Source organism: Dipodomys spectabilis, unplaced genomic scaffold (assembly GCF_019054845.1).
Source record: "Dipodomys spectabilis isolate Male_0828 unplaced genomic scaffold, ASM1905484v1 ptg000096l, whole genome shotgun sequence".
NCBI lineage: Eukaryota > Metazoa > Chordata > Mammalia > Rodentia > Heteromyidae > Dipodomys > Dipodomys spectabilis.
This window is the reverse complement of record NW_024870773.1, coordinates 6,942,922-7,015,010: the sequence shown is the minus strand read 5'-3', so window position 1 is coordinate 7,015,010 and position 72,089 is coordinate 6,942,922. Positions and strand designations below refer to the sequence as shown.

Here is a 72,089-nt window from a genome sequence, read left to right as displayed (position 1 = left end):
AAACACAATACTTTATTCTACCATATTCCAAATGATCACTCTTTAAAGTTTTCTACTCAAGAGAGCAACTAGTGCCCAAGCCCAGAATTCAAGCCCCACGACCAACCAAAAAAAAGAAAAAAGGGAGAGAGAAAGCAACTGGTTTTAAATGCTTTCGAGATCAGAAACCATTCCAAATTCTACATGTTTGATAGAAAACACAGTGTATCAAGCATCAGAAAAATTTACTGTATATAGTTTACTACACACATGATTGTGAGAATTACTGCATTGTATCAAATTTCCAACTCCCTATTTACTTATAAAGTTCAATGTTTGTGCTTAGTCAATACAAACTTGATGCTTTCAGGAAGGGATTTGCTTGCAACTTTCTGGTCATCTTGCTCTATAGTCTTTTTTCTCCATCTGTGCCTTTGTGAAATGTAATTTCACAGACTCTATCTCTAGCCCTAAGTGATTACAGGCCAATATTAGTATACTAGCTTGGGCAGGCCCACGATACCTCATTCCCACCTATCTGAAATCCTTGTTTTCATTCCTAAAACCCTACTTATTACTACTTGGTTTTTTTAAAATTTTGCTCCTTGATTTCATAATTAGTTAAAAATGCCTCTTTCTTCCTTATGCATCATGCACCTTTAAAAGTATTTGTTCACTGGTAGATTTAGTTTGATCTAAGGACCCTTAATTGTGGGGATGTAGAGGTGCATGTATTTTATATATGCATACAGTTACATTTACTTATGTAAGTAGATGTGAGAGAACTGTGCTTATGGTTTGGAAAAAAAAAAGTGAATTAAAGAGAAAAGCTTTCTATCTAACCTTACCCTTGAGCTGTAAGGGCTCAGGGTTGGCTGTGATGGGATGTTCATGAGGCACCTGGGATAGTTGCCCTGAGGTAAAATCTGGAAGGAATGCCAAGGAATGAGTCAGAGGATGAAATAGGGATTTACTTCTTTCAGCCACTCTATTTAAGTGGAGTGAAACTTTGATGACACTTCACAAAGGCATGTGGAATCCCTGGTCATTAGAATATGTGTGGCAGTGCACAGTGTGAAAGTATGGAACTCTCACTGTTCTGGTCTCCAACATGGATACCATCTACTCCTAGCAGTGACTGGACCTCCTCATCTCTACTGCTACTCTACATAACACTCTATGTTGGAGGAGGAATTGGAAGTTATCCTTCCACAGTGCTATGAATTGAGTGAGTAGACCATGAGGGCCCACACGTTGAAGGTTTCCAAGCTAAAGTGCTACCAGGGGATGGAAACTTCAGAATGTGATTCTAAAGTTATTACATTTCCCAGTGTATGGAAGTTAGATATTGCAAATGATATTGGAATCCTGGCTCTCTTTCCTCCACCCCTCTCTCTGGCTTATTAGGTGTCATGAGATGAGCAGCTGTCATTTGCTTCTACCAAGATGTCTGTCTTTCCATAGGCCCCACAGCAACAGGGACAAAAGCCTTCAAAAATAAACCTTCCCATTTCTTATGCTGATTCTCTTAGAGGTTTTATAACAGTAAAGGGAAGTTGACTAACACAGGAATAAATGGTTAAAATGTTATAACTTGATTAACAACGATAACGGCAATGCAGTATACAGAAGTTCCTCTTCTTACCAGGAAATGAATAAAGCTATTTGGGAGGCGCAGTGGCCTCAGGGCAGATGTAATATATTTTTCCTCTGGATCGGTTTTTATTGACTTCTAAAAGAGTGGAAGTTCTGCTAAGTACAGGAAAGCTTAGAGATGGGTATTAGAAAGATGAGTGAAGAAGGCAGGGCTTTGGATAGAATTGGAGTGAAAGATAGGACCATCAGATAATTTTATTGGCTATATTGTGTTCCATCAAATTCATTGGCTGAAACCCTAGCTCCAAGTACCTCAAAATGTGACTATATTTGGAGACAGAGGCTTCAAAGGGGTGATCAACTTGAGTTAAAATGATTTAGCTAGATTAAAATGGAGCTTTAATCTAACCTGACTGATGTCCTTATAAGAGGAAGGAATTACGATGACACACACAGAAAGACAGTGTTCAAGGAAGGCACTCAGCCTCAGGGAAGAGCCTGCTGACACCTTGATGTTGGATTTCCACTCTCCAAAACTGTGAGAAAATTATTTTCTGTGGTTTATGCTATATAGCCTGTTCTGTAGCAAACAAATTCAAGCTATGAGAGGGCTCTGTAGACCAAAGTTACAAATGAAAATCTATCTGAAAACAAAAAGCTTTTGGAAGATCTGTCAGGATTATAAAAAAAAAAAAAAAGTAGAAACTGTCTACAGGAAGAGCCTAACTGTAATGTATCCTGAATGAGATCCTGGGTCAGAAAAGAGTCATTAGGTAAGATTAAATAAAAATGAAAAACAAACAAGAAAACAAAGCTGGGAACCTGTGGCTCATGTCTCTAATCCTAGCTACTCAGGAGGCTGAGATGGAGGATTAGTGTTCATAGCCAACCCAAGTAGGAAAGTCTTGAAACTCTTATTTCCGATTCACTGCCAAAAAGCTGAAAGTAGAGCTGTGGCTTAAGTGGTAGAGTGTTAGCTTTGAGCACAAAAATTCAGAGGCAGCCCTGAGTTCAAACCCAGGACCAAGACAAAAATAAACAAAACTCTACAAAAATATTCCCCCTCCCAAAAACCTAAGGCAATCTAAATAAAATACGTATGTTTGTTTAGCATTATTTATTTATATGGTCATTCATTGTGATACATCTACCATATTCGGGCTGGGAAGATGGCTCAGTGGTAGAGTGCTTGCCTTGTATGCATGAGGCCCTGGGTTTGATTCCACCACATAAGCAGGAAAAAAAAAGCCGGAAGTGGCGCTGTGGCTCAAGTGGTACAGCGCTAGCCTTGAGCTGAACAGCTGAGGGACAGCGCCCAGGCCCAGAGTTCAGGCCCCACCACCGGACCCCCCCCCCCAAAAAAAAAAAATCTACCATATTAATGTAAAATATAAAGCAATAAGGGAAGCTGGGTAGGAGGTATATACAGGAGCTCTTGATGGTAACTTTAAGGAAAACCAAAGTGGTTTTTCTTACTCATAATTGAGGTTTTTCTCTAACCAGCAATTATGTCCTTCCACTTCAGACAATACCTGGATGTTTTTTAAATTTCTATTCCAAAACTACTTGAAAATAATGTCAGATCTCATGTGATTTCTCTCCACTTCAAAGGGCAGCTGTAAATAATAGGTTGTCACATATGCATTGACTAACCTGCAATATATTGGGATTCCCAGGCACTTCTCATTGAGTTCCATTAATTGGCTATGACAACTTTCATAACTTGGGAAAACACTTCATTTACTGCTGTCCATTTATTTGTAAAGCATTTTCCAGAGGGTAAATACAGGTGAGCTGTTATAGGGTAAGGTATGTGGGCAGGAGCTCAGAGTTTCTATACATTTTTTTTTTCATTCTATACTCTTTTTGGGTGTAGTAACATCCAGGAACCTGTATGTGTTCTGCCCTTTGTTTCTAAGGCTCTTGTTTTTTCTTTTCTTTTTTAAGGAAGGCATCATCATACAGCATGATTGATTAAATCATTGGGCACTGGTTATCAACTCAACCTCTACCTTCTCTTTGTCAGGGAGATTGGAGGATGATGCTGTTGAGATCCTTAAACATTCTAATAATACTTTAGTCTTTCTAGGGACCTTTAGTCACCCATCAGCTCATAAGCACACAAAAAACAGTTATCTTCGGGAGATTCCAAGGATTTTAGGAACTACGTGCCAGTAAATAGAGATAAGAACAGAATAGACCTTTATACAATATCATAACTAGCTTTGTATTTTCTGTAAATCTAAATTTAGAAGGTCAGCTTAAAAACAATAATGGGTAACATTCATGAAAAAATCCTAAGAAATTATAATGACAGAAATCTGACAAGTATTTGACAGGTACAGGGGCCTGTTTGTATCCAGGGAGACTGGTTTGTATCTTGATTGTAGTGGTAGTTGCACCATTGTACGCAATTAATCAAGCTATCTGCAATGGGTGCGCTTTATGGTGTGTAAGTGTTATAAATGCATGACCCTCCAGTGTCAGAAATGAAGAGACACACAAGAGATATAGGACAGTTTGTCAAGGCAATTTACTTTTGTACAAAAAGGGTGTGATATCATTACTATACACAGAGCTAGACAGACACACCATGCAGGGCAGTATGCTAGGCTCTTATCCCAATCCAAACTGGCCCTCCTGGTCATCAAGGAATTAGGCTCACAGTCTAGTACAATTGATTGCCAAGATTAGAAAGGGGGCTGTTCTTTAATTCCTATCAAAGGCTTCCTTTCCTTTTTTTTTTTCACTTAGCAATTACTTAGCAATCTTCAACACAAGATTTACTTCCCTAACATGGCCAGCTGGTAACAAACAGTACCGACAACAGTTACAATTGAAGTAAAATAAAACCAATCATCCCAAATATACTTTAGTTTGACAGAAAAGGATATTTTTTCTCACCTAAGTAATAACTTTCACAAAAAGACAAATGTAATGGCAACGTTATGAGTCTGTCACACTGTTGAATAAATGGTTGTAGAAAAATTATTTTAGCAGCAGTGTGGAAAATGGTTTGGGGATGAGATCAGCAAGGAGATGACTGAAAAAGTCCAGGCAAGAATAGGCTGAAGTCTGAACAAAGAGTTGGTGGATTGAAATTGAGACAAATAGGTGATCTCAAGCTACACTGGAAAAAGGTGATGGTAATTAAAAGAGCGAGCTATCACTCACAGAGTGTTCACATCCCCAGCTCATTTAATTCTCCTAGAGGAGAGATCCCTGTATTATAAAGAATAATGGACTCAGAAAAGTGGAGAAAATTATCCTAGGGCTGAAGAGGCTAAAGGGACAAAAAAAAAATATGGACTGCTGTAAGACCTCTGGCCTCCTCTTTTACTATTAGAATTCCTCGTATGGATTTCTAAGTCTTAAGAGCTCCCTTGATCATGGGATTTGCATATATTGTAGTATGTGTTAGCTGCACAAACTATACCTATCATTTCACCCTCCACTTTACAGATATAGTCCATAAATCTCAGAGCTTAATAGCAAATTGTTCATTAGTTTCCACACCTGTACCAAACCTTACACACACATTCAGAGGAAAAACAAAAACAAAAACATGCCCAAATCAGTATAATAATGGGTTGGTTTTTAAAATATCTGACAATTTAAAGTCAGAGATTTCTGTATCTCCTGAGGTACCTAGCCCTACACATTATTCCTACTTGAAATAAATATTTCCTGACAGGTTTTAACTAGAATTTTATTCTAGTTTTATTTCATTTGTTTATTTATTATTGTGGAGTGGGGTGTAAAGAAAGTTCTCAGAAGTAATACTTTTTTTTAGAGTTCTACACAATTAAGGGCCCACTTCTTAAACGTATATATAGTATTTCTCCAATTTACTGGATGCTTATATATCAATTTGTTTTAAAACTTCCATTCCTCACTGAAGGGGAGAATGCCTGTGTTATTATTACAGTTATTTACATGTTCAGGAATCAATATACTGCCTTGGATTGACTGCACTTGGTACTATGTACTGAAGGAGGGATTTTTGTGTTACCTCACTGAGGTAACACAACAGCTTGATGGGTAAGAATCATTCACAGTAGGCAGTTGAATAAACTAGAGAGCTTTAGTGACTTTATCCAAGATTCTGTGGCAAGCAAAATTAAGTATTCCAAACAGATATCTGAAACCAGATCTACCTGACCTGGCAGCCTAGGCCCTTTCCATAGATGAAACAAGATTCTTCCCAGGAACCACATGTGTCCCTGAAAATTTATTTATCTCTTGCTCTCCTGCCTTTTTCTCTTCACCCTAAAGAAGAGGAGTTGGAGGGCCCACATAGCCACTGGATAATAATTAGAATTCCACAGTTAGATATTATTTAATTCCTGAGTTATAAACTATCAGGCTGTTAAGCTACACTAGCCTTCCAGCATGTTCTGTTTTGCATTATGATTTTTTTCCTCCTCTTCCCTCCTCCCTTCTCCAACTTCTCTTCCTTTTTTTCCTTTTAATATGGGGGAATTAAACTCAGGGCCTCAGCCATTAAGCCACATTTCTAGTCCTTTTTACTTTTTGTTTTTCTTTCAGATAGTGTCTTGTACTTTTGGCATTGTCCCTGAGCCTCTTTTGTTCAAGGTTAGTGCTCCACCACTTGAGCCACAGTACTACTTCCAGCTTTTTCTGTTTATGTGGTACTGAGGAATCAAACCTAAGGTTTCAGGCATGCTAAACAAGCAATTTACTACTAAGCCACATTCCCAGCCTATTTTCTATATTCTTAATAAGAAATTAATTCAAATGTAAAAATTCTGTAAGAGACAATGAAAAATCCAGTGTGATAACAGTGAAAGTATAAATTTACTATGAAATTGTAATAATTTTAAAAGAACTGTGTGGTATTTAAGGAATAGTATTCTGGAAAACCAAAGAGAAGGTAGATGAATGGCTGGCTGGCTGGATTCATGAGGAAGAAAAAAGAAGGAATATTAGCTGTAGAATCTAGGTAGTAGGTACACAGGTAATTTGATTAAATTCTTTTGACTTTGCTGTAAGTTTTACCAGTAATGAGGTGAAAGAATATATAAATAGGCCAATAGAATTTAATACCTTCCATCTCAGAAACATACAAATGAATTTATGAAATGTTGGTGTTTTACAATTAGCATTATAAGGGAGTGGAGAATTATGAACTATTTTATAAGTAGGGCTGGGTAAGGAATTTGTTTATTAAAAATTAGATTTCTATTTCAATGAACTCTATAGCCTCATCTTTTCCATTGAGCGGTTAAGAGTGGAGTCTACTTCCCCATAGCTTAACCTCAGAGTGTGGTGTTTAAACTAGGTGGTTAATCAATATGTGTTGATATAAAGAGTATATGAATGAAAATTGAGTTCGTATATGAATGAAAAGTTGAGTTCTGGAAGATACACTGTGGGTTTCGGGATTCTGGTGATCTGTGTTGTTGCCAAAGAGCCAGGTAGCTGAGTCCTCAGTCTCCCTCCTTCCCTATTCCTTATCAGTGAGCTGTGGCAACTGTCACACTGATTGTTGATTGTGAATTGGGAAATTTAATTAGGAGTCCTAAGAGATTTGCCTTGGACTCCACTCAACGGCTAATAGAACTCTCTTGCTTGCAACTTTGGACTTGAGGGAACAAAATACATGACTGTTTGCACTTCATAAAGCTCTAGTACGAGCTTTATGGGACGAGAGAGCAAGATTTGGAGAGAAAGGAGAAATAATGGCACAGAAGTAAATGACCTCAAGTTCAAATTACATCTATGTATATATGTATGTGTGTTTGTGTTTATCTAGACATTAGTGTTTACATTTTTAGAATTGTTTAAATATATATTATATAAATATATAGTATATGTACATATCTGTATAATTTACATATGTATTAAAGATGAAACTATATTATATGTATTATATATGACATACATATACATGTATTATATGGATTACATACATTATATGTATTATTTGAGTGTGTGCATGTGTGTGCATAGAGAGGAAAGAATTCTACAATTAGCTTAGCCAGCCAAATCTTAAACCCATTTTTCTTAGAGACCTGAAAAACAGATCTAAGTTATTTCACAATGAATTATCTTCAAATATTAATTAAGACTTCTGTAGTCAAGATACACATTGCACTTTGATTCTGGTAATTCATGCACTTATCTTCAACACATCAATGATGAAAGTATTCCATTTGAATTATAGAATGTACATTTTGACTGCTAAATCAAGGTGCATTTTGCTCCATTGTATCATAAACATTGGTATTTATACTTTAGAATTGTTGACTATTCTTTTTTTTTTTCTTTCTTTCTGCCAGTACTGGGGCTTGAACTCAGGGCCTCAGCACTGTTTCTGAGCATGTTTGCTCAAGGCTAGTACTCTACCACTTGAGTCATAACCCCACTTTTGGATTCTTTGGTGCTTAATTGGAGATAAGACTCTCATGGACGTTCCTCCCCAGGCTGGCTTTGAACTGTGATCCTCAGATCTCAGCCTCTCAGTAGCTAGAATTACAAGCATGAGCCACCTCTAGTCTTTTAAATCTGCTAAATCCTAGTCAAAGATATAGGCAAGTAAATGTTCTTAGACCTTTAGTTTCTTTCAGGATATTGCTAAACAGACACGGCAAATATTCTATGTATTTCTGTATATTACATAGACAACCAATGTGAAAAAAATGTATGATTTCCACATAAAGGATTCCATTTTGTCTTTACTTTGATAAATATTACACACATATACACACATATATAGCATAGTAATGCTTCTCTTAATTTTAATATGTAAATCAAAATATCTTTTAGAATAAATCAAAGAAGATGAAATGCTATCCATAAAAGAAATGCTTGTCATGTGCCTGTGGCTCACCCCTATAATCCTAAGTACTCAGGAAGCTGAGATCTGTAGATCAAGGTTCAAAGCCAAGCTGGGCAAAAAAAAAATCCCTGAGAATCTCATCTCCAATTAACCACCAAAAAGCTGAAAGTAGAGTTGTGGCTCAAGTGGTAAGAGTGCTAGCTTTGAGCAAAAAAGCTGAGAGACAGTGCTCAGGCCCTTAGTTCAAGTCCCAGGACCAGAATGAGACAAAACAAAACCAAAAAGAAAAAGAAATGAGTAAAACTACTGTCAATGTCTCACACCCATCATGCTAGCTACTTAGGAGGCCTGGGAAGAAAAGTTTTCCAAATCTTTTCTCAACCCATGGCTCAGTGCAGTAGTGAGTGCCTGTCATCCCAAGCTATATGGGTGGCTGAGGTTAAAGATTAGAAGGACCATAGTTTCAGACAAACATAGGCAGAAAAGTCCATGAGACTCCATCTCTGTGTAGAAAAGCTAGACATGGTGGTATGCACCTGTTATCCCATTAACTAGGGGAAGTGTAGGTGGATTGAATCTCAGATGCGTGCCGTGGGAAATGAGACCTTGTCCCCAAAGCAACCAGAAACCACACAGAGCTAGGAGTATGTAGGAGTGGTAGAGAACCAGTCTAGAAAGAATGAAGTCCTGAGTTCAGAACCCAATGTCACCAAAAAAGCAAAAAGGAAGAGAAAGAAAAGAAAAAAATTTTATGCATAATTTTTTTTGTTGTTGTTGGTCATGCTTGAACTCTGGGCTTGGGCACTATCCCTGTGCTCTTCAGCTCAAGGTGAGCGAGCTACCGCTTGAGCCACAGCACCACTTCTGAAAAAGAAAAATTGAATAACCAAGATTCCTCCTGCCTAAAAATTTTTGTTTCATCGTTGATCTGAATGAAATGTCACATTACCCAACTTGTAGATTCTTCATTCATTAAGAGTAAAAACAGTGAGTTTTAGAACTATCAGCTAGAAATGTGCAAATGTGATGAGCACAAATTACTCTCAGAAACACTCAACAGCCACATCCATTTTAATGTTGGGACTAAAAAGGCCTGCTGCCTCCTACATTCATCTAGCAAGCAAGCAATTATAATGCTATGTTGCTGCCAAGATTATTCAGATACCATAAAAATGGTGTTTATGAAGTAAGACCCTTTAGTTAGATTTCACTTTCTGCAATTTCAGTGATTCTCAGCCAACTGCTGTCTGAAAATATCAAATGGAAAATTCAAGTAATAAGCCATTCATATGGTTTAAATCGCACATCACTCTAAATTAGCATGATGAAATCTCATTCTGTTCCATTCTGACTCGCCCAGAATGTGAATCATCCCTTTGTCCACAGTGTCATGATGTACTGAATATACATGCAGAAAAAGAAAATACAGTATATAATACAATCTCCAATTTCAGGTTCACTGAGGGTCTTGGAATATATTCTCCTCAGATAAGGGAGACTGCTGTATATCTTTGTCTTAGTAACTGAACAATTAGGTTGGGTGTTTCTATAGCTGAAAGCCAATTCTTCTGACTGAAGTAGTGCACTCTGCAAAAGGCTTACCTAGGATAGACATGTTCCAACGTGACTACCATTAGGATGAGAGAAACTTCATCTTCGTGATTTAAAGAGTCTTCTATTTTGATCCTATCTATAAATCAGAGGTGTATGATAAAATATCAGATTATACTTTTCTATTATAGTTGAAAAAAACCTTTTTATTCTTATTATGAAGGTGATATGTATAGAGACGTTACAGTTACATAAGTCAGGTAAAGAGTAAGTACATTTCTTTATTTCTTTTTTTTTGGTTGGTTGTGGAGCCTGAACTCTGGGCCTGGGTGCTGTCCCTCAGCTCTTCAGCTAAAGGAGAGCACTCTACCGCTTGAGCCACAGCGCCACTTCTGGTTTTCTGAGTGGTTTACTGGAGATAAGAGTCTCACAGACTTTCCTGCTTGGGCTGGCTTTGAACCGCGATCCTCAGATCTCAGCCTCAGATCCTAGCCTGAGTAGCTAGGATTACAAGCGTGAGCTACTGGCGCCCGGCAAGAGTACATTTCTTTTGGACAATGTCACCCCTTCTCTGGCTTTCTCCAGTTTTTCCCCCTGCCCCCACACAAGTTGTATAGTTTTTCAGCGTAGTGCTTAGTGAATACTATTGCTGCATTTGTTCACCCTTTGTCCCTCCATTTCTGTGCCCTCCTTACCCTCCTAAAGACAAATGAACAAACAAGACAAAAAAGAAAACAAGAACAGCAGTGAAAAAGAAATACCTAGAGAGAAAACTTTTGCTACCCCTCTAAGTCCATTTTTCCCCCCAGCTCCTCCTCCTATAGAGGTGGGCAGTGTTGACATGTCCAGGGTAAAGGTTCCAAAGGTTCTCTGACATTAAGAAACATACTTAGATTAATATCCCTGTCAGTTAGAAAAACACAAAAGTACCTGAACTCCAGGAATATATTCCCTGAAAATGAATTTCAATTCTTGGCCTTTCAATTAAGCTAGTTTGGTTTTGCTTAAGTTTTGATGAAAAAAAAAAAAAAAGGCTATGGATGGAAGAATGCAGACTGACAGTTTTTACTGTATGAGAATCAAATCTTTGCAACAAGTAAACACTGTAAACCACATATCTGATTCTGCAATTAGTGGATGTTGTAATGTGTCACCTCAGTTTCTAAGTGACACACAGCTTCTCTGGGGAATACCTATGGTAGAAAGAAAATGCTTCAGCTAAAATCGTGTCCCCTTTTTAGGGCTAGCCTTCATCTGATGTCTGTTTCTTGTCTCAAGTAGAACCACATAGATGGTCATCCCTGCTTCAACTTGTCTTTAAAATCAGCAGAGGCTGACATGCTCAGGTGGCTCATGCCTGTAACCCTAGCTGCTCAGAAGGTTGAGATCTGAGGATTGAGATTCAAAGCCAGCCCAAGTAGGTAAATCCATCAGACTCTTAAGTCCAATTAACCAGCAAAAAGTTGGAAGTGAAGCTGTGGTTCAATGGCTAGAGTGCAATCCTTGAGTACAAAAGCTGAGGGATAGCACCTAGTCCTTGAGTTCAAGCCCAAGAATGGCACACATGCACACACACAAATCAGTAGAGGCCTTCATTCTGGTTATATAATAGTCTAACTACTCTGCTTAATTCTGTGTCCCTCATTACTTTATTGGCAATGCTAGGTTCTCCCCCCCACTCCGCCCCATTAATCTTTTACAGGCAAATTTCTATCTCAGAGACTTTCCGCAACCCAATTAATTCTAAGGTATATATATGGTAAAATTCCTGACAAATTAGAGACAATCATTTTATGCCATTGTCAATGACTGCTTTGTTCATTTGGTTCAAGTAACTGAACTAGTGGTAATAAAATTCTCATGATTTCCTGTGAAATAAGTCTGCTGAATTGGTATGTGGGTTTAGCTGCACTATTAACATATATTAATTGGAAAATTGAACATAAACTATGTAGAATGTTTATAAGTCTGATTTCAGAATAATAAAGCTTGCCAAAACACAGTAAAGGTGTGTGCATGAAAAAGTATGCAAGATGAGAGAGTGACTCAAGAGGTAGAGTTCAAACCCCAGTAAAGACTACTCTTCAATTTCTTTCTTCTCAATTATGTAATTTTCTCTCTACGACGTAATTGTGGGAAAAATATCTTTATCACTGAAGACCTCAGAAAAGCTGCTGTATGCTGTCAAATCATACTACATCCAACTTAGTGTTCTGTAAATGAGAGGTAGATTTTGTGAAAGATCTTCACTGCCATTCCTGCCATGAACTGGATTGTCAGGAAGGTTCTCCCAAATATCCATTCTTTGTGCTGCCATGTCATTGCTCTTCTAGAATGCACCCTTATAATTTGTGCTTATTCTAACTCTCCCCCTAGATGGACTTACTCAATAGGAAGCTGTTCACATTTGTATCACACTACCTCATGAGCAGAGCATGGGAAAAATTATTCCCTGACTTCCAATTTTATCAATGCAAAAGATTTATTAGCACTTAAGAATTGAATACTGAGCTAAGCAAACATCATTATTGGAAATGAGCTGCAGCTACTGCTCTCAAGGAACTTATAGTCTAGGGTGATGACTAAAGACCCAGGCATAAATAGTGGCCAATTAAATGTGGTAGGATGAATAGTCATCTTTATATTTGATTCTCCTCAGAATCTCAACTGACAGTAAAGAAATATAAAAGTCTTAAATCTGCAAGTACAAGGAAAACCTCAAAGTAGGCCATCATCAAACAAGAAGATATCAATAAAATATTAGAAATGCTTAAACAGCCTAGATAATGCCAAGAAGTCTGCTGGCAGGGTAGGAAGTTAAGAGATAAGTCTATTCAGTATATAGAACACCAGAAGATCTCAGAAATGATAGAAACCAAAAAGAATTATATATACCGAGAGCTAGGGGTCTAGGCTAGAGGTGAAAATAAGAAGGTCTAGTTAAAAGTAGGGCTCAGGCAAAATGCAATTCCTCTCAAACAAAATGTCAGAAGATTGCTTCCTCTCTCCCTTAGCACAGAGATGAAAGGAAGTTCACTCTCTGGAAAAGTTGAATCAGAGTATGGTTCAACATAGGGATACTAGAGAGGTTAGCTGTCTTCTTGAGAACAGGAAAATAAACTCTATAAACTGAACATCGAGACAACCCAATCCCACTTATTCCAAAGAAAAATAGCAGCCAGACTTACGTTAACCTCATAACAAATTTGAAAGTTCCTCTTTGGGGAAAATAATCACTCCAAAAGAACTATCATAAATTCACATTTAATTCCGTTTTATCTAAATGGATCTTCAAAGTCAGTGAAATCTTTATCAAAATACCAAATGTTTCTCTTCATGGAAAAAGAAATAAACAGTTCTAAAAAGCAATCTTAAGTAAACAGAGCAAAGCTGAAGGTATCACAATACCTGACTTCAAAATAAACTACAAAATGACAGTAACCCAAACTTCATGGTACTGGTATCACAACAGATACACAGATCAATGGAAATAAATCTAGTAAATAAATTTAAAACATTTGCAGAAGCTGAGACTTAGCTAGATTTAGATGGACAAAAGAAAGAGATATATAAGGTGGGATCAGTAAGACTTGAAGTTAGGAAACAGTAAAGGGGGAGGTAATAAAAAGGCCAGTTTCTAGATGTAAAGCAAGTAGTCATAGAAACCTCTACTTATCCAAGGTGAAGTCATGTGACAAAAGGTCTAAGAGTCCTATCAGAGGAATTTGAATGCAGTGGTGGGGGAAAGAGGAGAAAGAGGAAGTTGCTGCAGGTTCTTGAACAATGAGAATAATATAAAAGCAATGCTTTTGGTAGGTTACTCTGAAGACTGAGTGTAGGGGGTATTATTTACTCATTTCACCATTGTATTCCTAGTACTTATCCAATAGAAGGACTCACCCCATACTTACTGAATGATCCAATATGAAAGAGGCTAAAGAAATCTAGACACACAGTAGTGAAGCCCTGGTCTAAGAAGGGGGGTCAGAAATGGAAAGGAACAAGTAGGTCTCAAATATATTTGAGAGTTAGTATAATGTCCTAATCTAAAAGGATCATTTAAAAAGTCATTTCACATGAAATACAAAACAAAGTTTTGTACAACAATCATGTTGTGAGCAGTAGTTATGTTAGGCCTCCCCAAATGTTTAATTTATAACTATTCTAGAATATACAGTTCAATTTAAGAACATTTATTATACATAAGTAACATTTTACAAGCTTGTTCCCAGGAGACAAATTTTAAGTTCCAAATCCTGTTATTTTTCTGCTTACTGTGCCACAAATTATTTGAAACTGCGCAACTTAAAACTATAACCATTTTTAATTCTATTTCATGATTTTATGGGTCAGGAATTTGGGCAGGGCTCAGCTGGGTGATTCTTTTGAGGATGTAAAGTGAGATCACTGGCTGGTTGTCAATTGGTAGACATTCTGATTTCCATGCAGGGTGAGGCCACCTTCACTCACAAGTCTGGCAGGGATAGTTGGAAGACTCACACCAGCTGGAACAATTGCTTGGGTTATCTATGAGCTTCCTTGTTTGGTGTTCTCAGGTTAGCTGGCCTTCTTACAAGGTAGTTAGAGCGCCAAAGAGAATCTCCTAAGAGGTCAAGGTAAAAACTGCAAGGCATTCTCATGCTTAGTTTCAGATAGCAGATAATATTACAAGTGAACTAGTTACACTGAATTCATTACGAATGACACCGGGTCAGCCAAGATTCTGGAGAGAGACTACAGAAAGTTATGACTCTTGGAGATATGGTTCATTGGACTAGCCTCATTGAAGACTAACTTCCACAGGAGAGATTTAGTACTCTTAACCTATAGAGGTAAACGGGCTATTCACATTCTCATAAGGAAAAATTATGTTAATGAGTTTCAAACTATACTCCCAAGCAAAATTACATTTTTGGCACTAATGATGAATAACAGCAGTCTTTTCTATACTTGAAAGAAAAATTGGGATTACTTCTTGTTTTAAAGTTATTTACCCATATGTGAAAATACTTTTAAACCTTTATTGCCTGAAATCTTTATTCCTCATTAGTGTGATAGAACTGTTTTACAGTTTTTAGGAGGATGCTGTTTTTCACATAGCATTTGCATCCTTTTTTGGTTTTATGGTAATGATCAGGATCTTGGTGCAATTTTGCCCAGATGTATGTGGTTAGGTCTAAAGGTAAAAGGCTATTATAAGAACCTTCCTTTTCCATCTTTTATTTTCAAGAAGCCTGACTCCTAGAATCTGTTGTGCAGAAGGAAAGAAGAGGCAACAGAATTCACTCAGTGGAAATTTCCATTTTGTAGTTTGTTATTCACTTCCTTTGCTTCTTCATACCTATGAAGTCTCCTGAGGCATCCAGGAATCTGTTTTTATGGACAAAATTTGGAAATCACTGCTCTTGACCAATCATTCCTCAGATCTTCAGAGTTGGAGAACAAAGAAGAATAGTGGAGTGAAAATTGAAACTCTTTAAATACAGATGACCATGTTTCTCTTTTTCTTGTATAGGAGATAAAGGAACTTGTAGTTAGCAGTTAAGGTTAACTTTTTCGCCTGAAAATATGGAAGAATGCTGATAATGGTGAGTCATTAAGTAGTGGCAGAGAGTAAAGAATCATTAATTCAAAATTTTGGCATGCTAAATCTGAGGTTAGTGTATAACATCCTTTAAAGAGTGGTTTTTAAAGGTCAGGGCTGGAGACAAGACATTCTTTGCAATGGTTGAGGTGATCTCAGATTATAGAGCAGAGAGTTGAGAAGACAGCCTTGGTGACATCCTGCTGCAAAGTCTGGTTTAACATTCTTTTTTTTTCCTTTTTGTCCATTGTGGGGTTTAAACTCTGGGCCTGGGCGCTGTCCCTCAGCTCCTCAGCTCAAGGCTAGTGCTTTACCACTTGAGCCACAGCGTCACTTCCCCTGCTGCAAAGTCTGAAAATGGGTGTCACACCTGTCCTATCCAGCTTAACAGGAATGTTTTACTTAGCTCATTATTTGAGTTATTGGAAAACAAATAGCCAATTTGATTTTTAAAATTGAGAGTTTACATAAAATCTCTCCTGCAATATAGGGCGACATTATAATGTAGGGCTCACATGCTTTCAAGAAGGCCACTGTCATCTTCAAATAGGACTGTGTAGGGTTATTCTCAGATATAGTCCTTTCTAGTTAACTTTGCCCACTTAATGGCATAAAAAGTAACAAGATTCTCTTCTTGGCCAAATTCTAGGCAGGTCTCTTTCAACAAGGCCCACCCTCACTTTACTATAGACTTGAACAAAAAACTAACATGAAGGTCTGGGGGTATGGTAAAGTTGCTTGCCTATCAAGTGCAAGACCCTGAGTTCAAACTACAGTGCTGCCAACACAAAAATAAAAAACTAACATGGCTGCTAATCATTCACTGACACATCCCTAGTGGAACTGTAAGGCTTTTTAAAGTGCTTCCTTCAGAAAACTCCAGGTTTTACATTGGCTAACCCCCCACTTCCTGCTTTTTGTAATTATTTACTTCACCAAAGGCTCATCTCTTTCTGTATTCCCTCATCCTTCTTTTTGGGGGGGAGGGTCCGGTTGTGGGGTCTGAACTCTGGGCCTGGGTGCTGTCCCTTAGCTCTTCAGCTCAAGGCTAGCGCTCTACCACTTGAGCCACAGCGCCACTTCCGGCTTTTTTCTTATGTAGTGCTGAGGAATCAAACCCAGGGCCTCATGCATGCAAGGCAAGTGCTCTACCACTGAGCCACCTTCCCAGCCCCTCCCTCATCCTTCTTTAAGCACCCAACAGGCTTTGAAAAAAATCAGAGTTCAGTTCACTCTGGACTCATTCCTCTACTTCAGTAGCACATTGCCAATTAAAATCTGTACTTACCACTTCAGGATCTGTTTTTATTTATTTCTGACAGAAAACTAATAGTCAACAGAAATCAATGAAGATTTTTGGTTTGTTAATGTTTTAAAGACAGGAGGACTAAGCATATTTGCTTCCTTTTTTTTTCTTCTTCAGAAAATCTGAAAAAAAGGAAAAGAATAAGATGAACAATAGTAGAATTAAGGTATTGGAGTTAGAAAGAATTCAGAAGGGGCTGGGAAGGTAGCTCAGCGGTAGAGTGCATGCCTTGCAAGCATGAGGCCCTGGGTTCGATTCCTCAGCACCACATAAACAGAAAAAGCCGGAAGTGGCGCTGTGGCTCAAGTGGTAGAGCGCTAGCCTTGAGCTGAAGAGCTGAGGGACAGTGCCCAGACCCAGAGTTCAGGCCCCACGACCGGCAAAAAAAAAAAAATAATAATAAAAAAAAAAAAAGAAAGAATTCAGAATATTGGGCTGGGAAGGTGGCTCAGTGGTAGAGCGCTTGCCTTGCTTGCATGAGGCCCTGGGTTTGATTCCCCAGCACCACATAAGCAAAAAGCTGGAAGTGGCGCTGTGGCTCAAGTGGTAGAGCACTAGCCTTGAGCTGAATAGCTGAGGGACAGAGCCCAGGCCCAGAGTTCAGGCCCCACGACCAGACCCCCCCCCAAAAAAATTACTTTTAGGGAAGGATGCTGTTTCTCTTTACCATGACAGGATATAAATATGAAGATATCAAATGAAGAATAATAGCACTGCATGGATGAGAAAGTAAAAATTTACCCTTTACTTAACAGACTGGACTAACAGACAAAACCAGAAGTATAAAACAGGAAAAAGTGTTTCTCTCAAGGTATGCTACGTCCAGAGTGTCACACCAACCTCCTTTGAGTGACTCCTGACTTCTTACTCATGGAAAACCTTCAGTGTCAAAAATCATAGACTGTCAGAAAACTGATAATCTACCACTCTACCCTGGAGTAGCTAAAGAAATAGAGAAGCAGCTTTGGGTCTCAAGCCAGGTGAAGATTTACACAAGAAGATATATGGGTAGACAACATTTCACATCTCTGTTGATCTTGTAGTGGTCAATCAAATAGGATCCATGGCCTGTTTCCACTGTAGTCCAGCTTAATGTTGATATTTACACTCATAATTCAGGTTTGAAGTTTCTAGAAACACAGATTTACTTGAATTTTAACCAAATTCCACACTTTCCCCAGAGTCTCATGTTAACTCCATCATTTTTTAGGTGAGATTCTCCATCCAGACCCTAATATGAGCTTTCCTTCAATGCTATGGATCAAACAACTAAATCTATTCAACTGAAAATTCATTTTTGGAGATATTAGGATGTTAACACTTGAGTGAACACAGGAGTCATTGTAGGTTTCCATAATCTAATATTTTATTTAATAGACAAAAACTGGGGACCAGAGGAAAGGTTTCTAATTGTCATTGTACATTTCCTTTGCAGCATTTCACTCATTTAATATAAAGAATTGTTAGGTTTTTAAAAAGAGATAGCAGAGTAAGAACAGCACCACGCACGTGGTATTCAGGAAAGGGATAGGTTTATTCAATCGTTCCGCCTGGCAGCAGGCCATCTTGGGTCTCCACGAGGTGGGGAAAGGCCTGGGAAAGAGAGCTGGGAGAGCTGGGAAAGAGAGAGAGCTGGGAAAGAGAGAGCTAGGAAAGACAAGAGAGCTGGGAAAGAGAAGAGAAGGAAGGAGCTGAGAAAGAGCTAGAAAAGAGCAGAGAGCCTCTGGGCCTGGGCTAGGCCTTATCAAGGGTATGGGCAGAGAAAGGTGTGGCCACATCAAATTCATATGTGATCTCAGCAGATGCAGATGTGATCTCTTCCAGGTGTGCCAGTTGCCTAGGTAACACAGGTAACTGGGCGGAGACTTTACTGCGGGGAGGGTGGAGTCTGCTTGCCATCCAGGAGTGGACCTTACAAGAATATTTATGGTATCTATCTTCCAAAAGTAGAATATGAACTCTACTAAAGAATGGTTTTTTGTTGTTTGTTTTTGCAGTCCTGGGAAGGGACCTCCTCTGTGCTACACAAGAGCTCTGTCTCTTAGCTTCACCCAAGGCTTCTGGAGTGGTTTCCTTCTCTTTTTTTGTCGGTCATGGGGCTTGAACTCAGGGCCTGGAACACGGTGCATTTTTAGCTCAAAGTTGGAGCTCTACCTCTTTGAGCCACAGGGCCCCTTATGGTTTTCTGGTGGTTAATTGGAGATATCTCATGACCTTTCCTGCCTGAGCTGGCTTCGAACTGCGATCCTCAGATCTCAGCCACCTGAGTAGCTGGGATTACAGGCGTGAGCCACCAAGGACTGGCTTGGAGTGGTTTTCTTAAAACACCCTATCCACAAGCTTTTCTCCACCTTTTAAAAAGGAGTCTTTATGCTATGTATGGGTCAGTCATTTCCCCAGAATTGCAATTGGTGAGTTGTGTAAGTTCATCATCTGGAGAGTGGAATTTCCAATTCACTGAATACGTGTAGGGCACCCAGGGTGCAGTCTGGGCGGCTGCTGCCCACTTGTGCGGTGCCGGGCCCTGGGTGACCAGAGGCTGCAGTTAGGGTGTGCGCGAGTGCGTGTGTAAAGGGTTCGTCTTCCATCCAAGTCTACTCTTGCACATGCAATCTTCTCCATCTCCATTTCTTAGACATTATTTTTTCCCTATTCCCTTTTCTCCAGCCCGCCCCCCAGACCCGGGTAACGGCTGCGACGACAGCTCTGCCCCACCCTTTCTTTCAAATCTTCCTTCTTCTGCCTCGGACTCCAAAAAAGGTGCTCCAGGAATCAGGCCAGAATGCAACCCAACACTTCCTTATACGGATCTGCTATTGTATTTACACAAACTAGGACGTGAAGCACGCTCTCACACCAAGGAAAGAAAGCGGTGTCTTCCGTAGCTTTAGAGTTATCCGCAGCAGCGGAGCCGCAAAGTCCCGTCACAGAAAAGCAAGAGAACTTTCTTTTCAGAGGAAACTCCAATCTGGGACCCCAACCCCGAGCGGTGGCTGAGCCCGCGGCGCGGCCCCAAGGCCCGGCGCGGACGCGGATTGGTCACTGGGCAGTCCGGAGCCCGCCCACAGCCGCGCGCGCCTGCGCAGCTTCGCTCCGCACCGCCCAGCCAGTCGCCCAGTCGCCCGTCTGCGGCCTCCGGAGGTTCAGCGTGCCTGCCGGCAGGAAAGCCGGCGAGCTGAGGCCGACGGGCGCGCCCGGCCTACTCCTCGCCAGAAGAAAGGAGGGGGCCCAGCCGGGCCGCCGCGGCCTCCTCGGCCCTTGCAGCCTGCTGTGGACGGGCGGCGGGGCAGCTGAGGGATCCTGACACTCGGGTGCCGCCGCCATGGCTGCCATGATGGATCGGAAGTGAGCCTCGGGGCGACGGCTGCCGGCGCGGGCGCTTCGAGTCCCCGCTCCCCGGCCGCCCCTGCCGGGGGAAGCGCGGCGCGGCGGGCGGGCGGCCGACTCCTCTCGGCGCTCGCGACCCTTTCAGACCCTCCGCTCCGACTGCTTCGGCCAGCACTGAGCAGCGGGGAGCGGCTCCCGGCCTCCGGCCCCGGCGGCGAGAAAGATGGCGGACCCGGCCGAGTGCAACATCAAAGTGATGTGTCGCTTCAGACCCCTCAACGAGTCCGAAGTGAACCGCGGCGACAAGTACGTCGCCAAGTTCCAGGGCGAGGACACCGTCGTGATCGCGGTGAGCGCCTCCCCCAGCCGCGTCCGGCGCCCGCGGGCCTGGGTGGGCGGGGAGTTCTCGGACGTGGCGGGCGGGCGGGCCTGCTGCAGACCGGGGGTGCGGGACGGGGAGTGGGGGCAGCCCGGGGTCCTCAGGTCTCCCCGGCGGAGTTCTGTGGCATCAGGTGATCTGGGGAACGGAGGGGACCGGCCAGGTAGTGCACGGGGCGTTCCACGATCGCCCCAGCCCTGGTCCTCGGCACCGGGAGACGGGAGGCGCCCGGTCTCGGCTTGGGGACACTCCCCCACCCGGGGCGCTGGAGGGACCGGCCCGGGAGCAATTTGGGGGCATCTTTGCGGGTGCTTATTATTATGCGTGTGTTCAGTTACTGGTGCTGTTGATGTTTGTGCACTGCCCTCAAATTTACCATTCATAAAAAAAGATTAATTCAGAATTCAATTAGAATGTGGAGCCCTGCCGTACCTGATCAAATCCTACTTAGGTTTTTAATAGAAAAGGCCTAACTAGGTGTTGAAGTCCCTTGAGAGAAAGAAAAACGAACACAATTACCCTGCAAACCTCAGATGTTCTTCCACCCGATCTTGGAGTGATGAGTAACTTTTCACATTAACAACACCAATGACAAGTCGAGGACTGAAAAAAGAAATGTTTTCTTCGAAATTGGAATAATCGGTTTTGTTTAGGCATACATTCAATCACAGCAGATTCAGGTTGGGTTAAAAAGAAGTGTTAGATGTAGAAACTTGGTCTTTACTGGGCCTTACGGAGTAAACAGTATGAAAAAAGTGCTAACTTGTGTACTAATGGATATTAAACAAATTTATAAAATTTTAATGTTGGCCACTATTTTTATTTGTACAAGTTTGCCTCGAAGAAAATTGATCTAGGTAATCCCAGGGATAGTGAGATATTTATTATTTATTGTTCCTTTGCCGTGTAAAACAACTAGAGTTGGGAGACCAGAAAGTGAGGATTGGGGGCGGGGATGATGGAGGTCTGATCTCTAATATTGAAGATTTCTGAAAATCCATTCTCAGTTCAAGGACATTAAAAATGAACATTAAGATACTGCATACAGAATTGTAACAAAATTAAATTAACTTTTACGGCTCACGCTGTGTGCTGATATTTTCTACATTGTTATGAAGGCATAAAAGTTGAATATGTTAATTTTGCTCCAGTGGAATTATATGTTTAATGTAGTGTTTGGGCTATTTAATTTAGCAGTAGGGCAAAAAGGTCACAAAGAGATGGATGGACCTTTGATGATTGAAATTATTGATATTGGCGACAGCTCTGAAGTTATTAGGAGTTTTAATGTGAGATTGCAAAGGTCAATTATAGATAATTAATGTGTTCGCTTTACATCCTCTTGGTAGACTTTAGGGAGAAAAAAATCATAAGGTCACTAACTGCCAATTACTAGTGTGTGAAGACTGTCAGTGCAGTTCTTTGTTAACAAAATCCTTGAGAACAAACTCTTGATATAAATGATATCATACTAAGGCGAAGAAGTTAAGCACAGAGATCCTTCTCCTTTAAGAGGTTATGTTGTACATGTAATCCATAGAACCTTGCAACTCTGGATTAGTTGCCAAACTTGAGGCTACTAGTTTCTTAAGAGTTTTTGTGATTAGTCCGCTTCAGTAATGATTTGTACAACAAAGCTGATTTTTTTCTTTCATTTGTATTGTCTTATTTCTCCAGATTTTTCTGTGTTTAAACAAATAGGTAAGTATCACTAAGGTTGTTTTTGTTGGAATGCTGAAATTTAGGATTCACAACTATACTAATATTATTAGTTAACTTCTAATGTGGCCCAAATATAATATATTCTATAAAGTTAAAACAATTTCCATGGGGAAATAATTCTAGTTTGTTTTCTTTTGAAAAAAATTTTAACCTCAAAATTTTCTGTTCCAAAATTTTAGTAACGTAAATAATTTTAAATGATAGCTTAAATAACAGATAGGTGATTGGTAGGCAAATCAGTAATGAACAGTTAATTGACCTTTAGGTAAATTGAAACAATTTAGTGTTTAAAAATGTAAAGCAGTTTAGTGTTTAAAAGTATAAATAAAATAAATTGTAATTGGATGACATAATGTTTGAAAATGTAAGGAAATGTATTTTTTTGCAAACAGTAACTATGTTTAGGTTATATATATATGTATAAATAATTTAAATGTTGTTTGGGAATCCATAAGGGGAGCTTATAAGTTCAGTTTTAGCGCTTTTTACATGTTACTCATGTAAACAATTATTTTAATATTAACTCTTGGGAGAAAAGTCTTTTGATTACACTGAGTCTCTGTGTTTTGTGCAAAATTTGAGGGCTTGGTAAGGTGCTATAAATATCCCACTGGATGAAATAAATGTGTTTAAAATCTTTTAAACTATAAAAATAGAGCCTGTTTGTTTTAGAAAACCTTTTATCCATAAAACAGGAAGGATGAGAAACAGCTTACTTTATTCAAATGAGTTTGCTGAAAACACTCCAAAAGTTATAGAAAAGATTATTTGTGTATTCACATAATAAAGAATAATCAGACACTGAGCCAGGTGCTGGTGGCTCACACCTATAATCCTAGCTACTCAGGAGGCTGAGATCTGAGGATCGTTGGTTCAAAGCCAGCCCGGTCAGGAAAGTCCATGAGACTTATCTCCAGTTGGCCACCAGAAAATGAGAAGTGGTGCTGTGGCTCAAGAGGTAGAGCGCTAGCCTTGAGCTGAATAGCTGAGGGACAGTGTCCAGGCACAGAGTTCAAGCCCCACAACTGACCCCCCCCCCAAAAAAAAAGACTAATGAGACACTTGAAATTTGAAATTTATGCCAAAATGAGGCTCTTAGAATATCTATCAGGACTGCTTTTAGCTGTAGAAGAAAACAATAATGGCTTAAAAAGTAAGAGGTCATTTTCCCTCCTGTAACAAAAAGCATAGAATAGTACATACTAGGACCCTGACTTTGATTTGCTAACTTTTAATCACATTGCTCATGTTTTCAAGAGAGATGACATTCATCCCAATAAGGAGAACAAGCAGCTGGGGTGGTCTCTGTATTAGGAAAGTAATATTGTTTTCAGAGGCCTCCCAGCAGATTATCACTTCCTAATTTCTGAACTGGGCATATGATTATTAGGTGCCGATTGAGCTAGCAGACAGTAACAAGGGAAAGGAGGATAGAAATGGCTTTGGGTATTCCTGTAGAGAATATCTGCTTCATTGTAAACATTCCACACTTAGGAAGATTTTGAGTGCAGTTTTTTTTTAAGTAGCTCTTTTTTCAGCTATGACCAAGGACTGTTTCCTGGGCCCTAGCTTTCTTCTTTCACTTTGGAAAAATATCTAGAGAGTAGACAGATACATGGAAATACGCAGAACTCCTCTCCTTGCCTCTTTTTCTCTTCTTTAGATGATCATTTTCCTTCCTAGATTAATATTAGATTGTTTCTGCCAGGGTTTTAGATTCTCAGGTTTGCTTACTTTAAAAAAAAATCTCTTAGGTTCACAGCCAAATTTTGTGCTTGATCATGTCTCATTCTTTATTCAACCTGTTGTAACTCAACCTTTGTCACTGGATTAGTTGTAGTTTTTCTTGACTTCACAGCTGTATTCTTTCCTTGGTTTACTGGGATACTGTTTTTGATGTCTTCCCCTTCCCCCTCTTAGACCCTATTGGTGGTTTTCCAAGATTGTTTTTTGGAGTCTCAGATGTGCTTTTTGGGTGATCCAGGTCAAATTACTTTTCACTGTGTTCACATTTGCATTTGATCCTTGCTCCCTGTACTTTAAACTTAACAACTTCCTTTGGTTTCTTGAATGCTAGAAGCTCCTTTCTGCATTAGGCTCTCTCTCTCTCTCTCTCTCTCTAACTCTCTCTCTCTCTCTCTCTCTCTCTCTGCCAGTCTTGTGCCTTGAACTTGGCCTGGGCACTGTCCTTGAGTTTCTTTTGCTTAACTAGCACTCTAGCACTTGAGCCACAGCACCACTTCTGGCATTTTCTGTTGGTGTGGTACTGAGGAATCGAACACAAGGCTTCCTGCATGGTAGGCAAGCACTCTACCACTAAGCCACATTCCCAGCCCAGCCTTAGACTCTTTAAGCATTCTATGCCTAATGTCTAGACTGCTTTCTCATTCCAACTCTGTACCCTATTATGACTAGTACTAAAGAAGATGAGAGTGAGCCAGGCTTTATTTACCCTTCAGTTCTTCAACATCTCTTTTCCTAGAGTGTTTCCTTGACATTCTTCTGCTCTCCTCTAAACTCAGGTTCTCCTCTGTATGTTACTGGGAGCAGTTTCTTGAGTCAGTTGTAGTTACTCAATTATGCCTATGTCTGTCTTGATCATTCTAGCATGATGTCTTGAATCCCATAACTCTTTGCTAAATGAAAAAAATGGTTATAAATTTGTCACAGTGTCAGGTGTGATAGTATACACCTGTAATCCCTTCTAGTGGGAACGTGGAGATCAAGAGGATCTTGATTCCAGGCCAGCCCAGGCAAAATGTTAGTAAGGTCCTCTTTTCAACCAACAAGCTGGTATGGTGGAGTATCCCAGTAATTGCAGCTAAACATGAGGCATAGAAAGGAGAATCAATATCAGAAGCCAGCTCTGCACAAAAAGCATGAGATACTATATGAATGGAGATTTGGCTCAAGTGGTAGAACATTTGCCTCACAGATGTGAGGCCCTAGTTCAAACTTTAGTATTGCTAAAAAGTTATTTCAGTAAACTGAAAAGCTGAATGTGAGGTAGTAGATAGAAGCCTACATTTTAATTTTGTCATTAATAACTAACAGAAAAGAAGAAGTAGCACTGTGGCTCAAAACAGTAGAATTCTAGCCTTGAGCCAAAGAGCTCAAGGACAGCATCCAGGACCCAAGTTCAAGCTCCACAACAACAACAAAAAAATTGACTCAGCAGTATTGGATGGCTATCATAAATAGTGGTAATTACAACTACTGTACTAGGCCCTAGGGATATGACAACACTAAAAGAGACATTCTTGTCACAGATTTATAGGTGATAATGGTTACAGTCCGTTATAATTAAGATAAAATGAGATGATTCATAGTAAGAATACTATTTTGAAGGGCAGACATACTAGGGTATCTTTAAAAAAGTTTAGAAATATCCATTCACCTTTCATTTGTGTAACTGAAATGCTTTTGTTTTTGTTTTTCAGTCCAAGCCATATGCATTTGATCGAGTGTTCCAGTCAAGCACATCTCAAGAGCAAGTATACAATGACTGCGCAAAAAAGATTGTTAAGGGTAAATATGTTTAACTTAGTGAATTTCATTAACTTAGTGTACCTGTAGTAAAATAAAATTGAATTTGTGATCTTTCCTACTTACCTCCACATTTTTTTTCTTTTTAATGTTTCTTCTCTTAATTGCAGAAGAAAGTTCAGATACCAATGTCAATATAGTTAGTAAATCACTATGATCTAATTATACACAGTACCTAATGAAGGGTGTTAATAGTAACTATTTTACATGCTCGTTCCTTTTTTTGTCCTTGTCCCGAGACTTTTACTCAGGGCCTCAGCACTCCCCCTGACCTTGTTTTGCTACAGGATAGTCTAGTGGCTTACCACTTGAACCACAGTCTCCCCCCCTTTTTTTTTGAGTAGTTTATTAGAGATAAGAGTTTCATGTCCAGGCTGGCTTTGAATCATGATCCTCAGATTTCAACCTTCTGCGTAGCTAGGATTAATATACAGTTGTAAGCCACCAGTGTCTGGCTTTCATGCTTGTTCTTGAGAGATGCATTTCTATTAGCCATTCCCAGGAGAATTTCCAAGATAGTGATTATAGAAATGGGACCATATGAGAAGGATAATAAAATGACTGGACAAGTGTCAAAATAGTAGAAAATATCAATATTTAATTTGTTCATTGTTATTCCTTTCAGAAAAGCTTAACTTGTAGTCTACAGAAAAACCTTTGAGTAGTTTAATAGGGATTGCCAAATATGAGAAAGGTAACTTACACTAGGATGTATTTTTTCAGCTTTCTAAAATCAGAACTGTAGGTAAAAAGTAAGATGGTCCACTACTAAATATCCCCATGCTGCTGATCACATATATGGTATATAACATGTGAACACTGTTATATATTACAGACTGTGATAGACAATTTGCTCCAGGAAAGTTAGAATGAACTTGTGACTTTAAATGAGCATCATTATTCCACAATACTGTGAATTTCGGGAAATTATGTAATCACTTAATCACAATCAAAAAAAAAAAAAAAAGAACCTGGGGAAGGGAGCGAGGGAGGGGATGGTAGGGGGAAAACAATGGAGGGGGTAACAATGTTCAAGAGGAAGTGTACTCATTACCTCACTCATGTAACTGTAACCCTCTGTATAGTATCTTCATAATAAAAAACAAAAACAAAAAAAAAGATGGGATTGTCTGGAGTTAATTCCCAGTTATTATAAAAATTCCTTCTTATCATAGGAACTTTAAAGTAAAATAGCAATTTTGATATTATTTATTCCATTTTTTGACAGCTTTTGACAGTTTTTGATTAATAAAACATGCTTCTTAGATTGAAGCAAAAATCTGTCTTGTAATATTTATCTGGCTAGAGGAGGTTGAGATTCAGTAGCTTTTAAACAGGAACACAGTTTATCTTACAGGAGAGAAAGTAGATTTTATGAATAAAAGCAGGCTTATAGATATAGAGGGGAGATGTTGACTCCATATTCTATACTATAACAAAGTCAAGTGAGGATCTGGGAGGAGGTTCTAAGAAAAGGCATGAAATGGATGGATGGGGGCAATGTGGCTGTATTCTCGGGTAGCATTGTAGGCCTTTGTAAGGTTAGCTGCCAGGAAGAGTTGAATTTATCCATTTGGAGTTTAGCCAGGCAAGTACAAAAGAGAAGAAAGGCAAGAGAATTGAGGATATTGTCAAGGAAGTTACAGCTTGTTGGGACCCTGGGAACAGTGTGACTAGATAGTAAGATTACTTTGTTATGGATCTGGGTGAAGACAAAAGTTTGTTGGAAACAGGTTACCAGGAGAAGTAACAGAAGTTGGGTATTTAAAATTGGTATTATGGAGACAGTATAGTTAAGAGTGAAAAAGTCGGGGTCTCACCATGGAGATAGCAATTAGATCAAGGATCTGGGAAGCCATAGTGTTTTAATAAGGTCACCTTCATTTACATTGAAATCACTGATAGTTGCAACAGGAATGGTATTAAAGAGAGACAGTAAATGGAGTGCTGAAATCTTCATAAAATGAGGGAAAACTGATAGGTAATTCTGTAACTTAACTGCAGCAAAGGGGAGGGAGCAGTGTTATTCTATGCTAAGTGTCAGAGTTTTCCAAAATGATATTAGAACATGAGTATATTGTATTCTTTGTGATATATTATTCATTGGTACAATTTAAGATAACAGCTTTTTGTTTGTTTTTGGTAGGGAATCAAACCTTTGTTCCTGTTAGCTAAATGATTTATGGCTGAACTATCTCTGTAATCCATGATTACATTAGCTTTTTAATTGTGATTGATTAATGAAAAAATGAGTAACTTAATCATACAAATATTTTTCATATATTCTACAGCCAGGTTGAAGCTCTATTCCATACTTGCACATTGGAGTGTAAATATTTGAAATACAGAAGCCATTTTGTTAATTTTGGCTCTTGATCACATTTTAAGTTTTATTTTTATATTGTCTTGATCTGCTAAGTTGGCTTCCAGCATATCTGATAAATCTACAGTGGTATCAAGGACACTGAAGTTTTAAAAGTATTTGAAAATGCTTAATATGTCTCAGTCTTTAGCCTAATCTTTTAAAAACTGGATACGGTTGATACCTGTTAATTAAATAATGATACCACATTGTTTGGATATTCAGCCAACCTCAGAACTTCTCACCTGTAGAATTGTCTAGTTTTTAGTTTGTCAAAATACTTAGAATATGATGAAAAACTTGGATCTTCTTATGAAATCATGTTATATTCCACCTAAGTACCAAATTGTATGACCCTAGCTCAACAGAAAATGAAGTTAAATTTAACCACATTTTCCTTAGTGCAATTTTGGGATATATGCCTGTGGTTTTCCCTTATCAAAAATAAATTTGCAAGTTATTTATCTTTGGTTTCCTTTGTTCTTTCTGGCTTTTAGAACTTACCTTCAGTACCTGGATGATTTTTATCTGTGTGACATAACTAGAAAATTGGGCTCATTTTAAATCATTTTTCTTTTATAACCCTACCCACATCATAAAATCTGTTAACAGTGTTTCCTTACATAATGCAGTATGACAACTATGTAACATTTATATTGGGTTAAATATTGAGTAATCTAGAAATGTTTTCAAGTGGGAGGATAGTCACAGGTTATACATACCATTCCATTTTAGTGGGTCCTGGAACCAAGACAGTATCCTGTCTTGGATACTGAAGAATGACTGCTTCTCTCATTGATAAGGATTGTATTCCTGCAGTGATACCTGCTCCCCTCTCCCCCCCCCCCCCACCACCTTTTTTTGCCAGTCTTGGGGCTTGAGCTCAGGGCCCGGGTGCTGTCCCTGAGTTTCTTTGGTTAGGCTAGCACTCTACCATTTGAGCCATAGTGCTGCCTCTAGCCTTTTCTGTTCATATGGTGCTAAAGAAATGAACCCAGGGCTTCATGCGTGCTAAGCAAGCAGTCTACCATTAAGCCACCTTCCCACCCCACCAGACCCATTTTTAAAAAATCTTATTATTTGTTTTGTCTCTTGCACCCAGGATTGATCATAGATTATAGTGGATACGCCATAAATTTTTCAATGTTGAATATACCATAATTTCTGTAATCATTAAAAGTTTAAAGTTACTTTTGAAGTCTCAAATTAGTTATGATGCACTTACTGTTTTAGCAGTCCTTGTATTCTATTACGTTCACACAACCAAAACCTATGATATTATATAGGCATTCCCCTATAAATGGTTACTTAGTACCTATTGTGTAGTCAGTAGCAAGGCAGATGGATCATGTTAGGAAAAGAACTTTTAAAAGTCTATAAGAATTGGAATTTTGTGCATAAGTTTTATGTATTTGATTAAAAGATCTTAAGCAGGGAGTGTGGCATAGTTGTATTAAGAACATTGTATATAAAGGAAGTAAACTGAAATACTATTTTGCCATAAGAAGATAGGTGGTTCAGTGGTAGAGCGCTTGCCTTGCATGCCTGAGGCCCTGGGTTCGATTCCTTAGCACCACATAAGCAAAAAGAAAAAAGCCGGAAGTGGTGCTGTGACTCAAGTTGTAGAGTGTAGCCTTGAGCTGAAGAGCTGAGGGACAGCGACCAGGCCCAGAGTTCAGGCCCCATGACCGGACCCCCCACCCCCCCCAAAAAAAAAAAAAAAAAAAAAGAAGATAAAAATTAGGTCATTTGTAAGAAAATGGATGGTAAGTGATATAAACCATGTAGGTTCAGAAGGACAAGGATCACATATTTTCTCTTGTGGAATCTAGATCTAAAAGATATACATAGATATATACATATATGTGTGTGAATTGGAATGGGTCTGCTACTTTTTTTCTTAGATGATTTCTTCATAATTGCTCACAAAGGTCTGGCAATCCCATCTGTTACAATTGTGATTCACAAAATGATTTTGTTGTTCTCAAAAATAAAAAGGCTTTGAGGGAAGGTTTAAAATATTTGAGATTTCTTGCTGGGGAATTTTGCATCTAATCCTAGCTACTCAGGAGGCTGAGATCTGAGGATCACAGTTTGAACTGGCCCAGGTAGGAAAGTTTGTGAGACTTTTATCTCCAATAAGTTACACCCCCCCCCCCCCATCCCCTTTTAAAAAAAAAATAGATGAGGTAGAGCTGTAGCCCAAGTGGTAGAGCACTATCCTTGAACAAAAGAAGCTTGGAGCTGGGAGCCAGTGGCTCATGCCTGTAATCCTAGCTACTAAGGAGGCTGAGATCTGAGGATCGCGGTTCAAAGTCAGCCTGGGCAGGAAAGGCCATGAAACTCTTTATCTCCAGTAAACCACCAGAAAACAGAAGTGGTGCTATGGCTCAAGTGGTAGAGTGCTAGCCTTGAATTGAGGAGCTAAGGGACAGTACCTAGGCCCAGAGTTAAAGCCCCATGACTGATATCCCCCCTCCCCCCAAATGCTTGGGAACAGTACCTAGCATCACCACCCCCACAATTTGAAGTTTCTTAAAAATAATAAAATCTTTCCAATGGTGTAATGCCCACTCCCTTATCTTGTAGTACTAGGATTTAAACTTTCAGCTTAATACTTACCAGGCAGGTGCTACCACTTGACCCAAGCTTCTAGTCATTTTTGCTTAATACCTGTTGGAAATCTAGATGTATTCACTCACTATTGGGAGTTTTTGTCCCTTCCCTTTTAAAAATACTAAAAACAAGGATTGGACTTGTCTTACTTGTTCAAAGGCTGTATTTGATCCCAGCACAACAAAACAAAACAGTAGATTGGTTGGTGAGATTGAGTATGTAGTGTTTTGTATGGGTTTGGGGTTTAATCACTGTAAATACCAGTTAATTAGTTCTACTTCTGGTTGTGATCAATTAGTTGTAAACACCACTGCCCTCAGACCATCCAATTAGTTCTACTTCTAAAAACTAATTCATAGCTATATGTAAATTGCATGATTTTTTTCTTTTAGATCATAAACCTTGGAATACAAATGAAATGACATTTGAGATGTACATTGGTATAAATAATTATAGGCAATGGAATTCTTCATTGACCTTGAAAAGAACCTTAGGTCTTAGAGGGAGTACTTGCTTAGATAATTGATTCATCATTAAGAAAATTAGTTTAAATACATTATTTCTTTTCATGTCTTCAAATTCTTTAATACTAAACTTTGATAGACTCATGTTAAAGAAAATCTGAATCTTTCTTACCATTTATCCCACAATTATTTTGTATTGTGTTTTACAGTATTGAGTATGCATGGGTTAGGAACAGGGTGCGTGATGTTCTTTTTTTAGCCTGATTTATTCATCACTTAGGTCAAATGTATTTCTAAAATATATTTACTGTGAATCTTGCTTAAGAAAAAAAAAAAACGCCTGAGATATAAAACTTCTTATTATCTTGTAGATGTACTTGAGGGATACAATGGAACAATATTTGCTTATGGACAAACATCCTCTGGGAAGACACACACAATGGAGGTAATATTTTATAATCTGTTCTTGGATATAGTTTCCTGTATAGACAAAGCATTCATCCCTTATTTCTGTAGTTATTGTAAAATAATGAAACATTTTTAATCTCTTGACACATGCCAGCAGTATACAAGTAATATCAATCTGAACTTAGTTCCTGAATTTGAATAGTGGAGAGATGATACACAGATTTTGTCTTGTTGCTCAACATAACCACAAAATAGTGAATGTTTTAAGCAGGAATTCTCTATTATATGAGAAAATTTGAGTGCTTATATTGATTCTACTAAGAATTGATTCTAGCCATGTGCTGGTGGCTAACATCTGTAATCCTAGCTACTCAGGAGGTTGAGTTCTGAAGATCATGGTTCAGAGCCAGCCCAGGCAGGAAAGTCTGTGAGACTCTTACTGCCAATTAACCACCAGAAAACTGGAGGTAGAGCTGTGCCTCAAAGTGTTAGTACTAGTCTTGAGCATAAAAAGCTCAGGAACAGTTCCTTAGGCCCTGAGTTCAGCCTCATAATGGACCCCCCCCCCCCCCCCCAAAAAAGGCTGAGATCTGGAGGATTGTGGCTTGAAGCCAACCAAGACAGAAAAGTCCTTGAGACACATGTCCAGCTAAACATTAAAATACCATAATGGAGGCATGGCTCAAGTGTGAACAAGAAAAACCAAACCAGAGATCAAGGCCCTAAATTCAAATTCAAGCCCTGGTACCACACACACACACACACACACACACCACCCCCGTACCACACACACACACACCCCACCCCGTACCACATACACACACACACACACACACACACACACACACACACACACACACACACACACACACTGTCTTAAGAGATTAATTTTTACAAACTTCTGATAAAAATGTCAGTATTGATGGTGTGGTACTACACACACACACACACACACACACAACACACACACACACCCTCTTAAGAGATTAATTTTTGCCTAACAGACTTCTCTGATAAGAATGTCAGTATTGATGTTGTGGCCTATTCCAACTTGGCATCTAAACAGTCTGAAGGAAATGGAGGTGTGGCTAAAGTGGTAGAGTATCAGCTTTGAAAAAAGCTAAGAGAGAGCCCTGAGTTCAAGTCCTAGTACCAGCACCAAAATTACTGGCCTGTGATCTTCTGCAAATACTGTATCTGAATGTATATAATAATTACTGTTTATTTTGATGTAATTTTCCTTGCTTGATTTCATCAAGTATAGGACCAACATAGTATTTTAAAAGTGATAATAATCTAAACCTAGTGACTACGTGAAGTTGTTAAGATCAAACACGTTGCTGAGCACTGGTGACTCACATGTGTAATCCTTAAGTGCTCAGGATGCTAAGATCTTAGGATCATGGCTTGAAGCCAGCGGGGGCAGAAAAAGTCCATGAGACTCTTATCTCCAGTTAACTAGCAAAAATCAAGAAGTAGACCTGTGGCTCAAGTGGTAGAGTTCTAGCCTTGAGCACAAAAATCTCAGGATCGGCCTCCAGGCCATAACACGTAAGAAAAGATTAAATGTATTTGTTGTACAATAGTGTACAATATTATACTTGAGTAAAATAGCTTTTTTTAAAAAGTATTTAGAGAGCTATCCACAAAAATAGCATTTGCAGTTCCTATCCTCTCTTGATCATAAATTATAAAAAATATTCTATCTCTTACAACTTGTTTAAGAAATCTGGTTTTGTTTTTGTACATAGGGTAAACTTCATGATCCAGAAGGCATGGGAATTATTCCAAGAATAGTGCAAGATATTTTTAATTACATTTACTCCATGGATGAAAATTTGGAATTTCATATTAAGGTAAATTACAACTTAACACTCAAACCCAATTAAATATTTAATAAGTGAATAAACTGTTTTATAAATTTTCTTAATCCTTTTACCCTTTAGGTTTCGTATTTTGAAATTTATTTGGATAAGATAAGGGACCTATTAGATGGTAAGTTAATTTCTTGCCTCTTTTTTTTTTAATTTTATTTTATTTGAGAACATACTGTACAGAGGGGTTACAATTACATGGACAGGATAATGCATACATTTCTTACCAAGCATTGCAGCCTCCTCCTTTGTTTACCCTTCACCTCCCTTCCCAGCCTCCCCCCTCCCCCCCACCCAATCCTTCCCCCGCTCCCCCCCCCCACACCCACATTGTAAAGCTCGTTTTTGACATGACATTTTGTACTTCTCATTGTTGCAACAGAAAATAGCTCCTGCTACTTTAGTAGTAGAAGTGAGTTTATTAGTAACTTAATTAAAAAACATTAAATTGACTTATGTGTAATGGGAAAATTAAATTTTTTTTTTGAAGTTTTAGTTATGTATCTTTTGATATAGAATAGCATACAGGTACTTTTTTTGTGTGCTGGTACTAGGACTTGAACACAGGACCTTGTGTTTTTGCTAATGGTTGTCCTCTGCCACTTAGGTATTTCTTAAATGATACTTAAGTGATATTTTCGGTACTGCACCTTGAGTTAGAGAATCTGAGTCCTAAGTTCTTATATCAGCCAGTAGTCAAATATATTATCTTTAGGCTTAAAGTCTACCTAGTAGCATTAGATTACAAAGGGAAGCCTATTAATTGTAGTTATTTCAAAACTGGTCTAAGAGTTTAGAATAATATTGCTACTTTTTCTCTTTTCAGTTTCAAAGACCAACCTTTCAGTTCATGAAGACAAAAACCGTGTTCCTTATGTAAAGGTACTTAGGAAATAATAGAAAATGGTTATTTAGAAAAAGCCCTGTATTAACTTTTTTAAAGGATTTGACAATACTTTAAATTTTTTCTAGGGATGCACAGAGCGTTTTGTATGTAGTCCAGATGAAGTTATGGATACCATAGATGAAGGAAAATCCAACAGACATGTAGCAGTTACAAGTAAGTAGAATATTTATTGATATTAGAGTATAAATCAAGTGAATAAATCAATTTCTGGATAAACTCACCCAGTTTGATAATCGTAAGATTTTTTTAATGTAAAATAATTCTTTAAGGGAAATTACTAGTAAAGAAACCATGTTTATTTATAGTTGTTTATTATTTCATTTCAGATATGAATGAACATAGCTCTAGGAGTCACAGTATATTTCTTATTAATGTAAAACAAGAGAACACACAAACGGAACAAAAACTGAGCGGAAAACTTTATCTGGTTGACTTAGCAGGTAGTGAAAAGGTAAAGTCCTTATGTATTCTAAGCTATATTTAAGCATTTTTGTAAACTTTACCTTGAATTGGGACTTACACATGTGTTCATTGTTGCACATGGAAAATTTCAAAATTACTTTGTTAATCTGAGAATTATAATTGTTGGTGTCAGTGCTTTATGATAGCATAAGTTGAATGATCTGTCCTTTGACCACACTTGGTTCTGCCCGTACATATACCTTGACTTAAGGATGTGTGTTTATATTGAGAATTTGTTCAATATATGTAATGAATTTTATTAAATATTCCTTTTCTGGTGTCTTACCTGCATTGGTGACTGGTACTGCTGATAACTTGCTTAATCCTTTCTGGTCTAGTTGTATAGTTGTCTCTTGCTTTCCATGGAGAATTGTTTTTAAAGATTATTCCACCCTCATGTCATCCTGTGGATACCCAGAAACACTGGTGTTCAAGACTCTTACCTTATATGCACAGTATTTACATGTAATTTAGGCATATCCTATATACCTTCAATCATCTCCAGATTACTAATACATAATATAGTGTAAATGCTTTGTAAATAACAGTTGTATTGTTTAAGTGACTACTGTAAAAGTCTAGGCTAGGTGCCAGTGCCTCATGTCTGTAATCTCATCTACATAGGAGCCCACCCCAAGAAAGAAAAAATTATTAGTAGGACCTTTATCCCACCAGTAGCTGGGTGTTGTGGTGCAGGCTTATCATAAGAAGGTCAGTTTCCAGGCCTGCCTAGACATAAATTCAATTTTTCTTTATCCCACCAAAAATAGTTAAAGCAAATAGGCTTGGGGTGTGGCTAAGTGGGAAAGTGGAAGTGCAAAGCCATAAGTTCAACCCCTAGTGCTGCCAGAAATTAAAAAAAAAATTTGTGTGTTCAAACGTGAGGTTTTTTTTTTCCTAAATCTTTTCCACTGTTGGCCAGTTGAATCCATGGATACAGAGCATTGCTGATACTTTTTTCTTTGGATTATTATTTCATTTTTATAATATTGTATATCAAATTTTAGTTCATATTGATATCAGAATAGGTTTTAATGTTTTATATTGACCTTTATGGTCAGTATTGCTGTTCTTCTAAGACTATCTGTAACTGTGGAATGTTAGGAAGCCATTTATTTAACAATGTTATTTATTGTTAAACGTATTTGTAATGTAGGTATTTTAGACATTTTATATTTTTTTAAACAGAAATATAGTATGTTTAAATTTAGTCTATTTTTTCTGTAAGTTATAGCCATTAACACTACATTTTAGTAGATTATAGGCTTGTCTTTTCTAATATAACAAAGAGAGTAGCAATGAAAATCGCTATGAATTGGTTTTTTGAAGAGCACAGACTAAAAGTAAAATTTGATATGTTAATAATATCTTTTATGCAACTAGTTTAAGTTTTTAGAAGAATGATACTTACAGAATAGTAAGTAGAACCTTAGAATAAATGCTTGGCAAATAACATGAAGGTTTTGTTTTACCTTTGCAAATTATTGATGACTTACAGTTTCTAGAAAGTTGAAAGTAAATCATCTTAAACTTGTACTTTTTATTATTGTGGAATCATAGGTTAGTAAAACTGGAGCTGAAGGTGCTGTACTAGATGAAGCTAAGAACATCAACAAATCACTTTCTGCTCTTGGAAATGTTATTTCTGCTTTGGCTGAGGGTAGTGTGAGTATACATTCTCCTTTTTAGTGCCCTGATATTTTGGGGAAGATTATTTTAATGTAAATGTGTGTGTGTGTGTGTATATACATATATATGTTCATATATATGTGTGAGAGAGGTTCACAGAATCTGTGTAAATTAGTTATTTTAAGAATTTTAATTATTGTAAATCTTAGTTTCCATCTTGATATTAAGCTGTTAAAATAACTAAAATAATTATTTCAAGTAATTTTTATAGGGACTTTTATATAAGGTAACCCATTGATCTTCTTTTGTTTTTATATGTAGACATATGTTCCATATCGAGATAGTAAAATGACAAGAATTCTTCAAGATTCATTAGGAGGCAACTGTAGAACCACTATTGTCATTTGCTGCTCTCCATCATCATACAATGAGTCTGAAACAAAGTCTACACTCCTCTTTGGTCAAAGGTTTGTTAAGAAATACAAACTTACCAGGAACTGATGGCTCATGCCTGTAATCCCAACTACTCAGGAAGCTGAGATCTGAGGATATCGGTTTGAAGCCAGCCCGGAGAAAAGTCCCTATGAGACTTTTATTTCCAATTAACCAATTAAAAATCTGGAAATAATGCTGTGGCTCAAAGTGGTAGAGTGCTAGTATTGAGCATAAGAGCTCTCAGGGACAGCGCCTTGGTCCTGGATTCAAGCCCCATGACCAACAATGACAGAAAAAGAAATAAGCCTAAAATGTATCTTTTATTCTTTTCTTGGTGCTAGACTTACTTGGGGCTTGAACTCAGGACCTGGGTGCTATACCTGAGCTTTTTATTTATTAATTTTTAATGCCAGTCCTGGGGCTTGAACTTGGGACCTGGGCACTATCCCTGAGCTTCTTTTGCTCAAGGGTAGCACTCTACTACTTGAGACTGTGCCACTTCTGGCTTTTTCTGTTTATGTGATACTGAGGAATTGAACCCATGGCTTCATGCATGCAAGGCAAGCACTCTACCACTAAGCCACATTCCTAGCCCTTAAAGCCTAAAATGTAGGCAGACTTTTTTATATTAAATTTATTAATGTCAGATAGCTGTTCAAATCAGTGCATATTTTTAATATGTACTTTGCTTTTTAATTGAGAGTTCATAGGTCCATCGTTTATTTTGCATACATTAAGATTTCATGCACATTTAATTGTTAACTTAAATTTGTATGAGAATTTTTAATTCATCATTAATAAGCATTTGAATTAGATATGACAAAAGCCTCGCATATACAATCCATTGTTAATCCTGTTAACTTATTTTACAGGTTCAAAAATCTCTAAGAAATGATTAGTCTATGAAAATTAATAGTACTTACTTTACCTGAGACTCTGAATTATAATTGATTTTCTCAATTCGGCCTTAAAAATTAATTGTGAAAATGCATGCTCTGCATTTTTTTTGTTTTTGTTTGTCTTTAGTGAGTTCTTTTTTTTTAACTATTCAAAGATTTTGAGGTTGATTCAAACTTAGGTGGTAATAAGTAAGCACTATACATAAAGGCTTTTAGAATTTAGTATGAAACAACTGGGAAAAAGTGGAAAATTCAGTTATTAACCATATATTATACATTGTATCTGTCAACCAAAAGTAATATCAATCATATCCATTTTTTCCAATTTTATCTCTTAGGGCCAAAACAATCAAGAATACAGTCTGTGTCAATGTGGAGTTAACTGCAGAACAGTGGAAAAAGAAGTATGAAAAGGAAAAAGAAAAAAATAAAACCCTACGCAATACCATTCAGTGGCTTGAAAATGAACTCAACCGATGGCGTAATGGTAATTACTTAAGAATCTCTTATTTTTTTATTCAGTATAGATTTAGGGCTATTTTATGAACGTGATATTTTTATACTAATGTAAGTAAAAGTAAAGCATGTCCATTTTCAGTTTTTATGTGTTTTTAGAATTTTTTTTTCTGATATGTTTAGAGGGATAAATACCAGTTACAACATCTTGCCATAGCAATGTAGTTAGAAGTAATAAAATGAATTTCCGGGACAAAGCTAAATTATAATTCCAGCATTTGGAAGGCAGAGGCAGGAGGATTCTAAGTTTGAGGCTATCCTGGCCTGCATAATAAAACCCTGTCTGAAAAAAAAGTCCCTCAGGGATAGAGCGAATAGAAAAGTTGATCCAAGCTACTGAAATTGAATAAGAAAGAGTAAAATGTTGAAATAAACTCATTAGCAGTCATCTGCTGCAGAAATACCAATATATAAAATTGCTGTCCCACAGAATGCCTTTGAAAGAATAAAAGTGGGTAAGAAATCATAGTATATGTTTGTATTATAATAAAATAGTAAGAAGGGCTGGGAAGGTGGCTCAGAGGTAGAACGCTTGGCCTTGCATGCATGAGATCCTGGGTTTGATTCCTCAGCACCACATAAGCAAAAAAAAAAGAAAAAAGCCACAAGTGGCGCTGTGACTCAAGTGGTGGAATGCTAGCCTTGAGCTGAAGAGCTGAGGGACAGCGCCCAGGCCCAGAGTTCAGGCCCCACGACGGGACCCCCAAATAAATAAATAAATAAATAAATAGTAAGAAAAGAGTGGATAGGAAGGGCAGTTTTATATTACCCATGTCAACCCATTCCCAAGCCATCTTAGTGTTTGGGAAGAAAAAGAGAAGTCAGCACAGGTGTTCCCTTGGAATCCAGTGCTGGGCAGGCTCCTACTACCCCAAACATGAGGCAGGTATCCACAGAACTGAACTTTCAGAACTGCCTCAGTGCCAAGTGGGAGGCACCCTGCAATCATGGGCTTTACACCTTGGGAAGTAGACTTGATCTCCAGTGTCGGCAGTTGTTGGCTCTGGGCAGGCCTTAGGGCTCTCAGGTGTCTAGCCTGTCCTGGATCTCTGGATGGGCTGACTGGAGAGGCTTTTTCACACAAACCTAATTTGCAGAGTAGAGCAAGTGGTTAACTTCTTCAAGTTGGAACGCATCAAAGCACACATATATGGAAACATGGCATCCCCAAACAGATAAAGTGCCATCACCCGACCCAAAACAAATGGAGATGAGAGAGTTTCCTGACAAAGAATTCAAAACAACTGTTAGAAGGAACCTATGTGAATTTCAGGAAAATCCAAAGACAGTCCAATAAACTATGGAGAAAAATAAGTGACCAGAATGGGAAATTGAATCAAAACCAAATAGGAAACACCAACAGCAGAACTGACCAGAAGCAAAAAAAAGACTCTGTGAAGCTAACACAGATTATTTGAAAATAAATTGTACAAAAAATGAAGTCAAATAAAATTGAAATAAGTTTAAGATATGTGGATTTTTTTGTCTTAGGGGAGACAGTGCCGATTGATGAACAGTTTGACAAAGAGAAAGCCAACTTGGAAGCTTTCACAGTGGATAAGGATATTACTATTACCAATGATAAACCAGCAGCCACAATTGGAGTTGCTGGAAGTTTTACTGATGCTGAAAGAAGAAAGTGTGAAGAAGAAATTGCTAAATTGTACAAACAACTTGATGACAAGGTTTGAATTATTTGTTCTAAGTCTGTTTTGTTTTGGATTGTTATTTATGAATTTGAATGTTAGGGCTCCTAATGGTCTATATACAGCTTCCTTGGTTTCTGTTAGCTTTCTTTTGGGTACAGGAAAGACCTTTTGTGCTCATTGCTAATGCTTTACTACTTCAGCCAAAGCTCTGCTTCTGGTATTTTGGTGGTTAATTGGAGATAAGAGTTTCATGGACTTTCCTGTCTGTGTGAAGTCCTATATTTGATACCTAGCACCATAGGAAGGAAGAGAAGGAGGGATTAAGGGAAACTTTTTGAGGAAAATTTGGTAAATAACATTGGAAGATGGAATCTGATGATCCTAATAAAACATAAGACAGGAAGAACAACAATACATTTCTTAAATCATTAGTGTCAATCATGTGAAAAATAACATTTTGAACTTAATAGAAAGGAGGGAAAGGATAAGAACAGTAGAGTATAGGAGAAATTTACTTTCTTTAATGTATTTTAAGCAGAGATGGCCTATTTGAAATGCTTTGTATCTAAGTTTCAGTAGTAACTTTGAACTGTCTTATTTTTCTAGCATTTTAAATATTTAATTAATGACTTTAAAAAGAAGTTTTCCTCTTCACCTAAATGAATTACCATTGTTGATAACTGAATTTCTTTTGTTTCAAAATTTTCTAAAGAGAAAAAACTATGTTGATTTGAAAAAATTATTTGAACTATTTGTGGGCTATAGTAATTTCAGAATTTGTATGGGATACAGTTATGCTATTACTTAAATGCTTGAAAATTTTTAGGATGAAGAGATTAACCAACAGAGCCAACTGGTGGAGAAACTGAAGACACAAATGTTGGATCAGGAAGAGGTATGTTTAACTTTCTTTTATAATGCATCCAAAAAAGTTTCATTTGTTACTATCATTTGAAGATAAATCTATAGATGCAAGAATTTAATATTTTATGACTAAGTGCATGACATTGTGGCCTTCCTGGGCGAGATAAATCATGGATTGATGTATAGATTAACTTCCTCTTAAGTTATTTATTTTAATTTTGCTTTGTTTTTAAATTGGAGTTTCCTTTCTCCTGGAGAGAAGAGAACTTTTTTTGGGGGGAGGGGGGAGTCCGGTCGTGGGGCCTGAACTCTGGGCCTGGGCGCTATCCCTCAGCTCTTCAGCTCAAGGCTAGCACTCTACCACTTGAGCCACAGTGTCACTTCCGGCTTTTTTCTTTTTGCTTATGTGGTGCTGAGGAATTGAACCCAGGGCCTCTGGCTTGCAAGGTAAGCGCTCTACCACTGAGCCACCTTCCCAGCCCTAAAATGTTGTTTTCTATCTTATTATTGGTCTGTGAGGAAGAGTTAGGACAGTGATCTGAATAATGTTAGATTCTTCCCCGCCCCCTAATGAAAAATACTCATGTGTGGATATGACTATGAGCTTTTTTTTTGGTTCGACCAAGGGCCTTGTGCATGTAGGCAATCTTCTACCATAAAATTTTTTTATTAAGCCAGGTGCAGGTGGCTCAAACCTGTAATTATAGTTACTCAGGAAACTGAGATCTGAGGATTGAGGTTCAAAAAAAGCCAGCCTGGGCAGGAAAGTCTGCAAGACTCTTTTCTCCAATTAACCACTTAAAAACCAGAAGTAGCACTGTGAGTAAAGGTGGTGGAGTGCTAACCTTAAGCAAAAGAGCTCAGGAACAGTGCCCAGGCCATGAGTTCAAGCCTCATGACTGCAAAACAAAAAACCCAACTGGTTCACTTGAAAACAAGATACAAGTCTACAAGTATTAAAGACTTAAAAAAAATCCCATTAACTTTAATTGTATTTTTCAGCATAACTTTTTATGGAAATGAGAATGTCTCATGAATAGAAAGCACTTTTTAGAGCTGGTCATGTGGCACAGTGCTTGCATGGAATGTGCAAAGGCCCTGGATTGATTGCTACCACTGCAAAATAAAGGAAGATTGTAACTCTTCCATCGTTTCTACCCACTTCTGTTCATTTCTGTAGTCTTTCCTTTCATCTCAGTTCTTCTATATCTTTCTTTTCCTAGATCCTAGTTTGGTCCTTCATTTTATCCCACCCTGTATGGAAAAAAATAGTCCCTATGTAAGTTTTTTTGGGGAGATGAGGATAAAGTTTATATCCCGTTTATAAGGGTTGTCCATCCTCATTGAAATTAATCCTGGTCATTTCATCTTCATATTTAAACATAACTGTAGGACATTTTTGGTTATGTTGAGTTTTTTTGTTTGTTTGTTTGTTTGCTGTTTTGTCCTGTGCGTTATAGGATATTTACTGTCCCTGATCCTAAATGCTATTACCCATAATGAACATCCCATGATTTCCAAATATGAACATTCCTGCATATTTCTGAATGTCTCTACTAAAAGCCACTGATTTGCCAGTGGCTCACACCTGTAATCCTAGCTACTCAGGAGCCTGAGATCTGGGGATTATGGTTTGAAACCAGCCCAGGCAAGAAAGACTGTGAGAATCTTTTTCTACCATTAACTGAAAAGCCAAAAGTGGAGCTGTGGCTCAAGTGATAAAGCACTAGCGAGCAAAAAATGCTCAGGGATAGCCCTAAGACTGCACCAGAAAACAAAAAAGGTCACTTATTATAGATTGCAGTAGCTTCTTGACTAGTCTGGTTCTCTCCATTTCATATTTTATGTGCTGAGTCATGGCATTGCTCCCAATGTTGCCCAAAGTAAATCTAATCTTCTAATAAACTATTCTAAACATCTAAGTTCTTGTTTGTCTGAACTCAATTCATAAGTCAATAGTCTATTAGTAATTTTCACCTGACTAAAATCTACCTATTTTTATTCAACTTTTCTTTTAAATACTCTCTAGAAACCCCTTCTTTTCTTTCCTTTCCTTTCCTTTTCTCAGTCATGGGGCCTGAACTCTGGGCCTGGGCACTGTCCCTCAGTTCTTCAGCTCAAGACCAGTGTTCTACCACTTGAGCCACAGCACCACTTCTGGTTTTCTGGTAGTTTATTGGAGATAAAAGTCTCAGACTTTCCTTCCTGGGCTGGGCCTTTGAACTGTGATCCTCAGATCTCAGCCTCCTTAGTAGCTAGAATTACAGGTGTGAGCCACCAATGCCTGGCTAACACCTCCTTTTCTCGACTGCCATACTTCTCCTTTATAACTTACATTCCACTATGTGTTAGCCTTTTCTAGGTTCCTGTATTATTTTACTAGACTCCTCAAAGGCAAAATGTCATCTTACATTCTCTCTTCCCCCAGGGCCTGTGTAATAAGTATCCAGTAAATTTGTTGAATGTGTGTTAAACATTAGCACCCACGTTTTATTTCTCAGTGCTTAGTAAATGATAAAGCCATTCAATGTGTTGTAAAAATTATATTTATTGGTAAAAATACATATTTTACTGTTTCTTACAGCTTCTGGCATCTACCAGAAGGGATCAAGACAATATGCAAGCTGAGCTGAATCGCCTTCAAGCAGAAAATGATGCCTCTAAAGAAGAAGTAAAAGAAGTTTTACAGGCCTTAGAGGAACTTGCTGTTAATTATGATCAGAAGTCTCAGGAAGTTGAAGACAAAACTAAGGAATATGAATTGCTTAGTGATGAATTGAATCAGAAATCGGTAAGATACAGGTACTTTTTCCTTAATAGTAGCATAATCAAAGTTAATTGGAAAGTTACTTTATTTCTAAATAAGCCTTAGATACTGATAGCATCAAGTCTCAGGATTTGATAGCATCCAGAGTCAGGGTTTAACTTCAATTATCTTGTATTTTGAAACCTTGTAAGTAAAGGAAGAGGGTTATTATTTTGGTTCCTGAAGGTCTTTAAAATGTGTACTTTCAGGATTAATTGAAAAGATTTTAGCTATTCTTAACGATAAAGTGAAAAGAACTAAAAGCCTTCAGTTTTTACTATTGGGTGATTATTCAAAACTACAAATCAAGAAATAAATACACAAAAAGTAAAGATAATGCTGTTTAACTGAATTATTTAGAATAGTTCCAAGGATATATAAGCATGTAATTTTTTACTAGTTTAGTGAATAGTCCATCACCTGGAATGATGCCTTCCCAGCACAATATAATGGGATCTTCTGTGGGTCTCTAATAAGTGGAAATTTTTATTTACTATTCCTTAGGGCAGAGACTACCAATCAGTGATGCCAGAAATAGTGTATAGCTATAATTGTTTCAATATCACTATTCTTAGGTTCTCATTTAGACATTGGAACCTGGACTTGCACTCAGGTTCATTACCTACCATCTATTTCCCAGACTCTGTACTTGTCTAAAGGAAAGCAGTCAGCACAATGAAATAACACTGTTAAAAGGTTTCCTTCCCCTGATGAGTTCATCTCCTCTTTTTAATCACCAAAGCTTGAAGTCAATTTAGTGCCATGGAGATTAAAGACATCATTATAGATTTCCCAAGTTAAATTGTTAAACCTGTTTGTTGTTTAGTAGGTAGAACAATGGCAACATCAGAACTCTACAAGTTGGTCCTTGTCTACTGGTTACAGTTTCTAAGACATAAATAACTGTGTCTTTGTTGTGGAGTTGAAATTGGCACTATCACAATTGGTAATAGTTAGAAACCTCTGGCATTTAGTACCTTATATGCTTAAACAATATTATTAGAGAAAATGTCTGTAAGTTTTAACTTTTATGGTAGAAGCAGGCAGTATTATGAGAATTGCAAGAAAGCTAGTATTCTATTCTAGATTAAATCAGACAAACATACTGATATTCAGAAATTTCAGGAAATTAGCCATGAGAAGAAACAAGTTGAAATGAAACTCTCAGTGATTCACATCTGCAATCCTAGCTATGTAGGAGACATAGATAGGAGGATTGTTGTTTGAGGCTAGGCTGGAGAAAATTAAGACAACTTATTTGAAAAATAAAAGAAAAAAAAGATAAAACTATACCATTAAAAACAAGGACTAAAAATGAGTAAGTTGCATTGAGTTGCAACTTAAATAGCTTAAAAATGAGCCAAATTGGTTTGGACTTTTCAAACTTTAATGACTTTGTAGCTGGTAAGACACCTATTACTAACTGTAGACTTGTAGTAATTGAACTTAGTAATGTTACTTCATCACTAGCTCCTAGATAATTGTTTAAATCATAGTATCACAAATAATATTATCAGTAGGTGGATTCTTTTTAGTGAGTATGTAGAAAGTAAATGAAGAATGCATACTAACCATGTAGAAAACTTAGCTCTATTCTGAGCTAACATTAAGTTGCTTAGCCTGAATTTCCAAAGGTAAACCAATATAGCAATGAATAATATCTAGCTAATTATATCTAATTGATTTTGAAACTGCCACTTCATGACAACAATCCAGTCTCAAAAATGCAGTAGAGGGCTGGGAAGGTGGCTCAGTGGTAGGGTGTTTGCCTTGCATGCATGAGGCCCTGGCTTCAATTCCTCAGCACCACATAAGCAGAAAAAAAAAGCTGAAAAAACTGCAAGTGGCACTGTGGCTCAAGTGGTAGAGTACTAGCCTTGAGCTGAAGAGAACCCAGGCCGAGTTCAGGCCCCACGACTGACCCCCCCCCCACCCCCAAAAAAAATGCAGTGCAATTAGTACAGACCACATATTCTCTTATTGTTCTATAATGTGTTTAGGTGGTATGATAGGAAGGAAAGTGCCAGTTTTGGGGTTTTTAACTTAGGGACTTGAGAACTCTACCACTTGAGCCTCACACTTCCTGACAGCCCCTGCACATCTATTCTTTTTTTTTTTAATATACACATTTTATTTTATTGTAATGATGTTGTGTAGAGGGGTTACAGTTACATGAGTAAGGTAATGAGTACATTGCTTGCTGAACATTGTTACCCCCTCCTTTGTTTTTTCCCTACTATCCCTCCCCCCCCCCCCCACACACACACACACATGTATTCTTAATGGACTAAAATATGGCTACTTTACCTAGTCTGGAAATCTAAAATATTTTTAAAGCTCAAGTTGGGAGCTGGCCCAAAATTCAGTAGATAGATATCTTGAGCTATATGGTACTATAAAGGTTACGTGAAAAAGTTGAGATCCTCGTGAGTATTTGAATTGAGTTTCGTCTGTTTTTATTTTTGGTTATCAGGCAACTTTAGCAAGTATAGATGCTGAACTTCAGAAACTTAAGGAAATGACCAGCCACCAGAAAAAACGAGCAGCTGAGATGATGGCATCTTTACTGAAAGACCTTGCAGAGATAGGAATTGCTGTGGGAAATAATGATGTGAAGGTAAATAGAACTAAATATTAAATGTATATTCAACTCATAAGTTTGATTACTGCTTATCTTCATAAGGCTCAAAGATTTTGCATTTAGAAATTATCTTAATAATGTTACATGTAAGTATTTAAAATATTGTTGAAGAAGCTGGAGGAAAGTCATAAATAAATTGGCCCGTACTTGCTTTAAATGTTATTTTTAAAGGAAAAATAATGAACACTGAATAATTCTTCTTTAACAGTTTTAATATGCCTTGTTTTGTATGTTTTAATGTGATTTTTATGTTGCCCAGGCTGGCGTCATAATGGGCTCAGATGATCCATGTGCCTCAGCCTCTCAAGTAGCTGGGAACTACAGTCATACATCACTGTGCCCCATATTTTTCCCTGTATCTTATAATGGATACTAATACAGGTTATGTCAACATTACATATGTGGTCAAACATTTAGCAAGTCAACTGCAGAAGCATGCACATACTTCATATTGTTAGAGGCTAGGATTCTTGTAATTCTATAATTTCTTTACACCAACTCACCTTTGAAACAAAGGAACTAAATACTAGGTGACCTAACTTGCTGTCTTCAGAATCAGTCTGAATATCCTACTCTACCCATTTTTATGGTTATGTGGAATACAAAGATACATGGGAATCATTCCATCTTTGGATGTAAAAGTAAATTTACTTCACGTCACTGAACATTAAAAGGGGATGTCAAGCCAGGTGCTGGTGGTTCATTCCTGTAATCCTAGCTACTCAGGAGACTGAGATCTGAGGATCGCGGTTCAAAGGCAGCCTGGGCAGGAAAGCCCGTGAAACTCTTATCTCCAATAAACCACTAGAAAACCAGAAGTGGTGCTGTAGCTCAAGTGGTAGAGTGCTTGCCTTGAGCTGAAGAGCGCAAGGACTGCACCCAAGCCCAGAGTTCAAGCCTCACGACTCAAAAAAAAAAGAAGGGATTCTCAGTTGCTTTGTACATTTATGTTAATTTAAGTAGGAAATAAAAATGGTGAAGGCTGGAAAAAAACAATAGTTATGGCTTATATGTTGTCATACCACCAGGGATAAAATACAGGTTTCCTTGATTCCTTGACTGCTTTGTTACTGCACCTTTCTAGCAGTTTGGAAACAAGTCAGTCTTTCAAATAGGTATTGGGGAAGAAGACACAAAAAAACTAAGGATACAGTGGCGCTGTAGCTCAAGTGGTAGCGCGCTAGCCTTGAGCTGAAGAGCTGAGGGACAGCGCCCAGACCCAGAGTTCAAGCCCCACGACCGCCAAAAAAAAAAAAACTAAGGATGCTTAGTATTTTGTCATCTACATGTAGTTCTTTTCTGTTGAGCCTTTTTTTCTTTACTCTTTTACAGTTTATGGATTTTAATGCATTATAATTCCATCATCACAGTGTTCAGAATGGCTTACCACTGTGACAAATTTTTGCTTTACTACCCTACCTCCAAGTTTTTGTTATTATTTTTACCATCTATATATGCTTCTCCAAAATACTAGCTTTTCCTTAGAGTATGCATTTATGCGTAATTTTTTTGTCTTTCATTTGTTTAATATTTTGTCTAGTGTCTGTATTGAACTCAGAGTCTCATGTTTGTTCCGCTTGCTTGCTTCATCAGCAGGCACTCTACTACTTGAGCCTTACTTCAGCTGGCTTTTTGCTGGTTATTGGAAATGTAGTCTCATGGGCTTTTCTGCCTGGGTTGGCTTTGAACCTAGATTCTAGATCAATTTCAGCCTTCTTAGTAGCTAAGATTATAGCAGATGGTTCCTGCCTTAGTTGATTTTTGAGACCAAGTTTTAATATGAGCTCCACCTGGAGCTCACTTTGTATAGGCCCCTGCTTGTCTTGTACTTTTGATCCTGTCCATTGTGTAGCTCAGGCCTGCTGCCACCCTTCAAGTGCTAAGATTACAGGAGTGTGCCACTAAGCCAGCAGTTTATAGGCTTTTTAAGAAATTCCCAAGTGGTCTTCCAAAGTGACTAGCAGTTTATATTCCTACCGGTGTTTAATGAGAATTGTTGGTTAATCCTCAGTCGTATTTAGTATTAGGTTTTTTGAATTTTTTTGTAACTATTTGTTTTTAATATTTTACTATTTTAATTTGCAGTTTAGCTTTATTGTTGAGTTAGTGTTTTTTTTGGTATGTTTTGGGTATAACTCTTCTAAATACTGTTTTTAGTATTCTCCAGTCCATGGCTTGTCTTTTTTTCTCTCTTTTAAGAGTGTATTTTGCAGAACTGAATTTTAATTTTAATAGAGTCTAATTTGCTCTTTTTTTTTTCTTGGATTGTGTTTTTTGGTACTATTTTAAAAATTTATCACCAAAATAAGATTTTCTCTTATTTTGAATTTATATTTAGGTCTCTTGGAGCTAATTTTCCTGTAAATATCAAGATTCATTGTTATTCGTGGATATTTTATTAGAGCACTGTTTGTTGAAAAGAATGTCTCTCTGCATTGAATTCCTTGGCCCTATGTCAGAGATCAGTTGATAATGTATTTATGTGGGTCTATTCCTGAGCTCTGTTTTCTTCTGTTCCATTGACCATTTGTCTTCAAACTATATAGTAGTTACCCTTATCAACAGTTTTTCTTTTTTTTTTTTTTTGGTCCAGTCCTGGGGCCTGAACTCTGGGCCTAGGCTCTGTCCCTAAGCTCTTCAGTTCAAGGCTAGTGCTCTACCACTTGAGCCACAGCGCCACTTCCGGCTTTTTTCTTTTTTCTTATGTGGTGCTGAGGAATCGAACCCAGGGCCTCATGCATGCAAGGCAAGAGCTCTACCACTGAGCCACCTTCCCAGCCCCTCAACAGTTTTTCATGGTTTCAGTTACTATAGTACACTATGGTATGAAAATATTAAATGCAAAACCCTAGGCATAAATCATGTATACATTTTTATGGTCTATTTAGTGTTATAATTTATAGTTATTAAAATTCCTGTTTTATTAGATATTGTTAATCTCTTACTGTGCCCAAGATAAACTTTATAGGTTTGCGTAAGAAAAAAATTGTCAGGATTTCAGGCAGCCATGGAACAGTTTTCAGGGAAAGGAAACTTGGTACTGTCTTGATTCTTACAGTCTTCTTACAGTAAAGCTTTAGCATCTATCTTTAATATTGTTGGGCACCCACTATATAAATTTCAGAACCAGTTTTTCAATATTTACAAAGTAACTTGTGATTTGGGGATTAAATTGTTTCATGCTTTTTTCTTATGATCTTGATATATTAGGTTTTTTGCCTTTGATGCCTTTTTGTGTATTGGTTTGTTTTTGTGCTAATGTAAGTGAAACTTTCATTTTTGTGGTGCAGCCCAGAGTTCAAGCCCCACGACTGACCAAAAAAAAAAAAATAGTATCCATCTTATAAGATCATTTTTGTGGTGCAGGGGTTTAAGCTCACTACTTTCAATATGCTAGCCCAGTGCTCTGCTGCTAAGCTTTAACCCCAGCCTGTATGTTTATATTCCAAATTAAGTGGAATTACTCATTGTTATATAGAAGTTGGTTGACTTTTATACAAATCTTATAGCCTTCAAATGCCACTACAGTTAGTTTCAGGAATTTTTCTTGATTGCCATATCATTAGGGAAAGTAAAAACAGTATTTCTACCTTCCTAAACTCCATTCTTCATTGATTTTTTTTTTTCCCCTTGGGGTATAGGGGTAGTCATTGAGAATAGGGTCTTACTGTGTAGCTGAGAATGGCTTCAAATTTGCCATCTTCTTTTTTTTTTTTTGGCCAGTTCTGGGGCTTGAGCTCAGGGCCTAGGCACTTTCCCTGAGCTGCTTTTGCTCTAGGCTAGCACTTTACCACTTGAGCAATAGCACCACTTCTGGCTTTTTCTGTTGATGTGGTACTGAGGAATTAAACTTAGGGCTCATGCATGCTAGGCAAGCACTCTACCACTAAGCCACATTCCTAGCCTAAATTTGCCATCCTCAGCATCCCAAGTGTTAGGACTATAGGTGTATGCCAAATGCCTGCCTGACATTGGAAGTGATGGAAATTTTAATGAAACCCATAAAAGATAAGGAATGAATAGTTCTTTTTTGTTGAGCTTAAAAAATCATCCTTTCTCTTTCATCTAAATACCTCTTACTTGCTCAGTTTTAATTTGATCTCATACACAGTTAAAAATGTTTATGGAAGAGTTCTTGTGAAAAGGAAATCCAGCCATTTAAAAGAACATAAATCTATTAGTTTAAGTTGTAAAGTAGGAAAGGCAGGCTAGTACTAGTGGTGTACGTTTATTACTCAGGAGGCTGAGACTGAGGCAGGACAGTTTTGAGTTCAAGGTTAGCCCGAGCTAACTAGGAAAGTCCTGTTTCAAAACACAAAGAGAAAAAAATGGGAAAGGGTAAAAAAGTAAGCTCTATTTACACTTTGTTAAAATAATAATAAAAAGTAAATTCCAGACTTCTTGTGCCTTATGAATGTTTTAAAATGTATTGTGTTAAAACATTTTCTAGTTTAATGGGGGAAAAAACACTGAATATCTTTGAGTTTCAATTTTTATTTCATTTGTTTCTCACAGCAACCTGAAGGAACTGGCATGATAGATGAAGAGTTCACTGTTGCAAGGCTCTATATTAGCAAAATGAAGTCAGAAGTAAAGACAATGGTGAAACGCTGCAAGCAGTTGGAAAGCACACAAACAGAGAGCAACAAGAAAATGGAGGAAAATGAAAAAGAGTTAGCAGCATGCCAGCTTCGCATCTCTCAAGTGGGTGTTCTAGAACATTTCTTCATTCTTAAACTAGCCATATATAAATTATTATAAAGGTTTTTAGAAAAGTAAGCAACTATAAGTTCAGCAATGAAATAAAAAGCTTCATTTAGTTATGTTGTCTTCATAGAGCAGGTATAGTATAAGAGCTCAAATGATTTAACGATTATGTTTGCTAGTGTGCATGTATGTTCAGTGTAGAAATTTGCTAAAAAGATGTGACTTACGTGACTGGAAGACTACTGAAAAGTGGCATAGTGGTGAATGTTTTCTAGGTTTGGCTGGTCTGTTATTCACTATGACAGGAACTGGTCAAAGAGAAAAAGAAATCACATTAGATAGAGATAGCTACAGGAATATCTAATGCCATGAGACTTACTGCCTTCATGTATAAGTGAATGTCTATTTTATTGAATTAATTTCTTAAGATTTTAAGTCTGGCTCCTGAGCGCTTTAGGATCAAGTGCCTTAATAATTTCTTTGTAAATACATACGTAAGCAATAAAATTTGCTTACTTTCAAAAATTCTTAACAAAATATGTGTGGGAGATACATTTCCCACCTCATGTCAGTATGTTTCTTCCCAAAGCATGAAGCAAAAATCAAATCATTGACTGAATACCTTCAAAATGTGGAGCAAAAGAAAAGACAGCTGGAAGAATCTGTGGATTCCCTTGGTGAAGAACTAGTTCAGCTTCGAGCCCAAGGTATTGGCTTCTGATTGTTTATGACTCATTCATTCTTTCTTACCTTAGTATAGTTGTTGTATTCCTGGATTGATACTGATGGATAATTTGGAATGAATGATAGACAATTATGTCTTTAAGTGTGGCTTTGAGGTCTTTATTTTTCCCCCTTTAGCTCTGTATAGAGGGTTTTACTCTAGGATTTGAGCTCAACCTGAGGTCTTTAAATTATGAATGGTAATCTATTACTTGAGTCATACCTCTACTCCAGCTTTTTGCTGGTTTATTAAAGATTAGAGCTTCGATTTGTCTGCCCAAGCTGGCTTTGAGCTTCTGTTCTCAAAATCTCAGCCTCTTAAATACCTAGATTTATCTGAGCCACCAGTACTTGGCTTGAAGTCCTTTGTGTGTGTGTGTGTGTGTGTGTGTGTGTGTGTGTGTGTCTGTGTGTGTGTGTGTGTGTGTGTGTGTGTGTGTGTGTGTGTGTGTGTGTGTGTGTGTACATATGCCAGTTCTAGGGCTTGAACTCAGGGCCTGGGCAGTGTCCCTAAATTTTTTTTCTCAAGGTTAGTGCTCTACCACTTGAGACACAGCTCTACTCTGACTTTTTGGTGGTTAATGGGTTATATAAGAGCCTCAGGAACTTTTCTGTCCAGGCTAGCTGCAAACCATAATCCTCAGACCTTAACCTCCTAAATATCTAGGATTACAGGCATGAGCCATTGGTGCCTGGTTTTGAAGTCCTTTTATAATTATGTTTGAATATATAAATAGTGAAGCTTCCTAGCTTTACTTTTCCACAAAATTGTATAGTTAGTGTGTGTGTGTGTCTGTCTCTGTATACACACATGCATGTGTGTGTGCGTGCAAATCTTAACATAATAGGGTTTTTATAAACATTTGCTTTATGTAACTAAATGTACTAGTCAACATTGTTATCAAACTTGGAGAATACTATTAAGTAGCCTACTTTTTATAAAAACTCATTGGCTTATTTTGGTTTATTAAAGAATAAGGCTTACTTTGCTCCACATTTGTCTTTTCTTCTTAAACAGAGAAAGTCCATGAGATGGAAAAAGAGCACTTAAATAAAGTTCAAACTGCAAATGAAGTGAAGGTAAACTTGTTGCTATCTGGGATTCTAATAACTTTCATCTGTCATTATTAATTTTTATTAATCTGACTTTAAAATCTCTTTCCCCCCAAATTTTAGCAAGCTGTTGAACAGCAGATCCAGAGTCACAGAGAAACTCACCAAAAACAAATCAGTAGTTTGAGAGATGAAGTTGAGGCAAAGGAAAAACTTATAACTGATCTTCAAGAGTAAGTATTTTACCTTCTCATATTGAAATTATTTTAATGGATTAGTTGGATAGGAAGAAATACTAGGTTATTAGTGGATAATAATATCTTTATTTGAATTTGCCAACTGAAATGAAATTATAAATTTTGGCTTGGAAAATTAAGTATTTTAACATTGATGGATAGAACTTCGAAGTTGCAGGTCATATTTTTGAAAAATGTTTTTAGGCCTTTTTAACTACTCAGTAAAAAGAAAAACTCCAGCTTAAACTCAGTCTTACAAATAGTTATCAGAATTTTAAAATCATTTGAGAAAAGTTTAGTTGGAAATTGTTAACTTTCATGTTTCAACAGAAGTCTTAATTCATCTAGAAGCCATTTACTTTACAGAAATTATAGAGGTCTGTAATGATTTGAGTAAAAGTCAGAAGAAATTTAAGAAGTCAAAATAAAATGTTAAAATTTGGGATATAGATCTCATTGTTAATACCTAATAAGAAGGAAGGATAAGGATTCTAAGAGTAGAATAAAATAATGATTTCAAATCAGAACATCAGAAGTACTGTCTGGCTGTAGCTAGGTCCCTTCCCTGTTCTTCCTCCCATGTGATGACAAAGGAGGCTTTCCTTGTTTGGGTTCAAAAAAAGTTTTGATGAGGCATTCAGAAAACTGAAGTTGAGCTTGCCTTTTTTTTCAGCCAAAACCAGAAAATGGTGTTAGAGCAGGAACGCCTAAGAGTGGAACATGAGAAGTTAAAAGCTACAGATCAGGAAAAGAGCAGAAAACTACACGAACTTACGTGAGTAATTATTTTAACTGTAGTTTAAAAATAGAAAATTCAGTTATTTTCCCTCAGATGCATTTGTCTTCTGAGTTTATTTGATTTATATCTAAAAATTGAAGTATGTACTTGTCTTTTCAGTAGTGGTGAAGATTTAGGTGGCTGCTGTTTTGTGTCACATTACGTCAACAGCCAAAACATGAATCTAATATATGACACTAAGTGATATATAGGGTATTTTAAGGTCTAATGCATAAACTGAATTTTATAAATTTGATTTTTGCTTTGTTTTTAGCCTTATCTTTGAACAGAGGTTTTGTTGTGTACTTTTACTCATTTATTGAGTTTACTACTCAGTTTTCCAGAATCTGAGTTAGAGGAAAACTTGCAATAATAATTTTTCATGAACCTTAAATTGTAAACAGACAATATGCAAGTAAACTTGTGGGATGGTTACACCTTTCGGTCCAGTTCAGAGTTGATTTTGTAGAGGTTCTTCAGAGTCAGTAAGGATATAGCCCAGTGTAGCAGAACACTGACGATAGTGTACTGGAGGCCCTGCATTCATTACTCAGAACTGGGTTCAATAATATGCTGAGTGTACTGTAGTTTTGTTTAGTGTAAATTTAACGTAAAATATTTTAGTTTTTGAGGCTGGGGAATGTGGTTTAGTGTTAGAGTGCTTGCCTAGCATGCATGAGGCCCTGGGTTCAATTCCTTGATACCATGTAAACAAAAAATAAGTAAAATAAATAAGTTTTTTAAGGTATATACATATTTTAGTCTTTGTCAAGTGATAATATCTGAAATTCCTAGTTATTTTGGATAAACTAGTATAATACATATGAATATTTAAAAATAAAATTTTAAGTCCTCCTTAAATTTTGCTATGTACAGAGATCTCCATCAAAGAGGAGGGGTTCATCTGATAAACTTATATTTGTAAGAAGATGATAAAGCATAAAAGATTACAAGAGGAAACTACTGATTAAATATGAATGTCTTTCATTTATTTGGGCCTAATTATAATTATTAAATTATTTCCTTATAGAAACAAAGTGAGAATACTTATGTATATTCTTTCACTATTAGGGTTATGCAAGATAGACGAGAACAAGCAAGACAAGATTTGAAGGGTTTGGAAGAGACTGTGGTAAGACAGTTGTGAAAATAAGTAGGATTAAGCTGTGTTTTATGGGGTTTTCTCATTCTGATTATTTTGAATTTGAAGTCTAAATTGCAAAACTGTTTCTGTTCTTAATTCAAGGCAAAAGAACTTCAGACTTTACACAACCTACGCAAGCTCTTTGTGCAGGACTTGGCGACCAGAGTTAAAAAGGTAATATAAAAATACTGAGGTGGATATTCATAGAAGTACTGCTTACTTTTGTGTAATCCTTTGTACTTGCAAATGAAGTGATTATGTGACATGTCATTGTTCATGTAGTTAAGCATGGGTTTTTTGCTTTTGAGTTTTTTTCATAGTATCATCACCCTTTTTTCCAGAGTGCTGAAATTGATTCTGATGACACTGGAGGCAGTGCTGCACAAAAGCAAAAAATTTCTTTCCTTGAAAATAACCTTGAACAACTCACTAAAGTGCACAAGCAGGTAATGCGGAGTATGTTTTGTGTTACGTATAACATTTGCAAGTGACAAATTTAGGGGTAGAAAGTATGAGTCCTAGAAAATTTTTATAGCCTGAGCCATTCCGTTATTTTATTAAGCAGTTATGTAAAGAAAGCTACCAGTGGGCACTCAGAGCTCACAGCTGTAATCCTAGCTCCACAGGAGGCTGAAATTTGAAATTTAAAGCCACAAAGGCAGTAAAGCCCAGGAGATTCAATCATCATAACCAGCAAGATGGATGACAGAGGTGTAAATCAGGTGGTAGAGGGCCAGCTGAGCAAGGGCACGGGGCCAGTGTGAGGCCTTAAGTTCAAACCCCCATACTGTTTGGGTGTGGGCAGCCACCACCAGAAAACCCCAAAACTAGCAGCTTGTAGGGAACTTAATATTTTTATCTTGCTGTTGTTTTAAGACAGCCTCAAACTTCTGATCCCCTTCCTCTCAAGTAGGGTATTAGCTACCATCCCCAGCTGGGAAGTTAATATTTTTAACAATCTTACTATCATAAAAGACAACTGAAACATGTATTGTTATTTCCTCTGTAGGATTTCTGTCTTGATAGTTTTCTTAATTTTTTAATAAATTATTGGACCCAAATACAATTTTTTTCCTTCTTAATCTTTTTTTACATTTAATACCCACGCTGTGAAGTATGTCATACTGTAATTCATAATTTTTAGGATAATACTTATTAATTATCTTGCTTATTTTAAAAATTAAACAGCCACTGTAAACCTGGTATGTACAATAAAGTTAGTCATTTTTTTCCTTTTCTTCAGCCCTTATCAAAGAGTTTGTTGTGTTTACTTGTACTTTTAATATGTATAAAAGTATTTTCATTTTCCTCAGATCAGTTTTAGTAAGGATAATCCTGTACTTTAGCATTGTGTTCTGGTTTACTCTCTTTGCCTAATGGGGGAAATAATCTGCTCTGTAAAAAATTAAACACCTGGGGCTGGGAAGGTGGCTCAGTGGTAGAGTGCTTACCTCGCACGCTTGAGGCCCTGGGTTCGATTCCTCAGCATCACATAAGCAGAAAAAGCTGGTCCTGTAGCTCAAGTGGTTGAGTGCTTGCCTTGAGCTGAAGAGCTAAGGGACAGCGCCCAAGCCCAGAGTTCAGGCCCCACAACTGACAAAAAAAAATAAAATAAAAATATTAAACACCTATCTTGGTGTGCATCTGTAGGATAAATATGCTATATATATGTTTGTATATTCCCTGAATTGAAACGTCTTTACTAAAGAGCAATTATGAATTGTTCATCTAATCATATTATCTTGTTAAAGCTAGAATCCTTGTTTTCTTTGTACATCTTTAGTTGGTACGTGATAATGCAGACCTTCGATGTGAACTCCCTAAGTTAGAGAAACGACTTAGAGCTACAGCTGAAAGAGTGAAAGCTTTGGAGTCAGCGCTGAAAGAAGCCAAAGAAAATGCATCTCGTGATCGCAAACGCTATCAGCAGGAAGTAGATCGTATAAAGGAAGCTGTCAGATCAAAGAATATGGCCAGAAGAGGGCATTCTGCACAAATTGGTTAGTATAAGATGCTAAAAACTTCAAACCCTACTTGGCATGAAGGCTTACATTTAGTTGAACATTATGTTAATTTTATAACTCATTGCCATGGTGGTAGGTGTCAAAATTGCCAAAGAGTGATATTGTTAGGAAGGGAGAAATTGAATGATAGCCTCATTAACAGGACAGGTAGGTAAACAACCAGATATACAAGCAGGAATGTGAGGGTTAAAAGAAACTGTATAGAGCAACATTTTTAAAGAAAAAAGTGAATTGGATGAAAATAAATCAGCAATGAATTTATGTTTCAAAATGATTATTGGTTTAGGGATAAGACTTTTTTTAAGAGTTTATACATTAAGTCTAGGAAAAAAAGAGTGTAGCCAAAAAGAACAGAATGAAACAAAAAGGCAAAAAACAATAAAATATTTTAGAATTTGTCACAAATAACAAGAAGAGATGATCATTACAGTCATAATGTTGAGCTTTATTCTGAGTCAGTCTTTATTTTCATATTAGCTAAACCCATTCGTCCTGGACAACATCCAGCAGCATCTCCAACTCATCCAAGTGCAATTCGTGGAGGAGGTGCATTTGTTCAGAATAACCAGCCAGTAGCATTGCGAGGTGGAGGAGGAAAGCAAGTGTAAACACACATACTCACAGGTTTGTATTTTTATCTAGCTTTTGAATTAGATGTATATTAAGATACTGAGCCATTGGTTGGTAAATAGGTTTTAAATTTTCTTTTTTAGTTCTCACTTTAGTGACTTATTTGTTACTATAATAATTATTTTTGGTGGTACTTTACTATGGCTTGAACTCAGGGTTTGGTACCTCTTAGGCAGGAACTCTACCACTTCAGCCATGCTCCAGCCCTGTTTTGTTTTTTTTAGTGTGTATAATTTTATAAAAATAACTTACCATGATTTCTTTCTTAGTCTTTTTTTTAATGGTTCAAATAATACTGTGTATTCAAATTTGTGTTGTATTTTTAAAGCCTATATTAAGATCATTTTGAAATAGTTCTTGGTATTCTGTTAATACCATGGAATCTAACTATTCTCTTTACTGGAACTTTAATAAGAAATAATTTAATTTTTTTTTCCATATTTGAAATTCTAAATTGAAATTTGTGTATATGAAATTTGAGATGTGAAACATCTTTTTTTTTTTTTTTTTTGGGTCTGGTCATGGGGCCTGAACTCTGGGCCTGGGCGCTGTCCCTCAGCTCTTCAGCTCAAGGCTAGTGCTCTACCACTTGAGCCACAGTGTCACTTCCGGCTTTTTTCTTTTTGCTTATGTGGTGCTGAGGAATCGAACCCAGGGTCTCAGGCATGCAAGGCACGCGCTCTACCACTGAGCCATCTTCCCAGCCCCGAAACATCCTTTTATACTCCTTAACCTTTTAGATTATTTCCAGAAGAGTCCCAGAAGTGGAATGACAAGGTTTGACCATTTTGAGGCTCTTGATCTTTATTAGCACATTGCTTTCTAGAAAGATTGCACAATTTCATATTAGTCAGAAATACTGTCTGGTTGCTTCCTTGCCATCATTGAGTATTCATAAGGTAGGGGGGAGGGGAGGACTTGCTAGTCCAGAAACTTGAACTGAAGATCTGAGTGCTGTCCCTGAGCGTTTGTACTTAAGACTAGCACTCTACTACTTGAGCCACAGCTCCACTTCTACCTTTTTTGAGTGGTTAATCAGAGATTAAAGAAGGGAGGAGATTTTCAGATCATACATTATTTCTTTTTTACATTTTTCATGTTACCATCTATATTCAACTTTGAACTCTCAGACCTCATTCACAGAGAAGTTAGACCATAAACTTCGTTAAATATAGGTAATCCTAGAGTACTGATGATAATCTGGGAAATAGTTAAGTATGATGACCTAGGAAGGAGGGTAACCTGGCTATACTAGGTTTACAAGATTTGAAAATGACTATGTAGAAATATAATTGCAGGCTACAAGTGTGCCATAAACGGTAGAGCACCAGCCAAGTGAGAAAGCCAAGCAAGTGTGAGGCCCCAAGTTCAAGCCAGCCCTGATAGTTCCCCAGGAAAGTGTAGTTTGTATACACACTTTACAGAATTATACACTTATATAATCATAATACACAAGCGTATACACACACACACATAAAGCTTTTTATTGCTGATCCAAACTACAGTAATTCTTAATTTAAAAACTTTTTTTTACCAGTTTATCTTAAATCATGATTGATGATAGAGTGTTAATTTGAAAAGCTAAATATTCTTTAGAGAAATTTAAATTTCCTTTTAAGGATTAAGAAAAACATTTCAGATCCTGAATTTGTTTTGGGAAGGTGACCATTAATGCTAATTTATACCTTTAGTTTCTCATTTTATGGGGTAAGTCTTTTGCCTTACATGATATTGTGAGTAGATTGAGTTTTACTGAATCCAAGTATAAACAGGCACTTTAATGTAAGGATAGCTCCAGGTAACAAGTACTGTAATTGTTTATTTCACTGTTCACTGACACTTTTCCAACGTAGATACTTCCCTTGTTTATTATCTCACCACTGTACAGAACTCTCATCTTATCCTTTTTTTTTTTTTTTTTTACAGCTACCATGTATATGACAGCTAGTTTGTAGTTTGTAGTTAGTGATTTAAGGATGTCACTAATTACTGTCTATTGGCTAAGGAAAATATGCCATTTTTAAAACAAATAGAATTTGGCTGGGAAGGTGGCTCAGTGATAGAGTGCTTGCCTTGTATGCATGAGGCTCTGGGTTCGATTCCTCAGCACCACATAAGCAGAAAAAGCCGGAAGTGGTGCTGTGGCTCAAGTGGTAGAGTGCTAGTCTTGAGCTGAAGAGCTGAGGGACAGCCTCTAGGCCCAGAGTTCAGGCCCCACGACCGACCAAAAAAAATCATGCATCTGCTTACCAAAAACTTTCATTAGGAAAGAAAAAGACACATGAAGAGGTTCTTTTTTTTTTTTTCTTTTGGTCCATTGTGGCTTGAACTCAGCATCTAGGGTGCTGTCCCTGAGCTTTTTTGCTTAAGGCTTTTACCTCTTTGAGCCACAGACTACTTCCAGTCCTCAGATCTCAGCCTCTTGAGTAGCTGGGATTATAGGCATGTGCCACCAGCATCTGGTTTTATCTCTGAAAGATTGTTCCACTCATGAGTAGTAATGTTTATGCAGCAAAAAAAAAGGATAAATCAAATCATTTAATATTGCTGTTTATTAAATGTTGGAAAGTGATCAAAGGAATCATCTGGAACATTTATAAATTATTGACATATTTAATTTCCTTGTTTCATTCTTTATGATGAATTGTAAAACTGAAAACAGTTTGTGCTTTTTTGTTTTCAGATGTTGAAAAGTAACTGAAGTATGAAGAGGACCTAGTATCAAGCAGCCATTCAATGACTGTAGCCTCTTCCCCTGTGGGATTGTAGAATTATAATTTTTTTTAAAAAATGTATAAATTATACCTGGCCTGTACAGCTGTTTCCTACCCACTCTTCCTGTAAACTCTGCTGCTTCCCAACACAACTAGAGTGCAATTTTGGCATCTTAGGAGGGGGAAAAAAATGACAGTTTACAACTGTGGCCCTATTTATTACACAGTTTGTCTTTTGTGTCTTAAATTTAGTCTTTACTGTGCCAAGCTTACGTTACCTTATAGGGCTATGCTTTTTGTATTTGCTTTTTATTTTTAATCTCAGTTTAAATTAGCCACTACTAGCTTAAACTAGCTGCTACTGCTTCTTGTTTTTCTTTTCCTATTAAAATGTCTTCCTATTTTCTTTCTTTTTTTTTCTTTTTTTTCTTTTTCTTAGGGAAAATGAAACATTTAGATAAATGTCTTAAATTTTACCACTTGCAACACTACATGCCCACAAAATATATCAGGTCAGTACTGTATTTTAAAATCCCTTGGAATGAAATCAGGGTTGGAATTCCTTGTATTGTCTCTGAAATTTGCTTCTGAAAACTGCTGTTTGAGCACTGAAACCTTAACATTGCCTTAACTGGGCATTTAGACTGAGCACAGCAACTCCATTGTTATCTCAGGAGATGCATGTTGCTGAGTTATTTGGAATGGAATATTTTACATATCAAAAGCAAATCTCAATTTAAAAGAGTTTGGAAAAGGAATTGTATCTCTCTTCCTAATTCTGTACTTAGCTTGGTGGAATGAAAATACCCTGCTTCATTCTGGTAAGACTGCTAGCTACTGTAAGACTTGGACAGATTAATAATTTGTCATCTTAATATAGTGAATGAATTAAGATATTATAGAATTAAACATAATTTTATATTGTTAGGTAACTACCAGCTGATCTAAATTTTATGGCCTATGAAAATTGAGGAAAAATGTGAAGAAACTGGTCAGATATACCATAAAGTTCAAAATAACACAGGTAATTTTGATCTGAAATCTCTGAGGTGTTTTTAGCCTGCTACACTAAGTCATACACTATAATTTAATCCTTGGTTAGTCTAGAAATAGTGAGTTGTTTGCAAGTCACTGATAATCGTCAAATAAACTCTATTGTTGGCCATAGTGTATAATTTTGTAATCAGTACAAAATGTGTACCAGTTTTTGCCACTTTGCTTTCAGATGTTTAAACTAAGTCAACCATTTGTTTTAGGGAACTATAAAAGTAATAGGGAAAGAGATTTTAATAATTGCTTTATTAGTGCTGGAGTAACTGCAACCATGTTAGCAGGAATTTACAGAAAATGGGTTTTTAAAATGTCAGTAGAAAAACTTGGGAAGTTCTGTGTTAGGATCTGGCTGGCAGAATTAACTTTTTGAAAAAGTTTTATACACAGATATTTGTATTATTAAATTTGGAGACATAGTCAGAAGACGCAGATCATAATTGGCTTATTTTTCTATTTCCTTAACTGTAATTTTCACTTTTATAATAATTTTGATTTGAAAGATAAATTTATTTATTTTTTTAACAGTGAAAGTTACTTGCTGTTGTAGTCTGAAGCCTTTCAAATGATTATGTTGCTCTTATGATTGATCAAAACAAACACTCCAAAAATTAAGGTGAAACTAGGTATAGGTGCAGCAAGGTATAGGTAATACAGTTAACAGAAAGTGCTACAGCCTCATTATGACAATATTCATAAAGGAAACAGGTTTTTTTTTTCTCTTGTCTGAATATGGTAGTTTCATTCTTTTCAGATGTATCATGGGTATTGGTGCTGTGTTACAGACAATGAATTGTAACTAGCATGTGGTTCAGAATACACAATGTTAGTGTTTTTTTTTAATATGTTAATGGTTCTTTTTATCATTTCAAACTTTCATGATGTATACCAAGAATCTCATAAATTTGTTTTTAGTGGGTTTGCTTTGGTAGGTCATTAAACATTTAATCTTATGAATAGAAACTTGTGGTCATCTAGAATATTGACACTGTTTCCATTTGCAGTGTCTTTTTAATTTCTTAAATTTTGGACTGGATATATTAGCAATTCTCTGAATGGTATTGGTAAATGGTTCAGAAGAGAAACTCAGTGAAATAAAAGTAGTATTTATTCATGATGATCAATTAAATTATTTACTTAATTTAAGGAAACTAACTACTGTGCATAACTCAATTTGTGTGTAACTCAAATCTGACATGAGGTGAAAGGAGAGAGCCTGAGTCTACCTGTGGAACATGTTGGGTTTATTTTCAGTGCTTGAAGACACATTCAAAGGTATTGGTTGGGGAAGACGCCATAATTTTAAGTTAACCTGCATGCTATAAATGTGTTTTGTGTTTAAATAAAGAGAAAATTTTTTGAAATGTAATTACTTTCTTGAAACTTACTTGAAGTACTAGGTTGATTTTACATGGCTGAATGGCCTGACCTCACAGAATAAATAACCAAGCTCCAAGTATCAATCAAGTTCAACAGTTATCAACTCATAGCTAATCTTTTTCATCCATAAGCTTAACCCCTACTCCATCCATACTAATTTAAAGCAATCTAGACATGCTTTTTTCATAAATATTTTCATGTGTTTCTAAAAGATAAAAACTCATTAAAACATACAACAAATGTTGGGCATGGTGGTTCACTAATGTAATTGCAATCATTGAGGCTGAGGAAGGATGATCAAGGATTTTAAGACCAGCCTGGGCTACATAGAAAGATCCTGTCTTAAAAATCAGACAGTCCTTGGTGCTGGTGGCTCACACCTGTAATCCTAGCTACTCGGGAGGCTGAGATCTGAGGATTGAGGTTCAAAAGCCAGCCCCAGCAGAAAACCAGAAGTGGCGCTGTGGCTCAAGTGGTAGAGCGCTTTGCCTTAAGCTGAAAAATTAAGGGACAGCACCCAGGCCCAGAGTTGAAGTCCCCCAACCGACAAAAAAATGAGAAACAACAAAACCTAACAAATTTTTGTTCTTGTAAGTAATTTGCATCATAGTCCAGTTAAATTGTTTGCTGCAGACAGCCCCATTCCTTTTCTGTTTTTTTTCTTTGTAATTGATTCATGAAGAAAACAGGGAACATTACAAAGTATTCCCAGATTCGGACAATTGGGCCTCTTTGATACCATTTAACATAGTTCTCTGTATGTTTTGTAAATTCGTTTCAGATCTATCTGAGATCCAGCTATTGGTTTTGTTTGAAGAGGGCAGTAAATAGGAACTCTGGCTACTGGACCAGCCATGGCTTTTCATGGCTCACACTGACACCTAGGCTGATTCTCTTAACTTGGTTATTGGTAATCCCATGCCCCAGTAAACATTTGTGTGCAAGTTATCTATTGTGATGATTTCCATTCCTTTGCCCAAGAGTTGAATATTGGAGGATCTTAATGGTAGTTCAACTTTTAGTAGTTGGACTAGTTTCCATTCCCACCAATAGCAAAAAGGCTTTCTCTCACATCCTTACCAGTATTTATCATCTATTTTTTTTAATGATGATCATCTGACAGGTGAGATGGAATCTCAATGCCATTTTGATTTGTACTTCATGGCTAAGGATATTGAATTTTCTTTATTGGCCATTTGTAGTACTTATTTTGAGAACAGTTTATTCATTTGCCTGTTCAGTGGAGTTTTGTTCTTACAGTGTTTAAAACTTCAAGTTCTTTGTATGTTCTGGGTAGTCATCCTTTTTTCCAATGAATAGTTGGCAAGGATTTTCTCTCATTCTGTAGGTTGTCTCTTGATTCCTGTCATTGTTTCCTTTGCTGTGCTTTTTCATTTGATGCAATCCCACTTGTCAATTTTTGCTCTATTTCCTCAGTAAATGGAGTCCTATTCGGAAGCTTAAAAGCATTTCCTTTGGATTCCTTATAAATTTCCATCTTTGCTTACATTACAGCACACATCTGTAAATTTATTGGTAAGAAAATTTGGAGGAGTTTTATTGAGTAAATAAGCAAACAGGCAAACAGACAAGCAGAAAGAGACTCACTCTAATAATTAGAGTGTGGTGCTCTTGAAGGGCAAGAGACCCTCACTGGTATTTTAATTCCTGGTCTGGTAATTCTAGAATTTTCCAATTTTCCGGTAAATATTCTGTATCTGTTCTAGTAAAGTTATATTACTTTGATCTTTTGTTAAAAGCTGGACTTAGACAAAGAGATCTGGGTCCCATTTCTAACAGTGAGTGAGCCCAAGGCCTTTCCAAAGCATCTGTTCTTCGGCTACAGTAAGCATTTTGCATATTCACCCGTTTAATTTGGGAGGCAAAAATCTGCTCTATGGCCTCACTTCTCTGAGGAATCTAATCTTACCTGTTGGACTGGAAGCTGAAAGTCAATTCATTATGTGATGGCCCACATAGTCACACTTGTGAGGCTAGAGGTGAGAGGGAGTTGCTGATGCAGTCATGGTGGATGACAGGATCAAGTGACCTGCTCTTGAGGCGTGCATATTCCTCTAGTTCTGCTCCAGCTCAGTCCTGGATATGCCATTGTCCTGATGACATTGTGGGTTTGACAAAACCACTCTTGATGGCAGTTCCAAGTGGGTGGGCACTTTGTGTTCTATGCTCAGTGCTCCATCTCTTCTAGGCCTGACATACCTGTTGTGGATCCAAGGCATGATTATAATTCACTGCATTATCTCATGACCTTGCTCCAGGCTTTGAGGGGCTTGCAATGATTTTGCCATGGGCAATTGTCATCTTTATTTGAGGTAGTGGAAGTGGAATGTATTTCCCACCCTTAACAGCTCAAACTTCACATCTGGGTTTTTTGGTGATGGCCCCCAATGTGACAGCTACTTGGACATCAGCCTGTATTTGCCACACGGCCTTCTCCTAGACTGGATCGCTCAAAATCAGCATTTTATATTCCTTAGCAAGTGCCTGAACCCAGAGGCCTACCGGGCATTGGGCTTGGTGGCAAGAACAAGAAGATATAATCATTTGTGCCTTGTTTTGAAGAGGAAATCTTGGCATTCTTTAGTACTAGATTCCTACAAATTCCATAAAGCAGCCTCCCAGATTTCTCCAAGGTTATCTCTCACACGCAAGATACCTGTATCACACAAGGCTTCAGTGTGAGAACCTCTTCTGGCTCATCCTCCTTTCTGTGGGATTGATCAGATCTCATCAGCAATATTACAGGAGCCAGGAGAGTTAATACAGCCCTTGAACAAAGTTAATGTGTTTGCTACATGTGATTGGGACCTCTTCTAGTCCTTGTTTTCTGCTTGTTCTCATGGAAGTGAGAAGCACTGCCAGAAGCTTGGTTGGTCACTATACAGTCGACAGTTCGTAAATAAGCCAGTTCTAGGTACATACAAAGACAGACCCCATATGGATCCACAGAACATGTGCAGTCTTAGCATGAGTACAAATACATTACCTATAGCCCACACTCTGCCCTCAGTGTTCCGTCATGATAATGATCTAGGTATCAGTATAAACTTAGACCCGGTGTCCAGCAGTCCTCCATGTTATCTTAGCTGCTCCAGTAGAGCTCAGTGGTAACACACTTACTTTGCACATGCAAGGCCCTGGGTTCAATCTGGTCTTTAAGACTTGTATATGTGTGTGTATGCACATATTATAGTTATACATGTATATGTATATTTGGATATTTCCCTTCAGTGTCCAGTTAACCAGAGTAAGTGACCATCATTTTTTTTTTTTTTTTTTTTTTGCAGCAAGACTAGTAGAATTCTGTCTGACTTAGGAACTGTGTGTCAGTGTCTTTCCTGGAGATCCAGACTCTTCTTTTTGGGGGGAGGAAGGATCAGAAACGTCAGTGAGACTCTTTATTTCTAGTTAACCAACAAAAAGCTGGAAGTAAAGCTGTAGCTCAACTGGCTTTGAGTGAAAAAGCTAAGAGACAGCATCCAGACTCTGAGTTCAAGCCTCAATACTGGCAAAATAAATAAAATACCTAGGAAATTGATTGTTTCACTGACTTAATTAAGACCCATTTGTTTGAAATGAAAAAGGTAGTGTAAGCTGGGCACTGGTGGCTCATGCCTATAATCCTAACTATTCTGAGGATTGCAGTTCAAAGCCAGCCTGCACAGGAAAGTCTGTGAGACTCTTCCTTCCAATAAGCTCAGAAAAAGCCAGAAGTGATGCTGTGGCTCAAGCACTAACCTTGCACAAAGAGGCTCAGGGATAGCACCCAGGCCCTAAGTTCAAGCCCCAGGACCAGCAAAGAAAAGAAAAAAGGTAATGTAACAAAATCTAACCCCTCCCAACTTAAATACATTCTTTTCTCTCAGAATTAAAGTTAGGCACATAGCTTTTCTATACAATAGCTGCAATTGTGCACAGGCCTCCTGCACAGGGTTCTGAAAATGAACTTTTGTTTGATGCAGATGTAGGCGAATTAAAATGAACAAAGGCCCACATTTTCAGCCTGAGAACATTCAACTGAAAATGACAAAAGGATTTTTCTTCTGTCAGACTGAAGACAAAATGCAAACGTTTTGTGGCCATAGGTTACAGCAGCACTGGAATCTGTTGGCTCTCATTTTGAAAGGGCCTAATACTGGCAGATGTTTCCTGACTCGTCCTGGCAAGGGTTCTAGGATATAAACAGGAAGAAATTGAATCCTCTTTCTGGCCTCCTGTGACCCAGTATCTGTGAAAGTATGGTAGTAGCTAGTTCATTCAGGTGCCTGACCACTGTGTAGCCCACAGAGCTCTATCTGATGAATTTGGGAAGCCTCCAACAAAATTCCTACAGAAGAGGAGGCCTTAGCCCCCTTTCAGCAGGGCTGGTGACAAGATGAATGGTTATTAAGAAACGCTGGGGCTGGACGCTCGTGGCTCACACCTGTAATCCTAGCTACTCAGGAGACTGAGATCTGAGGATTGTGGTTCAAAGCCAGCTTAGGCAGGAAAGTCTGTGAGACTTATCTCCAATTAACCACCAGAAAACTGGAAGTGGCACTGTGGCTCAAATGATAGAACGCTAGCCTTGAGCTGATGAGCTCAGGGACAGTACCCAACCCAGAATTCAAGCCCCCTGACTGACCCCCCCCCCCCAAAAAAAATTGCTGGGGTACAGATCACTTAACATAGACTCAGCACCCCCCAAACATTTCTCAGCCTACCTCCAGCACTTCTACTTCTTAAGGTTGAATTCACTGATGCCTGACAGTAGCTCTGTTAACTACCTCACAGCCAGCAAAGCTCCATTGTGTCTTCCATGGCTGTGTGTGTGTGTGTGTGTGTGTGTGTGTGTGTGTGTGTGTGTGTGTGTGTGTGTGTGTGTGTGTGTGTGTGTGTTTTCCTCGTGGACTTTTCTGTCGAGTTTGGCTTCTTGATCTTCAGATCCTAGCCTCCCAGCTAGTGTGAGGCACTAAAGCCCTGTGGGGTTTTTGTTTTGGTTTGTTCTTGTTCTTTTGAGATGGGGTCTTGCTATGCTGCCCAGGCTGGCCTCAAACTGCTTAAATGATCCTCCTGCCTCAACTTGCCAAGGAGTGTGTGTGTAGCTACACCAGGCTTCTTGGGCTCTATCCATCCTTTAAACACGATCTCCTTGGTATTCTGGAAGCACATGTTTTCTCACATAATATATACAAGCTGTAATTTAATTTCATGGTTTTAACTAGCGCTGCTTGATAAATATGTTTCTCCATTGCCAATCTTGCCCATCTACTTTTAATTCACATGTGCAATTGCATGTAGGTCATGTGTACTTGGGAAACCCACAAGCATTGCAACTCAATATTCCCCAAATTGAACTAAAGAAAACACAAAAACTACGTTTGTAAAAAAAAATCTGTAGTCCTTTGTCCAAAGCCATTGGAAACCTGTTTTACAGAATTTTATAAATTTTTAATTTTTCAGAATTTAGACAAAGCAAGAGATATGTAGGTGGCATATACATGTCATCTCCAGCACTTGGGAAATTGAAGCAGGGGGATTGAGAATTCCAAGCTAGCCTACTAGGGCTACATGAGACTATTTCAGATTGAGTCTGGACACAGTGACTCAACCGTGAAATCCTAACTACTTAGGAAGCAGATTGGGAGGATTGTGGTTGAAAGCTAGCCTGGGGTAAAAAAACTGAACAAGATTCCTATCTCAACCAGTAAAATCTGGGCATGGTGGTATGTACCTGTCATCCCAGTTAGGTAGGTAGTGTATGGAGGATCATGGTACAGGCTGAACTGGTTATAAATGCCAGGCTGTACCTGAAAAATAACTGGGGGCATGCAACAAATGGTAGAGTACCTGATTAGGAAGTGCAAGGCTGAGTTGAAACCTAAAAGGAAAGAAAGGCTGGGCACTTAGGGGCTCAGGCCTGTAATCCCATCCTCCCTCTCAGGAGGCTGAGATCTGAGGATCACGGTTTTCAAAGCCAGCCCAGGCAGAAAAGTCTGTGAGACTCCTATCTCCAATAAACCACCAGAAAACTGGAAGTGGCACTGTAGCTCAAGTGGTAAAGTGCTCGCCTTGAGCTGAATAGCTCAGGGACAGCACTCAGGCCCAGAGTTCAAGCCCCACAACCGACAAAAACAGAAAAAGAAAAGAATGAAAAAGGGAAAAGAGGGAGAGAAGAAGAAAAGGTTTACACAGCTAGTGTAAACACAAGAGCTAGGTTCGTTTTTGTAAGCAAACATTTTTCTCCAGCAAAATATACAGATTATTCACATTATGTGGAATATAAAAATGTTTAGAATATCTGGGTACAGGGGTACATATCTGAATTTGTAGTTCTTGGCAGGGTTAGGCAGGAGGATCTTTTGATCTTAGGAGTTCCAGCTTGCCTAGCAAGACAGTGTCAAAAGTAAATAAATAAGTACAAAGAACATGGCTAAAATAGCTTCATGGGCCAGTGAGATCATATTTCTTTATCAAATAAGTTTGAACCAAATTTATAAAATCGAAGATTTTGAGATTTTAAGATACTGGAATTATGGACTAGTGATTATTGCACCTGTCACATACATGGCATTAAGTCACCAACAGCCCTAATGAACATGGAGTTCTTCGCAATTAATTTTAAAAAGAAAGATAAAGCTAGATGCTGGTGATTTGTGCCCAAAATCCTAGCTACACAAGTGAAGATTTGGAGGATGATGATTCAAGGCCATTCTAAGCAGAAAAGTCAGTGAGATTCTATTAACTCTATTATAAACTCCAATTAACCAGCAAGTAGCCAAGCTAATGGTGTGGCTTAGGTTGTAGAGTGTTCAGTGGTAAGCTCGAAAGCTGAGTCCCTGAGTTTAAAACTTGAAAGAAAAAAAAAGGAAGAAAAGGAAAGAACCAGGCAGGAAATGGATCAAGGACATAAATCATTCAAGGTAAAAGTTTATTAAGTTTAACATCACTAGTTCCCACAGAAATGCAACTTAGATATGTTCTACTTAGATAGGAAAATAAGCCAGCAATGGTATAGAGAAATAGACAAATTATTTGTGAGATGTGTGTAAAAAGCTTAGGACAGTTGTCTAGTAAGCACCGTGTACACTTTCTGGAAGTACTTGTTATTTAAGTATGGATGGAAACTTGTGCTGGACACTCCACATGTCCTGGGCTTTCCCACTTCCCACCTGTCAACCATCTGCTCACCCCACTTCTTCTCTCTGCACAGAGGTCCGGATCTGCAGTGTCCCCTCTGCCATATCAGACAACAGATATGTCTAGAGAGCATGGGAGACATGAGGTCCAGCACCCAATCCTTCAGCCACCATTTCCTTGTTTCTTCCTTTTCTTTTGTTATCTATAAGTAGTTGTCCAAAGGTGTTATTTCCTTGTTTCTTCCTCTCCCTAGCCCCCATCTATCTGATCAGCCAGCCTAGAGAGCCATTCTAGGGTCTAGAGGGAACTAGGCCACACAGGCCTCTCCCTCCTTTCAGATCCTTACATATCTTCGTTTCTCTCTATGTAACAGCATCTTCAGAGTTTCCTGCAGGAAGGCTTGCGCACTCATGGTATCTCACCCAGGCTGTCCTACTGGACTGATGAGGTGGCCACTCCCTGATCACACCTAGTTCTTGCTGTCCAGCCACTTGTCTGGCAACAGCTCAGCTCAGGAAGTGGTTGCCATCAGCATCAGTGATCTTCCTCCAAGTTACAGAATGTGACCTCCCTAGCTTTCTTACTGCTTCTACACCACTGCTTCTACATCCTCTGAGGCCAGGGTGTCCTATTTGCTGAATCGCTCCTTTTCCTCCTCTCTCCTCCTCCTCGTCCTCATCCTTTTTGATGTCTTTAAGTAGCTCCCAGAGCTCTTTGCTCAGCCACTGTCCACCATTTTCTTGGGGTCACTGACATCATCTCATCATCACCTACCATGCTTCGGAAGGTCACATTTTTCTTTGGCATGATTGGACAAGGGACCTTTCTCAAGATGGGGACCTAGGCTGGGAAGGTGGCCTAGTGGTAGAGTGCTTGCCTAGCATGCCTGAAGCCCTGGGTTCAATTCCTTAGTACCACATAAACAGAAAAAAGCCAGAAGTGGCATTATGGCTCAAGTGGTAGAGTGCTAGCCTTGAGCAAAAGAAGCTAAGGGACAATGCCCAAGCCCTGAGTTCAAGCCCCAGGACTGGCCAAAAGAAAAAGATAGGGCACTAGGGGAAGATAGGGGGAAATGGGGAGATGCTTTCACCATGGTTACCATTACCTAGGAGATGGTGGCAGAAATTGGCCACCTTTTATGAGGTCAGAGCCATTATCTGTCCAGCACAATAGTGCCTTGGAAAGGTTGGGTACCTGAACTTCCCAACTCTGCCAGTAAGGAGGAGAAACTGATATGTCACAAGACAGGAATAAACTACCTGGATGACTAGTGATGTCCCTCTACATTATCTCTAAAATACATTCAGGAAGTGGAGGTTTGGCTCAAGTGGTAGAGCTTCAGCCTTAACTGGAGAAAGCCAAGCAAGAACACAAGGACCTGAGTTCATGCCCCAGTATCAGCACACAGACACATAGAAAAATCCACTGTAGCTGGCTGTTGGTAACTCACACCTGTAATCCTAGCTGCTGAGAAGCCTGAGATCTGAGGATCTCAGTTTGAAGCCAACCTGGGCAGGAAAGTCCATGAGACTCTTTATCTCCAATTAACCACAAGAAAACTGGAAGTGGCATTTTGTCTCAAAGTAGTAGAGCACTAATCTTAGCAAAAGAGCTCAGGGACTGTGCCCAGGCCCTAAGTTCAAGCCCCATGACTGACAAATATTAAAAATACCCTGTGAAGAAGACTGCTTATCTCAGAATTAAGATGCTGTGGTGGAAAAGTACTAGCTTGTTACTTCTTTTTTTTTAATCATGGGACTTGAACTCAGGGCCTGGGCACTAACCCTGAACTTTTTATGCTCAAAGCTTCTCTACAACTTTGAGCCACAGCTCTATTTCTTGCTTTTTGACAGTTAATTAGAGATAAGGGTGTCATGAGCTTTCCTGCCTGGGCTGGCTTCAAACCGTGATCCTCAGATCTCAGGCTCCTAAAAAGTTAGGATTACAGGCGTGAGCCACTGGCACCTGGCTCTCCTTTTATTTTAATGAGAAGTTATTTTGTTGTTTTAAGTACTCAGGTTTAGTTAAGTACCTAGAAGAACTTCTTGAAGTAAGAACCCTATAACTGAGTTTACCTCTGTAAGCATATGCCATGTGGTCTGATTTATATCTTCTCCTAAGTGACTTAATCAAATTTGTGGTTGGTTTTTTTATCCCCTCTAATTATCACTATGAGAAAAATAAAT

The 72,089-nt window shown here is 37.9% G+C and overlaps 1 protein-coding gene across 1 annotated transcript; it reads left to right on the top strand.

Annotated features, from left to right (window-relative positions):
- The first annotated feature begins 19,934 nt into the window (after nucleotides 1–19,934).
- Kif5b (kinesin family member 5B) lies at nucleotides 19,935–62,395 on the top strand. Its single transcript, XM_042686303.1, has 26 exons — nucleotides 19,935–20,494; nucleotides 25,687–25,774; nucleotides 31,606–31,679; nucleotides 33,394–33,498; nucleotides 33,589–33,637; nucleotides 34,343–34,398; nucleotides 34,489–34,576; nucleotides 34,750–34,874; nucleotides 36,446–36,550; nucleotides 36,836–36,981; nucleotides 38,187–38,335; nucleotides 39,856–40,049; nucleotides 40,840–40,908; nucleotides 43,462–43,668; nucleotides 46,157–46,300; nucleotides 50,840–51,028; nucleotides 51,621–51,738; nucleotides 52,773–52,834; nucleotides 52,931–53,040; nucleotides 53,717–53,818; nucleotides 54,893–54,953; nucleotides 55,068–55,139; nucleotides 55,307–55,411; nucleotides 56,749–56,965; nucleotides 57,467–57,613; nucleotides 60,303–62,395. The coding sequence occupies exons 1-25, from the start codon at nucleotides 20,369–20,371 to the stop codon at nucleotides 57,595–57,597; spliced, it is 2,892 nt and encodes a 963-aa protein (XP_042542237.1). The 5' UTR covers nucleotides 19,935–20,368; the 3' UTR covers nucleotides 57,598–57,613; nucleotides 60,303–62,395.
- Nucleotides 62,396–72,089: the final 9,694 nt, after the last annotated feature.

Bases quoted from the DNA above. Each gene is read 5' to 3' on its own strand.
- Kif5b (XM_042686303.1), top strand. From the start codon at position 20,369: ATGGCGGACCCGGCCGAGTGCAACATCAAAGTGATGTGTCGCTTCAGA. The intron at 33,638-34,342 runs GTAAGTTAATTT...TTCTCTTTTCAG, and splicing joins GATAAGGGACCTATTAGATG to TTTCAAAGACCAACCTTTCA. The intron at 34,399-34,488 runs GTACTTAGGAAA...AATTTTTTCTAG, and splicing joins ACCGTGTTCCTTATGTAAAG to GGATGCACAGAGCGTTTTGT.